This window comes from Eschscholzia californica, unplaced genomic scaffold (genome assembly GCF_041429995.1).
Source record: "Eschscholzia californica isolate CP2 unplaced genomic scaffold, dmEscCali1.0.p SCAF_6, whole genome shotgun sequence".
Classification (NCBI taxonomy): Eukaryota; Viridiplantae; Streptophyta; class Magnoliopsida; order Ranunculales; family Papaveraceae; genus Eschscholzia; species Eschscholzia californica.
The window spans coordinates 6543568-6615656 of NW_028238483.1; the positions used below are offsets into that span (position 1 = coordinate 6543568).

The 72089-nt window shown below is 37.9% G+C and overlaps 4 protein-coding genes across 5 annotated transcripts; 1 reads left to right on the forward strand and 3 right to left on the reverse strand.

Annotated features, from left to right (window-relative positions):
• Positions 1 to 979: 979 nt before the first annotated feature.
• On the reverse strand, positions 980 to 5871 carry LOC147531012 (malate dehydrogenase, glyoxysomal). Its single transcript, XM_086645311.1, has 9 exons — positions 5740 to 5871; positions 5261 to 5476; positions 3670 to 3984; positions 3234 to 3323; positions 3044 to 3127; positions 2158 to 2193; positions 1932 to 2021; positions 1752 to 1846; positions 980 to 1317 (listed from the first exon to the last, which is right to left on the reverse strand). The coding sequence occupies exons 1-9, from the start codon at positions 5809 to 5811 to the stop codon at positions 1245 to 1247; spliced, it is 1071 nt and encodes a 356-aa protein (XP_086501437.1). The 5' UTR covers positions 5812 to 5871; the 3' UTR covers positions 980 to 1244.
• A 9471-nt stretch (positions 5872 to 15342) lies between these two features.
• On the reverse strand, positions 15343 to 20322 carry LOC147531013 (tubulin alpha-6 chain). Of its 2 annotated transcripts, none has more exons than XM_086645312.1 (5): positions 19957 to 20322; positions 19614 to 19701; positions 19154 to 19398; positions 16386 to 16493; positions 15343 to 15617 (listed from the first exon to the last, which is right to left on the reverse strand). In XM_086645312.1, the coding sequence occupies exons 1-5, from the start codon at positions 20026 to 20028 to the stop codon at positions 15495 to 15497; spliced, it is 636 nt and encodes a 211-aa protein (XP_086501438.1). In that variant the 5' UTR covers positions 20029 to 20322; the 3' UTR covers positions 15343 to 15494. The 2 variants fall into 2 exon arrangements, with proteins under 2 accessions (XP_086501438.1, XP_086501439.1); XM_086645313.1 differs by having other exon boundaries at positions 19614 to 19695; positions 19957 to 20192.
• Positions 20323 to 29801: 9479 nt separating this feature from the next.
• On the reverse strand, positions 29802 to 30818 carry LOC147531014 (uncharacterized). The gene has a single exon (XM_086649717.1). It carries the CDS (start codon positions 30816 to 30818, stop codon positions 29802 to 29804), a length of 1017 nt encoding a protein of 338 aa, XP_086505843.1.
• A 12747-nt stretch (positions 30819 to 43565) lies between these two features.
• LOC147531015 (uncharacterized) lies at positions 43566 to 45916 on the forward strand. Its single transcript, XM_086649718.1, has 4 exons — positions 43566 to 43790; positions 43883 to 43989; positions 44113 to 44411; positions 45881 to 45916. Exons 1-4 carry the CDS (start codon positions 43744 to 43746, stop codon positions 45914 to 45916), a joined length of 489 nt encoding a protein of 162 aa, XP_086505844.1. The 5' UTR covers positions 43566 to 43743.
• The last annotated feature ends 26173 nt before the right edge of the window (positions 45917 to 72089 follow it).

A 72089-nucleotide genomic window follows, 5' to 3' on the forward strand; every position in this document is an offset into this window, starting at 1 on the left:
CTTGATGTTAGAGACTTCTTTAATTGATATGTACGCAAATTGTGGTTGTATTGAAAGAGCTGGATGGGTGTTTAATGGATTAGGAGAAGATAAAGATGTGATGGCATGGTGTGTCATGATTTCAGGCCTTGCAATGCATGGTCATAATGAATAATGCTTTAATTTGTTTTTGCAGATGCAGATCATGGAGGTCTTGTGGCTGAAGGAACGAAGTATTTTGAGATGATGAGTGAGAAATCTGATATTACTCCATTGATCCAACATTATGGTTGTATTGTTGATCTTTACGGGAGATGGTTTGTTTACCTTCTGAGTCATCATACCAGTGCCTTACCACCTCACATTCTGAGTCAGTGACCAACCACCGCCATTCATACCTATATATAAACATAAAAAAATTGCCCTAAAAAATGGTCGATCAAACCTTTTACTAGTTCCATTCTCATGAACATTGAACTAACTCAATTGCCGTTCTTCATAAAAAAAAAACTCAATTGCCGTCGGAGTGTTTACAGGGAACCCTTCCCCACTCTCATCAAATCGCCTATATATAGGAGAAAGGGATCCGAGAAATTTTTTAAATTCTTCACTTGTTCATAGCCATGATACCACTTTTCGATATCCTCACATGTTTTTCTACTTTCAGTTGGTGTTTGTTTGCTAGGGAAAAAAAATGGCCCCTTCTATCATCTTTCTAGAATTATTTTTCCCACTCCATTGTCAATGGATTAATGCATAACTGTCCAAAAGAACTGCCTTAACTAAACATCGTGCACTATACCATGCACAGATAGGCGAACTAGATGAGGCATCTATCTGCTTGTTGCAACCTCAACCATGACAGTTGAAACCTATTAAAGATGAATAACTCCCCATCCACAGTTAGAAATGTCTATTAGAGATATATAAAACACTTGCCCTCTTGCCGAAGAAGAAAACACAACCCAGTCTGGGCAGAAAACTATTAGACATTTCTAAGTTTAACCATTAATGAACATTATTATTAATACTTATTTTTTTTCATGATGACAATATCTCTGGTTGGGTCAATCAGAGTTATGACAACAACATTATGTATATCATACTGGATTTTGGAGTACAACATGAGGGATACTACTTATTTTAGGAGGAACTGTTTCTTTATAAAACCTAAAAAACAAGAGAAAGTCTTACTACAACACATTCAGACACCATATGAGAGAAACCATCTTCACCAAAATCAAGTTCCTCTGCACCTTCCTAAATTATTTCCTAATGAATTGAACTCCCTTTTGAATGCTTCCTGCTAATTCTTTCTTAGCCTTCTCCAGGCCCTCCCTGTCCATAACAAAGAAGATTGTTGAGCTATATTCAAAAATCAAGAGTGGCAATACCGAAAGTACTAGGATGAGAGCGTATTAATATAATTCACCGCACCGCACATCCAAATCAATAACCCAACACAATAACCAATCTGGTTGGTCAAGAAAAGGGGTAATAAATTGATCCAGGATGAGTTCAAGGCAGCACTCTCTTAAGACTAGGTCAGACATGGTTAACCTATCCCAAACATCCTTGCAGTATGTCAGCACCTCACAGTTGTCGAGTGAGATCAAGACTAGTAAGTGTTAAAAGTTGGCTTATCTGAATAGCCAAGAATGTCAATTTACTCAAAACTAGATCAAACATGGTCAAACCTTAGTCAAGTAGAATTTGTACCATGCCAACTACTTCTAGGGTTACCAAGCTAAAATTACAGTTGGAGAACAAACCTTTCGTACTCATTGAGGGGGCCTAGAGGGAAGATCTCCTCAGCACCAGTTCGCCCGAGCCTCACTTTGGTTGCGAAGAAAGGTAGATCGGTGACCTGCATTAGTGAAACCAGTAATTTACATACACAGACTTGTGAATATTTCAGAAGTGACGTTACTAGAAACAAGACTCTATATTACCTGAGAGGTAACGAAAGAGCATTCCACAACGCCAGCATCTCCTCTCAAGCCCCTCAAGCAAGCATCAGCGAATTTAGCTGCAGCATATGCCTGATTTTCATTTTCAAAATGAGTTTGTACAGTTATCAGTTTCGAATTTGGAATATCAGAATATAACGATATATAGAGTACAGTTCTAAAAAACGATATCTAGAATACATAGATTCTGGAAAAGAAAATTACTAACCATTGAAAGTGTTGCTGATCCGGCACCAGCTTTTGCCTGCAAGGGGTGTAAATTAGTTCCAACCAAAATTTGGTACGGAATACATCACGAATAAAAGTATAAACAAATAAAGAATATCACATCATAAATTGATGATACAGTTAAGTCTTTCTACAATAAGCTCCTTTCTATCCTACAAATAAAACCGTATAGGTGATCGAAGGTCCCAGTTGATGAGGCTTCTCGATAGACACAAGGGTAGAGATGCAACACCCTGACTCAAAACCAACCACATCATATCTATTCAGGCACCAGCCAGGCCACTCTACCGCGTTCCATATGGTACGAAGTTTCATTTTAGCATGGGCTTTCTTGGATGACTCCATGCTTCTTGAGTTTGACCAAGCAAGCATAGGCGCCAAGTCCACCGGAAAAGCCTAGCTAATATGTAGGACATAAACAGCTATAACCCAGAACTGGGATATTTTACTAAGCAATGCTTATGAGCCTTTCAACTCATATCAGGTAGTTTCTAAAGTTATTGTCATTTGCTTATTCTCTTTTACGAGTAATGATGTTCAGCGAAGGACTTAAAAGAGGTAACTTTTTGACTTTTTGGTTGTAAAATGCTATGTTTTAGGTACTAATTCTAAGGGAGAATTGTACAATTCTAAGGGAGAATTGTAGTGAAGTTCATTTTATTTTAGTAAGTGTAAACCTCTATTGAAGCTTCAACCAACACATTTGCACAATCAAAGTTAACTTCTACTGTGTAGTTCTATACAAAATGTAATAATTTATTGTGCTGGAGATAACGGAGGCGGAGACTACAGTTAGCCACAATTAAATAATTTATTCAGCATTACAATTAAAAACAACAACACTCCCAAGACTTGACTAACTTTACCTCAACAACTTCTGTTCCTCCATTCTGTATGCGATCTGTCAGGCTGTTTATTTCTTGGGCAGTGAAAGAGCAGGGAGGGTTAACCTGCATGATGACCAAATATTCCGGCACATATGTTTGGAGAGAGAGAAAGAGATAGAGAGAGAGAAAGGGAGATATGTGTTATTCAGAATTAAAATTTCAAAAATACCTGCGACAAAAGAGGTAAAATTGTAACTCCTGCATGACCCCCAACGACGGGAACATTAACTTCTCTGGGATCAACTCCCAAAACTTCGGCCTGTAACAAGCCGAAGGAAAAGAAATAAGAAAAATTTAATAGGAGCAACTCCGTGAATTACAGAAGTAAATTAATTTCCCAAACATCTAAGTCATGCAATCCAATTGATAGGTAAATACCATATTTCGTGCTTAAGGATCTTCAAAGACAATCTACAGTTCAGTCAGAATAGGTAACAGCCTGACACAACAAACTTACATGGTGATGGGATTGGGGGGTATATGGCAAAGTACATGATTCACTAACATCCATAATAAAGAAACATTTATAGAGATAATAAACCTATAATATCCTTAATTCCCAAAGTAAGAAGTCAAAATCAATACAGTACTTTAGTTGACCTTACCACAAAAGTGTTGGCCCTCACAACATCGAGAGTTGTGACTCCCAAAAGCCTCTTAGGATCAAAAGTTCCAGCCTTTTTGAAAACCTCGGCAGCAATAGGAACGGTAGAATTTACAGGATTACTGATCAAGTTAACAATAGCATGAGGGCAGCACTTAGCAATTCCTTCTGCGAGGGTCTTGACAATTCCAGCATTAATGTTAAACAAATCGTCTCTTGTCATTCCTGGTTTCCTAGGAACACCTGCCGGAATAATCACAAGGTCCATCCCTATAAGAGCATTCTCAAGCTGTGGCTGCCCAAGAAATCCTCGAACCTAAAAGTCCAAGATATATAAAGATCAAAATTCGATACTATCCCAACAATTTTCTTGCTAAAGCGTCAGAAATAATCTGATACTAATTCCTGAATTTAACCCAAACCAGTGATATTAAAATGGTAGGATTTAGGAGTTAGTTAATCATACGACCCAAATTGGATTGTATTAAAATCGACTTAGACCGGTCCTTAAATCGTTCTATAGCTGAACGTAAGATTCATAGCATAAATCGGTCACAAAATCGTGAATCCCACGATTCATAACTACGCCAAAAGTGAAATGCAAGTGAAGACAAACAAGTGTTAGATCTTTCTTCACTGAGGAAGAAGAGAAGAAAAGTGAGGTACTACTGAGTTGATTGATTTGATAAGTTTGCTTTTTTGGTTCTTCCATCTTCTGATTCTAATTCATAGTTTGATAACTACGAAGTTCTCTTGATGTTAGCTGGTTTCTGGTATCTGATTCAAGTTCTTCTCTCTTGCTTTTCTTCGTCTGGTTTTTCTCTCCGTTCACTTTATTGCAAAACAAAACTACCCTCTGTTTGATAAAGCGACCATTTCTGACAGTGCATGGTATAGCTAAATAATGAACTCAAAGAGAATGTGTTGGACTACCAGATGTCTTTCAATTAGAGTGTGAAAAAAGAAAATCCCAGTTGGCTTCAAAACGTTCATAAACTATTATTATCTATGTAGTACATAATCAATAAAATAAAATCTTATGGTTTTCGATTTGAATCAACGATACGATTTAAGATCGTACGCACACACACACGTATACGGTATATATATATATATACAAAAAAACTTATGGTTTTTGATTGGGTCAACGATACGATTTTTTAAGGCAAAAAACGATTTAAGATTGTACGTATATATATAATCACAAAAATAAATCATATGGTTTTCGATTTGAATCAACGATACAATTTCTTATATCAAAAACCGATTTAACAAGCATTTTACGATTTAACAATATTGATCCAAACTAAAGAACCCACGTGCAAGTATAACTAATATGTTACTTGAAAAACCATGACTAACCTAAACAAAACTACCCCAAAACTTGGAAGGTCTTATAACACTTATCATATGTGGATCCCATTCTAGAAATTTAAGACAATAAAACTACTGCCTATCTCATTATTAATTGACAAACGAAATCGAACTTTAACAAGAATACTTCAGTTTAAGCATAGAAAACAGACAACTTTTCGGTTTCTAAATGCAAAAGAAAGAATGGTTCTAAAAATGTAATAAGGAAACAAACTCACCACAGCACCAGTGTCCATGTGACTGATATCTGCTGTAACACCGGGAGCATTAACAACATCATAGAGATGAAGAACTGAAACCAATGGGTTCATCTTCATCAACAAAGCAAGAGATTGGCCAATTCCTCCAGCAGCACCTAAGATAGCAACTTTGAATCCTGGTGCCCCACCTTTAGCTCGGCAGTTTGACCGTCTCAAACCAGAACTTCCTTCCATCTTTCAGTTCATAATTTGGGTACAAAAATGCCAGAAATATATTAATATCATAGGATAAAACATAGAAATGAAGATCAAGAAACTCTTCATTCTAACAACTACCCTCAATTATAAACACCATAACATAAAGTTATCAATATTTGTTTTTTAAAATTGAAGTCTGAAGCAATTAGGGAAAGGAGAATTCCCACAAAGAAAATAAACCCAAATATTTGATTAGAAAGGGAGGATAAAGAAATAGGGAATGGAGAAATAATTCAAACCTGAAGATTGGAAGGGTGGAGATGTGCTGAAATCCGTGCAATTCGTTGGTTAATATCTGCACTTGGTTGCATTTTTGTACTGTGTAATTGATAAGGAAGAAGAACTTGGAGAGAAAGTGAAGCAACTTTGGGGGTTGTTTAAAAAACCTCAAATCTGATGATACATATACAAGAAGTCAAGAAGAGAGAGAGAAGATGATAGAGAGAGAGAGAGAGAGAGAGAGAAGGTGACGTGAGTGGGGGTCAGGATGAATTGGGATGTGTGGAAACCAAAATTGTTGATCCGTTTACCTTATCCTTTTGATCTGTTGCTCCAACCTTTCAAAACAAGTTTTTCTTGTATTTTGGGAATTTGCTCTATCCCAATGTATCCCACCACTTTGTATTCTTTTGAGTGAGGCTGCAAAATTTGGCCCAAATCCAATTTGAACGGCTAGATCTCACCCAACAAAGCTACCAGACTCATGGGGTGAAAATTTGTCGTCTATGTCAGGCAAAGCTAAAGATAATCATGCTATAAAACCAGGTCACTTATGTCTGATTCCAGATATAATTAGTTCGGTTGGCGATTTTTTTTTTTGCTTCTGGTAGTTTAACGTTCTTTTTATTTACTTTGATTGTTCTACTTGTGTCTTTTCGTTTCTCCACACGGCGCTTCCTGTCTTTAATCTGCTATTATACCTCTTAATTATGGTGTCTGATTGTTTTGATTCCCCTATTGAATGATTCTATAAATTTACTTGATCATGGAGAATTGGGCATCTTTCTTGCTATGGCATCTATGCCTAATCGTGTGACCCTTCCTTTGAGGAACATCGCCCTTAATGACGTTACAAGGCGTTCAGAACGGTCTATAAAAAGTCTGAAGCAGAATTTCTTTAAAGACTACGGTATCAATCTTAGCTATTACTACTCTTATTAGGGCAAAAAAGTGACAATCAACCAAGCCTTTGGACTTAAAAGGAGATTTTATGCCAAACTTAAATGGTACGCCGACGCGCTGCCCCATACAAATCCAAACAACATAGTTTATGATTTTACACTTCCCTAAAATCCTGAATTTGCCTAAAAGATTGTAAATTCGAAGAATCTTCTTAGCTGAAAAGGTAAAATAATACACTTTTTAGTTAACTTAATCAAATGGTGTAGGTATTAGATGTTTACATAATATGAAATAGGCATTGACTTGTAACCTCTTCTAACATTACTCCTAACAAAGTGGTAAATCTTTTATATTGAGTACCCTGAAATGGTCCTTACCTTAACGGTTAGGTCATAAAATCTTTAATCTGACTACTATACTGAGTCGAGTATGTGTGCTCAGGCTTATAGCTCGGGTAAAGCTTTCTTAGGAGGAGCTAAGTCCATGCACCAAAACTTAGCTGATCAGGCAGGCCGTCCCACTCCCCGTCACAGGCTTTGGGTAGTCCGTTTACTCACGAGACTACAACGTCCAGCGCCACGCGAATAGTGTCCCTCATGGGCTTTGGGTAGTCTGTTTCCCACTGGGTCAGGTGTTCCATCCAGGCTTTGTGTTGTTGGCACTATCTCAAGCGGTTGTGAACCTCCATGTCAAGCCAACCCTGTGGCAACCCGCCAGGTTGTGTTACAAGGGTGCTATCGCGATAATTAGAAGAATAATTATGCATCCAGCGAGTACAAAAGTTCTCGTGTTTTGAACTCCACACAAACCCTAGAAATGTAAAGATATACGATTCTTCTTGATGGGAAGTAAAAATCAAGGAACCAATCTTAGAAACCCTTGCTTGACGATGCATGAACCATGGGCTTCTGTTCTTGTTTACGGTATCAAACGTGTCGAAGGAAGATCTTGGCCTTCTCCTCTCAGAGGTAATTTACCCTAATCTCAAATTGAGGATAAAGGATTGATTTTTATTCAATTAACCCGAATCTCAAATTGGGGATAAAGGATTGACATTAGTTGATTCTCAACATAAATTAGGGTGATTAATATATGGACAATCAAATATCTTAAGTGGAAAAACAAATTTATGTGAACAAGTGATAAAATTAGAAAACTTATGAATTTCTTGAAGTTCGATTTTATTACACTTCTCAATTCAATTGTGTTTACAATAATACTCAATCCTCTCTTTTATTCTAACAGAAGAATAGAGAGAATTAGAAACAGAATTAGTTAGATAGAGAGAGATAACAGAATTAACAACAACTAACTAATTAGTTAGTTATAAACTCTCACGCTCTATTCACACACGTGAGGGGAGTGCCTCTAAACAGTTCTTATGAGTGCTTAACTCTAAGATCGAGTGTGCCTTCATCACATGGTCGGTGATTTTGTTATCTTCATCTTCCTTACTCACTTGAATCCATCACTCACTTACATCCCCCCTCAAACGAATAATTCACATTAGAAGAACACATGAGTTTGTTGCGAATGAAATCAAATTGAGAGTAAAGAATACCCTTGGTGAAAATATCAGCAAGGTTATCTTTAGAAGATACAAACTTTATATCCAAATTTGAACTCAACCCTAAATCTCAAATGAAATGATAGTCAATCTCAATGTGTTTAGTCCGAGCATGAAACACGGGATTCGAAGCAAGATACTTGGCTCCCATATTGTCACAAGACAAAATCAATGGAACAATAACAGCGATGCCGAGCTCCTCAAGCAAATATGATAACCACAACAGTTCAGAAGTTGCTAGAGAGAGAGAGCATGATATTCAACTTCAGTAGACGATCTTGATACAGTTACCTGCTTCTTAGAAGACCACGAAACCAAAGTAGAACCTAGGAATATACAGAACCCGTTGGTTGACCTGCGTGTATCAGGACATCCTCCCTAATTTGAGTCTGAAAAACCTTTCAAAAGTTAGGTATCACCTGACTTAATGGTAATACCAACTCCTATAGTTCCCTAAAGGTATCTAAAGTATAAGATGGTTCGACCTAGGTTGATACATGAATTTAGACAAATAGTTAAGACTGAATCCTGGTGGGCTCGTACAAACAAGAAATCTTCTCTTAGAAAACAGCCCTTTACGACTTAGAGAATTACTAGCCCTACCTTTCCAATCGAACCAAAGGAACTCCTTACTAGAATCAGTGTTTTTTACTTTACTAATCGAACTGGTGTAAACAAATTTTGTCTCGGTAGGACATGTATTTCTATTACTATGAAATTCATAAATGAAGTAGTTAATGATGGGGTTACCATTCTCCTTTTTATAGTGACGAATTTTGTATGTGTTCCTAAGAAAAGGAATTTGTCCATTTTTCGAGGTCTCAAAGGGGTTGTCAAATAAGGTCGTGTCATTGTAGCATACTGTAAACCTCTCACCATAATTCTATAGAAGACAACATTATCAATAAGCTCACCATCTAACTTACACACCCTTTTACCCATAAAAACTGGCACCAATCTTGGTTTAGAATGAGAGAGACCTGCTTTGTCAAGCAACTCATGAATATATTTTGTCTGAGAGAGAACCAAAGAGGAGGAGCTTCTCTGAACCTCAATACCCAAAAAATAATGTAGATCACCAAGCTTCTTCATAGAAAACTCCTTAGCCAAATCAGTAAGAAGTCGATCAAGTAATGATAATGTGGTTCCAATGAGAATTATATCATCCACGTAAAGGAGAAGAACCATCATATGACTAGCGGACTGAAACACAAACATTGAGGTATCTGAAGCACTCTTAATAAACTCCCAATTCTGAAGATATATAGCAAATCCTTGTGAACCAAACTCTTGGGGCCTGCTTAAGACCATAAAAAGCTTTATGCAAATGACACACAAAATCAGGAACTGAGGATCAATGAAGCCTTGGGGTTGTTTCATATAAACTGTCTCAGTGAGATCCCCATGAAGAAAGGCATTGGACACATCTAACTGATGAATAGCCAATCATGAGTAATTGCCAAAGTAAGAACAACTCTTATTGTCAGAATTTTCACAACTGGACTGAAAGTCTCCAAATAATCTATGTCTTCTTGTTGATTATACCCTTGTGCCACAAGTCTAGCCTTGTATCTCTGTAAGGAACCATCAGAGTTGTATTTGACCTTGAAAACCCACTTGCACCAAAGAACATTCATATCAGGTAGTTTAGGTGTCAAGGACCATGTCTTATTTTTCAGAAGAGCCTGAAACTCATCTTCCATGGCTTGTTGCCAATGCTCATTCTTACTAGCCTCTTTATAGCTTGTGCATTATGCTAGAGATGGTAGTGGCACAGCATAAGTGGATGTGAGAGCATGAGGTACAATTAAATGGGCCACATGATCAGGAATGGATCACGAGTAGGATGTGCTTTTAATTCATAACTTAAATCAGTTAGAGTGGGAAAGGATGGACACACATCCTGGGGTTGCTCAAAGAGGGATGAACTAGGATGATAGTGTGATGAGGAGAAGGTCTCTGATGTGGAAAACATCGGAGATGGGCAGACTTGATCATCCAATGAATAGGTTGTGTGATATGAGGAATGGACATATCTAAGTTGATTAGTAAAGGTGGAATATGGAAAATTTGATAAGGAGTAGATGACTCATTCTCTAAAGTTGAATTTGGGTGAAGTAGAAACTTATCAGTGGCATAGGGAAAAGAGCGTTTATCAAATATGACATGTCTGGACACATATTCCTTATTAGAAGTTGTCTAGACACTTATACCCCTTATGTGTGGGACTATACCCAATGAATACACACTTAGAGGACTTGGGACTGAGCTTATCATCCTTAACATTTCCCAAGTAAGGGTATCACAGGGAACCAAATTCTTTTAGCATAGCATTAACAGGAGACTTCTGAAATAAGAATTCATGAGGAGTTTTATAAGATAACAACTTACTTGGAGTCCTATTGATAATATAAGTAGCAGCAGCATAAGCATGAAACCAAATTCTTTTGGCATAGAAGCTTAGAACAACGTTGTATTGCTTACAGAAGTTATTTGCCTATTCTTCCTTTCTGCTCTACCATTTTGCTCTAGGGTGTAAAGGCAGGAGCTTCTAAAGATAATGCCACACTTGGTGAGATGAGATTGAAACTCTCCTTTACTTAGTTCAAGAGCACCATCACTCTGAAAGCATTTTATAGGTAAAGAGAAGAGTTTCTCATTTTGGGTCTGAAAGTGTTGGAAGCATCTTAAGCTCTCTGACCTTAGCTTCACAGGATATATCCAAAAAAACCTATTATAGTAATCAAGGACAAAAAATGTAGTTACTGACCGCAGACTTTTTGGTGATAGGTGCTAGACCCCAGATGTCACAATGAACCAACTGTAGAGGGGCAGCTGAAGTGTTATCTGATGAAGAAAAGGGTAGTCTTTGACTCTCTCCCAATTGACAAAAGGAACAAACATTTTTGAAGTTCTTAGATGTAATCTTGATCTTATTATCTCTTTCTAAAGATAAAACCACCTCTTGTGAGGCATGTCCAAGCCTTTTGTGCCATATTTCAGCAGTTGCTTTTGCTAGACAAGCTATTGTTATCCCCTCATTAGGTGTAACATAGGGATCCATTTGAAAATCAATGTTGTATAAGTTCTTTACCATTGGACCCTCTGCTAGGATATCGAACATAAGTCTTTTATTAGGAATCCCCATGGGAGAAACTCAACACTACAGAAGTTTTCCTTTGTAATTTTGAGATGGATAATAGGTTCTTCTGTACGGTTGGAAAATGGAAGACCTTTTTGAGTTGAAAAGCATTAAAACCAGTGACCAAATATGCTAGACCTGTGCTGGCAATATGCAAACATTTTCGATTACCAATCATAACACCATTTGAACCTTGATAAGGAGTGCTAGATATCAAGTTTTCTTTTGTTTGTGTCATGTGGCTTGTGGCCCCTGTGTCAGCTATCCATCTTTTGTCTTTGACATGGGATGAAAGATACGCAATTTCAGGAGTTGGTACATCATTTTCAATTATAACACCATAGTGGGATTGTTCTTCTTCACTTTCTTGTGGGTCAAGTTCCTCTTCTTCTTCATCTTAAATTTCTTGAAGATGTAAATTTGCAAAGTTTTTGCTAGCAGACTTTGAAGCTTCTGAAGAGAAATCTTTGAATCTCAACCTGCACTGTCTAGCTGTGTGACTCCATTTATAACATATAACACAAGGCACAGTAGTATAATCAAAGAAGTTATTTCTTGTCTGGGTTATAAGCTGTTTTGAATTTGGTTTGAATTGTGTCTTATGGCCGTATTTAAAACTTTGATTCTGATTTGAGGGTCTCATAGGTGATGACCTCATAATACCCTTATTCTGAAATTTGTTGACAAATTAAAGTTCACTAGGATCATCAGTTGGTTCTTGTTTTTTACCCATTGTTCATGGTGGGTTAACCTAATTCTAAGTTCTACAAAACTTAACACCCCATCTCTATTCTGTATAGTGATAACAAATTGTGAGTATTCTTTTCCTAATCCTTGAACAACTATCCTTGTTAACTCAGATTCACTCACTCTATCATTCACTCACACAAGAGAATCAAAAAGATTTTTAATCTTGTTCAAATGTTCATGTATAGAAGATGATCCTTTCTTGAAAGTTTGGAGTTCGTTTCTTAGTGAGGACTTTTGTGCTTCAAATTCTTGAAGAAAAACCATTTCCAAATATAACCAAATTTTTTTAGAGGTTTTTAAACCTAGAATATCTGAAGCTATAGAATGTGTAATCATGGCTTTAATACAATATTTTACAAAACTATCAATTTAGCCATTGAAGATAAGTTGGGATTGCTACATTTCTTCCTTCCACAACAGTCAGCTGAGGGGGTTCACTATAGGTGCCATCAATGTAGCACACTAGGTCATTTCCAATCAAGGCATTTTCTACCTGATCCTTCCAAACTAGAAAGTTTGATCCATCTAATCTAACAGATATAAGATTAGTGAGATTTGGATTATAAGTTACCTGAGTTTGATTAGGGTTCATCGTTTAATGTTGAAGTTGTTCGTCTTGTGATTGAGACTGTATCTCTAATTCCTTGATAGCAGAAGATCAGCTCACTTCTCGTTCTTGATTTCAATTTCTCTTTGAAAATCGATTTTAGGGTTTTGGATCTGGTACCATGAAAACTTATCAATTTCTTGAAGTTCGATTTTATTGAACACTTCTCAATTCAATTGTGTTTACAATAATACTCAATCCTCTCTTTTATACTAACAGAAGAATAAAGAGAATTATAAACAGAACTAGTTAGAGAGAGAGATAACAGAATTAACAACAACTAACTAATTAGTTAGTTATAAACTCTCACGCTCTATTCACACACGTGAGGGGAGTGCCTCTAAACAGTTCTTCTAAGTGCTTAACTCTAAACCGAGTGTGCCTTCATCACATGGTCGGTAATTCTGTTATCTTCATCTTCCTTGCTCACTTGAATCCATTACTCTCTTACATCTCTCTAACAAAACCAATCTCTCATTTTCATAATCAAGTTAAACAAATTTGTCATTTTCTCTTTCTATCTACAGTGTACACCCATCTCTTATAACAAAAAGATATTCAACTGTTCTTCGTCTACTTTCTCTCAGGTTGAGCTTGAAATCATAGAAGATAAAGGAAAAAAGCAAAAAGAGGTAACAAATTAAGAGAGAGATCCTCACGATCCGTTCACGGTAGCAGCATGAAACCCTAAAACATGAATTAATGGGATCCAGATTTGCACCAAAATTGCACAACCGAATAGTAGGATGAAAACCTAAACCTCAAATCTCTACCCTAAATAAGATATAATCTATAATCACCACGATAACTTATTCGCCTTAAAAATACGTCGTCTTCTTCTTTATTATTCTGAGTTTTGAATGTTCCGCCGGTATGTGGTAGTGGTTGGAGAAGAACATGGTTGAAGACAAGGTGGCGATGGTTGTTTGGAGGTGGTAAAGATTAAGAGATGATTAAAACTCCTTTGTCCTCATTAAAAATATGTTATTATTTTTACACCCAATATTTTTGTCTATATAAGATATTCAGTTATCCATATATTGGTAACCAATATATTTCATTCATGCCGTCTAAAAATTAGAATTTTTTTTTAAGCGTTCTCCATGTAGGAGAATCTTCCCAAAGATAAAGGTAATTTTCATTCCAACATAAAACTTAAGATCCGAATTTTTAACCCTAATCACATTAAGAGTGAAATATGAGATAATAAATTTGAAGTATCACCTTTGTTAGTTGTAGGAGGAATCTCTCTACTAGGTTGCAACACAATTTTCTTCTTGTTGAATTGAAAACTATAGGTGTTCTTTCCTTGCTTCACTTGTTGCGATTTTTGATACATTAACTTGGTGTAGTTATGTGGAAGAAAAGTTGCACGCATATATTTCTTCATCTTCTCCCACAAAGTTACCTTCGATTTCCTTGTTCTGGACCGCACCAAATTATGTTGCTGGCACCATGCAGCAGCCCTATCACGAAGTCTAGTAGCCACAAGAGGAACCTGTCTATCTTGAGGTATCCTCTTAAACTCTAGAATATCGTCAACCGTAGCTAGCCAGTCGAGGAATTCTTCAGGTTGACCACAGCCTCTGAATTCCGAGATATCAATCCTCAATCCCGCTTTCCATCTCCCAGAATCGTGATTGGTTTGGTTCCTTCTTCCCCAAACATCTCTAGCAAAAGGATTGTCAGAATCATCTTCAATAGATTCATCGTCCCTTACTGAGTGACGATTTGGTTAAGTCGATTTTCTTTGATGAACAAACAAGGCATCTTACCGATGCGTCAATCCTTCCATCATCCGAGTCATCTGTTGCCGCCAATCTTTGTCTAATCCTTGAGTTATAGCTTCAGCTCTTTCATAAACAATATCCATGAGATCCTCCCTACCTTTAGCAGGTTGTCTTCTCGATGACATTGTTAAAGATCGACGCAAGCTCTGATACCAACTGATGCAACGCGTAGCAGGTAAGAGATTAAAAGTATAGAGATCGCTCCTATATGATTGGTTAAATCAAACGAAATTTTATGCAATAAACTAGGCTCTCTTAACACTAAACATAAAAGGCTTATTTTTAGACTTCAAACCCTAAAATAATAGAAGTCTAAAATTACTAAAACTCTAAAACGTCTAGAATCTAGAAACTACTATAAACTAGGAAAACAACCAAAATTGAGAAACTGTTAAAAACTAGAAAATCTTCTCTATAACAACTAATACCCTGGAACTACCAAAACTTAGAAAATATATAATTCGGAAACTACTAAAAATAGAAAATCTTCCTCTAGGTCATCCAATCCCTGACTTGTCACGGCCCCACTTAGCATAAAATTCGAATGTTATTTTGTTAGCTGCATCAGGACAACTTTAACCCTTTTCTTAAGCTTGACACTTACAATATTTCGTATCCCAATTGGCGCCAGGTAATAAGATGCATGAATAGTATTAGACAAATTAAAAATAGGAGATCAGAATCAAGAAGGGTCCAAGATATTAAAAGATATTTAAAAATTCATAACATTGAGTTTCATATATTTGGGATATCTCTTCTAATTATCTAAAACTGCTATCACACCTTTCGTTGAGTGCTACCTATACTAGGGGCACTCCCTTGCGAGGCCGAAGAAGTGATTGTGAATGCATGAAGTATACTCCATTTGCTACAATATCAACAATGTTTTGTATAAACTAGTAAATTTTTATATTTACAGAGAGGAGGAAGTAAAATGTGCACAAAGAAGGGGCAAGAGAAGCTGTATTGTTTTAACACCTCAATGGAGCAGAATGTACCTAGAAATTAATGAATCTTCAATTTAAACGAGGAGCAATCCGCGCAATCCTGTCTTCTTCCAACAGTTCATAAGGATCAATGTATGGGGGTGGCGAGATTGATGTTTTACTCGCGTCGTGCACGAAAGCTGGCCCAAAGTACTGCAAAAACATTAAGTTGTTCGAAGTAACAGGAGTTAAAACATTAAATTCATAAACTCTCATACTTCAACTCATCTAACTACATTCAACGCAAGGAATGATATGTACATGCCTATATGTTGAAAAAAGTGTCTTGAATATGGGTTGGTTCTCAAACCCCGACTGATTTACTTATGGGCCGGGATCATGTTTTTGTCTTCGCTTGAGGAGAAGAATTTCTGGTGAGATCCTGGTAATATTGTTCTTCATACGTGGTGAAATCATCTCGCGATTTTCACTTTGGGGTAGGTCTTGGCGACTGGATCACGACATCACGTATCTCTTTTGTTCTTCTATCGGTTGTTCCTATTGGCTTTGGTGTCTTGTGGCAGGTTATAATGCTATACTTGTATATTCTTTTTCGTTTAATATATAAAGAGCCTGACTTTTCAGGTGAGTGACTAACAATGCACTTGGCTGGTTTGTAACTAGGCTGCTCGAGCCTAGCCAAACAATGATCAAGTCCCATGATTAGTCTGAGCCGTTACAAGCTGTCGACTTCAAGATGCAGACAATGTTTTTCGTTTCCTCTAACAAGTCCGGCATACTGAAAATCTCCAGAAAAACATCAAATTTGGTTTTAATTTTTTGTCAAAATTCCTTGTGTGGGAACTTCTGTGAAATGTTTACCATGCAGTTCTGGAAACACTATCAACCACAACTAGTAACAAACTAATATCAAGATGACAGGAGGCAGTTCGCAGGGGAAAGAGTGGATGAAATGCTTACAAAGTAGAGGGCAGAGAAAAGTGCCACGGTTATGAGAATCAAAGGCCAAAATCCAATGAAGAACGTTCCCCCAAGAGTAAGCAGCAGTTTAGCTCGTGGAATCAGACCCTGTATTTAAGTGTAAATAAATGTATGAGCAAGTAATCCACTCCCACTTCATGAAATTCTTTAATTATTCCATTTCTCTTGTACATCAGACTTACAAATTTGAAGCATTTCTATTTTCTCCTTTTTGTTGTCAAATCACATGCTTATATTAGAAAACAAAAAATGAAACGAAACAGGCATCATAGACTAGTTTCTACTTTCAAAACAATAGATTCTGAAATTACCTTCTGAGAAGTGCATATCGTAGTACCATATTTTGTGAGATTGTATTTTTGGCCATCAAATTTTACGACATAATCAATGCATAAGTTCGAAAATAAAATTCAACGAATCCTGTAATTTTAGTCATGATTCATGTTTTATTTTAAGATTATGCATTTATGCACATTTAGCAAGACGAGGTTTTTCTTTTTTGACACTTTCAGAGGACAAACACTCCTCAAACTTCCTTACATGTTGCTAGTATATGCCTAAACAAACTCCGAGTTTCATAATACAAACGACCAAATCCTCACACATAGCACTACCTAAACTCCATGGAATGAACATTCCAACTTTGCTTCTTAAATATCCAATAAAACATTTCTTTTCATGGACATCTTCTATTAGGTGCAAAATGTTGTCCTTCAAAAACAGTTATGAAATTAATATTTCCTGGATTAATTCCTCTTCAAATCTCTTTTGGTAAACACATATATAGCGAAACTCAAACACTTTTAGTCCACAGTTCTAAACTAAGGTAGAGTCATTTGGTGAAATTGGTGATGTTTTGTCACTTGTATTAGAAATAACAACCTTTAGAGTGCTCTTACAAAGCGGAAACTTCTATTGATAATCATCAAAGAAATTCTTCCTATCTCAGTGGGAAGCTATATATTATGACACGAATCACGATGACCTTTTTTTTTTGAAAATTTGAATTAATATTAAAGAGTGCAGGGGGGAGGGGGGCCTGAGGACACCTCACGAAACCCACACCTCCCAATTACACACTACATCAACATAAGACGACTGGCTAAACTTTGGTATACACTTCGCCCATATGAATATAAGCGCTTTTACATCATCCACATCTAGCCTAGAGTTATCATCCGCATCCTTGAAAATCTTGTTATTACGATCCTTCCATATGCTCCAGACTATCGCCGCTGAGACAAGGTTCCATATTTCTTTTCTTGCCTTAGGCTTTGGGATAGAATCCCATTGTTCAAAAAGATGGGGCACAGAGGGGGGCATACACCACCGAATCTTCATAGTAGATAAGAAGTATGATACGATAACCTTTATATGTCACTCTTTTTAACATAGATTTAAATTTAAGGAGATTGGTATTGAACATTAAACTCCTAGTTAAGAGAAATTGTCATTTCAAGTCAAAATCTAAGTAAACATTTTGTAAGTACAATATCATTTAGGACCACTCTTTGATGCTTCCAAATTCTAACAATTAACATAAATAACAAATAAGGGACATTATTTCCAAATTAGCAACAAACTGAAGATTAACAGGTACCAATAATATTCAGACAATTCAAATGCAAAAGGCCAGCGCTTTGGGGAAAGCTAAATAGTTTTCGGGGTGTGAAGACTTGGTAAAAAATTGGTCAATTTTGTTTAACAATTTTATTTTGTAAGTTGTTAGAGGGAAATAAAAACATCCACCTCACCTCCCTCCACCTCACCTCTCTCTCCACCTCACCTCTTCTCTCTCTCCTCCATCTCATCTCTCTGCCCCCTCATCTTCTCTCCACTTCACCGGTAAAGGTCGCCGGCCGGTCAATTTTTCGGCCGGCGACCTTTAAACATAAAAATTAAAAAAGTTTTTCTTTTTATTTCATCTCTCCTCTCTCTAAAAAAAAAATAATTTTTTTTCCATCTCCTCTTTCTCTCTCTAAACTCCGGCGAAGGGGGTTTCCCTTCGCCGGAGTTTGTCCGGCAGACCTTGAAGGTCTGCTGGAACAGACCATGAAGGTCTGTTCCGGCAGATCTGGAAGATCTGTTCGAGCAGACCTTCAAGGTCTGCCGGACGAACTCCGGCGAAGGGAAACCCCCTTCGCCGGAGTTTAGAGAGAGAGAGAGGAGATGAAAAAAAAATATATTTTTTTTTTTAGAGAGAGAGAGAGGTGAGGTGGAAAATTTTCCCAGAAAATTTTCAAAATTTTACATATTCCCTTTAAAATTTCACACCCAGGAAACTATTTAGCTTTCCCCAAAGCGCTGGGCATGCAAAATCTAATGATAATCACTCACATTATCAACCTTATGTAACGACAAGTAGAAATAAGCCAAATTGGGATACGCCTTATATGTATATGGTTTATATCCTTAGTTATTAAATGCAACGTTATGCGGCAAGCAGAAATGCCAAAATGGGGAAGATTCTTACACGTGGATACCTATTAACTTAGTTGCTAGATCTTTTGACTTACAATTCTTTTCGAATGTACATTAACCTTCCTTACATAATATATGTGTAAACTCTCATACGATACCTACTAAAGTGACATTTAGTGTCTGGCACGAGTATATGGTACTTCTGAGCCCGTGTATTCAGCACGGCAAATAATAGGAGACTCAGAAAAGATGAAATATAACATGTTCGAGTCGCATGATTCATCATTCAAAGGCATTATTGAGAAAGCGAAGGACGATGTATATACCTCAAGACCTTCACTGTTCAAAGCGATGGATCTCTCCCTCTGGTTAGATAGTTCTCTTTCTATTTCTGCTGAAATTGCATCTCTGTTCGAGAATCCTCTGTCATCTTCCTTCAACTTTGGTTCTTCACTTAAGTCAAACATACTTTTCTTGCTCTCTTCGAGCAGCGAGGTAGGATTCATGCCCCTAGGACCCATTCCCCTTCGTCTGAGTTCCTTCATAAACAATGATTCCGGGGGTTCTTCACCTGAGGGGTTAGTGTCAAAAGATTTAACTATCTTAGCAAATAAGCAAAGACCATGCAAATTATTTCAACAAACTGTTCACTAGAATTAGGAAGCATCATCAGCATTCTAATTCACCATCAAGAATTTCAAATTTCTGCTACATACCCACTGATCTGATAAAATTTTAATCTTATTTATGAAGGCAAAATACAATATTGAGGCAAGAAAAACTCACCTTTACCTTCCCCTTCCTCCTCTCCAACTCCACAAGAAACCCTAAATCTTCTCCCCACAGAAAATTTCACGCTCCTTCCATTCTGCCACTTCAGACATAGAAATGAAGATCAAGTAACTCCTACCCTCAAGTATAAACACCATAACATAACGGTGTTCCCAATCTACCTCTTACTTTTTTTTTTTATGCAAAAAAAGAAAAAACATAACGGTGTCGATTTCTGTTCTTTAAATTGAAGTCTGAAGCAATTAGGGAAAGGAGAATCCCCACAGAGAAAATAAACCCAAAGATTTTACTAGAAAGGGAGGATAAAGAAATAGAGAATGGAGAAAGTAATTCAAACCTGAAGATTGGAAGGATGGAGATGTACTGAAATCCGTGCAATTCGTTGGTTAATATGTGCACTCGGTTGCATTTTTGTATTTTAATTGTTAAAGAAGAAGAACTCACAGACAAAGTGAAGAAGAGAGAAGATGAGAGAGAGAGAAGAGAGGAGAGAGAGGAGAGGAGATGAGAGAGAGAGGAGGTGACGTGAGTAGGGGTAAGCGGTCAGGATGAATTGGGATGTGTGGACACCAAAATTGTTGTCCGTTTACCTTATCCTTTTGATATGTTGCTCCCACCTGGGCCACCTGGCCGTCTAGGTCTCGTTGTTTGGCAACAAAATTATACACTAAGTATTTTTACTTTTTTTGTTTTATTTTTTGTTAAACTTATAAGTATTTTTACTTGTAGTAGAGTATTTTTTTTCTTTTCAAAAAGTAGAAGTGACATAAAGTTTTTTTTTTTTTTTTTTGTTGAATAGTGCATTATATTACTCAAATTAAAATACTATTACAATAATGTTTATATAAAAAGAAAGGTACATTCTTCCATGTTTGTCGCTTGATCTTCTTTCTAGCCCATTTCGCCAGCTGGTCAGCTTGAGAGTTGAGGCTCCTATTGGCATACTTGTAAATGACACTGTCAAAATAATTCCCTATATCCTGAATTTTATAGATATAAGCTGTTGACTGCCACTGAATTCTGTGCGCATTATCTTGGAGGTGCTTTATAAGATTGTAGTTATCACTTTCGATGATAATGTTTTTGTATTCATTGTCCTTCGCCCATGTCAATCCTCTAAGAATAGCAATTGCTTCGCTCTCTTCACTGGTTCTAGCTCTGGAGAAGTCTGCTTCTGCTTGTATAAATTTTGCTTCTGCACTATGGACTATTAATCCTATACCTATATAGGTTTCTGCTGTAATAAACGAAGCGTCTACATTGATCTTGATATAAGGGTTATCTGGAGGTTTCCATTTTTCTACTTTCTGGTTACTATTTCTCGAATCTTTTTCTTGTTTTTCCGGAAATTGATGTATCCTATTGATAATTGAGTTTGTGTCATTTGTAATTTTTTGGAAACACCCCTCACATCTATTCTTCCAAATTATCCACAGAATCGTTGCGAAATGTGTGTTTGTTTTCGTATTACACCTATGCTGCGATTGTTGCCAAGAGAAGATCCATTCCTTTATAGAGGTAATATTCTCTGAGATAATATTAAAGTGAAACCAGACTTTTTTGGCTATTGTGCAGTGAAGTAATGCATGCCCCATAGATTCAGTTTTCGTGCATATATGACACTGAAATGTGTTGCCTATGTATTTTCCTATGCGCTCTTTAACATGTAAGGCATTGTTGCAAATTTTTCAAATGAATAGCTGTATTCTTGGTATTATTGGTAATTTCCATATAAATTTCCAGTTGTAGTTGCTTGGCATTGTTGTTATATGTTCTCGTCTGAGATGATTATACATAGATTTAACTGAGTATTTTCCAGATTCTGTGAGTCTCCATTTCATTTAATCTTTTCCATTCATATGGATGGGGATGGATTTTATTAGATTTCTAGTATTCTCGTCAAAATTCTGATTTAGCAAATTTTCATTCCATTCATTATTTTCGATTGATACTTTGGTCAGATTAGAGTGATTAAGATTTGTGATGGGTTCATTAATATTGGGAATCCAGATGTCTTGCCATATATTTATATCTTCTCCAGAGTGGACTTCCCAAATGGATAGGTTCTTGATTTGATCTAAGTTTTTGTTTATGTTTTTCCATATCCATGAGTGATTTTGTCTCACCGGACCTGGATGATTTGAGTTCGGATAGTATTTTGCCTTAATGAATTTCACCCATGCCGCTTTAGGGTCCGTAATGATACGCCATGCTTGTTTACTTAACATGGCTTTGTTATCCAGATCTGGGAGATGAATGCCAAGGGCTCCCAGATCCTTAGGAAGACAGATAGAGTTCCATGCTTTCGTGTATATGCCTTTAGACTTACCCCACCAGAAAGACTTTTGAATAGTCTTCATGCTTTTGCTTACACTTTTTGGAATTGCGAAGCATTGCATCTGATATCGGGTACGGCCGCTGCGATTGTCGAAATGACCACCGTTCGACCTGCTTGAGAAAGAAAGGAATTGTTCCATTTTGTAAGTTTTCCATTTATTTGTTCCAGAATTTCTTTGAAGACTCTCGTCTTATGAGTACCTATAAATAATTGGGCTCCTAGGTACTTCTCCGAGGTGGAAGCGTATTTGACTTTTAGTGCCCTCATGATCATCCGTTTGAATTTAGGGTGCGAGTTCTTTGAGTAAAAAATGTTCGATTTAGCATAGTTTATCATTTGTCCTGATGCCTCACAGAAGGTGTTCAGTATCCGTTTAAGAGTCGATACGTTCTCCAAAGAGTTTCGACCAAAAATAATACAATCATCCGCAAAAAGTAAGTGATTAATCTCAAAATTATTCCTATTACTCGGAAAACCTTGGAATTTAGCATTCCCCATTTCCGTGTTAATAAGGCGGCTAAGCCCCTCCATAGCCAGAGTGAAGAGAAAAGGCGACAAAGGATCTCCCTGTCTAATTCCTCTAGACGGGAAGAAAGTTTGCCCAGGTCGCCCGTTTACAAGGACTGCCATAGAGGAGGACGTGATACAGTTCTTGATCATTTTGATCCAGTGATCTGAGTATCCTAATTGCTTCATAATATCTATGAGGAAATTCCACTCCAGTCTGTCAAAGGCTTTCGACATATCAAGCTTAAGGCCAAAATATCCTTTAGACCCTTTCATCTTTTTATAAGAGTGGATAATTTCCTAACCGATGATTATATTATCCGAAATCTGTCTCCCCGGGACATACGCTGCCTGAAAAGGTGAGATAATCGAGTTCAGAGTATGCTTCATTCGATCCGCTAAAATTTTGGTGATTATCTTATAAGTGGTATTCAGCAGACTAATGGGCCTGTAGTCTGCAGGGGAATTCGGGGTGGGAGTTTTTGGTATGAGACAAATGTGTGTATGGTTGGTACCTTGCGGGAGCTCCGCAGTCTCAAAAAAAGAGTGAACCAGGAGGTAAATGTCGCTGCTAATAGTATCCCAATTAGATTGGAAAAAGAAGTGAGGGTATCCATCCGGACCAGGTGCTGATTCCTTCTTCAACCAATTAATGGCTCTATTAATTTCTTCCTGGTTCGGGGTTTTAGTAAGAGTTATATTCTGCTCGTTCGTAATGGTTTCTTTGAAGAGATTAAGTATTTCCGGGTTACCTATAGTGTTAGTAGAAGAACTAATGTTCTGAATGTGAGAAGAAAAAATTTCCTGAATATCATTTATATTTTCATGCCATTCTCCATTTTCATCTTTAATGGCTAAAATTTTATTATTTCTTCCTCTCTGAATGGCCTGCGAGTGAAAATATTTAGTGTTTTTGTCCCCTAGGTTGATGAAATTATTTCTGTATTTTTCCTTCCACAAGCTCTCCTGTAACTCGTACATCTCTTCCAGTTTCGAGATGAGTCTATACTCTTCCTCTTTGTTTTTACAGTTTTGTATAGCTTTGATCGTATGAGTAATGTTATTGTCTATGTTACCAAAGACCTTTTTGTTCCAATTCGTCAGATGAATGCTTAAACGTTTAAGATTAGATTGAATATTATCATTCGTATAGTTTTGTCTAGTACTGTCCCATTTTTCCGCTATAAACTCATGGCAGTCTGGATGCGACATCCAAGTGCGCGCAAATTTAAACGGCTTTGCCTTAGAATCATTATTATCCTGCATCGAAAGGAGGATAGGCAGGTGGTCAGATCCTATTGAATCCAGGTGATTAATACCACATGATCTGTATTTCTGAAGCCAGGGATGATTAGATAGGGCTCTATCTAACCTTTCCTGAATAAGCTTGTCTCTCGACTGCCTATTGCTCCAAGTAAATGGGTTTCCTTTAAAACCCATATCCATGAGTTCTAATTCGTTGATGATTTTAGTAATTTTCGGCGTAAGAGAATTAGTGGAGTTTGTTCCTCCCCTTTTCTCCTGAGGGTCTAGGATGATATTCAGATCACCAATGACAACCCATGAAATGTCTGGGCCCGGATTAATTTCTTTCATTTTTTTCCACGGTTGCATCTTATTTTTCTAGTATGGGCTACCATAAAACCCCGTAATGAGGAGGTTATTCGCAAAAAGATTGTCCCGAATTTCTATGTGGATAATATTATTATCCGAGTACATAATTTTAGAGTTCAAATTATGTTTCCAATACATCACTAATCCTCCTGCTTTATTGTTTGGTTCTACGAAATGACTATTATATGTTTTTCCAATACGGATATGCTTATTGATTTGACTAGATTTATTTTTTGTTTCTGAGATAAAAATAACATTCGGGTTATGCTTCTTAATAAGATTACAAAGATGTTTCTTTGTAAGGTACGACGAAATACCTCGGACATTCCAGCTTAAAATGGACGGACTAATTGAAGTGGGAGTGTTAATAGCCATAAAAGAAGCTATAAGGCCGGAAACCCCAACAGGCCCACCAAACTATACCTCAGCTCCAGAACTATAGGCCCTCTCTAATCCACCCACACTTGAAAATGATCCTCCCAACAAGAAACCAAGGAAGAAGTAGACCAAACCCAAGAACAAAGAATACAAGGAAGGAAGCTACAGAAGAACACCAATGGAAGAAAAAACAAAAAACGAAAGAAACAAAAACAGCAAGACTATAGATAAAAAACTAAAAGAGAACATACAATCAACATATAGCCAATAACAGTACTACTAGATTACTTCATTTTCTTTCCATCTAACTTATACTGGATGAAATCAAATGAAGTATTCACAAAAAACTAACCAAACAACCTGACAGAAAACACACCTGAAAAGACTAAGGACACCACCAAACATAGCAAGACAACAAGAAGAAAAACACACAAAAACAACCACCTGAAACACTAAACTATAAACGACTAGACCAGGCTGTTCATTCTTTTCCTTCATCACGAGCATCTGAGGTTTGTCCAGGTGATTCAAGCAGTGAATCAGCAAATAAGTGACGCCTTCTTTCTTCAATACTATCAATGGACTCAGGAGGTGAGATGTACCAACTAGCTGGAATGCCATTCTCTCTATCAAAAGCCACCAAAGCTCTTCCTCTAAGAGCTGCCTCACTATAACCTTCTGGAATTACACTTCCAATCTGAACCTTCTCCCTCTGCTTCTTGTAAAACGATTGATAAGCTTCTCCTTCTTCTACCTTGACTTCCATAAGCAAATCTGTCTCCTTTCTTTTTCCCTTCTGTCTCTGCAAATTTCGAGTTTGAGATGACCCCTCATTTTGGCTAGGAGATTTAACCACTTGGATTGCCCACTCATTGGGTATATTCTGAGATGGAGAACTAGTATCCATAGGGGTGTTCAAACGTCTACTATTTGGCTTGATACACGGGGAAACAAGATGTTGAACAATGCGACATAGGTGACAGATAGCTTTAGGAAACCTCAAGTAACTAAAATTTACCGGCTTACCTCCATCAGTGAATATGGAATTCAGGGTAGCCAGCAGAGGAGTACGTACATCATACATAAATTGTATGTGAATCAGAGTGTTTGGGACCATACTGAAATTTTTCGGTTGAACTTGCATAATGTATCCCATACAAGAAAAGATGACATCAAGGTCCTGCCTATTCTGTATAGCTGATGGAAGACCTGAGAAACTGCACCACATCGGCTCGTTCATTAGTTCATGGACCTCTTCTCCAAGAGGAAAATCTACCTCTTGCATAACCACCAGCCAGCCTCTTATAATCCACGGCCTGCCTTGATTGATCTCATTCATGACAATTTGACTTCTCGGTTTAATCACGAAATGATTTGGGCCTGAGTCTGCCTTGTTGATAGCACATTCTCTAAAGAATTGAGATTGCGCCGACAGATGCTTCCTTATAAAACCTATTCCAAAATCATAAGGACAGACTAACCTAGCTAAAAAACCATCCGAGATCTCTTGAAGTTCCTTGCTGACCGAGGGCTTAGGGTAATTGATTGTAAGTTTACCATACTCAGATATATTCATTTGGATGGCCATTTGGTTTGCTAATTTGTTGATACTGAGATCAAGTAGGGGGGTCGACATGAACAGGAAGAGAGGGAGAGGTAAGAGAAAATAGAATTGTTCCCGATAAAAGATAAGAAGGGTATTTATATAGGCTAATAACTTGACTGTGTTATTGGTGCCTGAGATAAATCTCTACTTCATTGCATGCAACGATAAAGGTTGTGATGTCATCTTCTGCCTATGGAGGATAAAGCCCAAAAAATCTCAAGAAATGATGCCGATCTTCACCAACTTTCTAACACTTGTAACAAATCATAAAGGGAGACCAATCGATAACCACCAAGGGTAGAAGAAGTCGAGTATCCGGCGCATGCTCGCATCAGGTAATGAATAGCCTAGTCTAGTGCTTAATTATTTTTTACACATGTAAATCATGCCCTAAATACACTAATAAAAACTAGAGAGAAGATAAGAGAACTTACTTGTATGAGTGTGCCTCGATCTGCCCTCTTTCCTCGTAAGTTGAGTTTTGATCTTCCCTAAGAGCCTCTTCCTCTTCTTTTATCCCTTTTGACGACTATCAGTAATTATGCCTAATCTAAACGGCTGGAAATAAGTTCTGTGTGTAGATGAAGCTAGGTATAGTTTGTATTAGATGCTAGGTTGTTACTAAAAGCTTGCATGCAGCCTTTAATGACTCTTGTTCACGAAGAAATGATGATATTTAGGGTTTATTAGGGTTTGTTCTTGGAGAAAAAGGAGAGGGGAAGGGGATCGCCTGATGACGTCACGTGACCACAGAGATCGGAAGTCAAACAGTATCACTAGGAGGAATAAAAGCTAAATTCGCCAGTTCATGCGCCCGCGTGTTAGCTGCACGTGAGACATGAGTGAGAAGATACTGATTAATGCGCTCCAGCTGTGCGTGAATAGCTCCAACTGTTGATATCAATCTCCATGGGATTGAATGTCCACCTCCACTATTGCCTTTATAATCTGAGAATCATCTCCTTCAAGCCACACATTTTGAAACCCTAGGTCTGTCGTTTTCTCACAAGCAAAGAGCAAAGCCATGGCTTCACTATCCATGGCAGATCTAGGGTTTATATGTCTGCCTTCTTGGTAAAGGGTATCTCCCTTATGATCCTTGATGATGAATCTAATCGCTGCTCCATCTTGTCTGTAAGCTCCATCAAAATTTACCTTTACCGCACCTTCTGGTGGAGGCTCCCAAGTCGAAGGAGAGTTGTCAGAGATGATGGAACCAGATGAAAGGTTCACTTGAGTCTTAGACCAAGCTCGGATTGCTACACTATGAAGGTTGCAGTTATGGTTGGAGTTAAATTGTTTTGAGCATCTCTCTTTCCAAAAGAACCAGAGAAGGTAACAATAGAACTTTACCTTTTGTTGGCTTCCTTTACTGATTTGAACAAGGTTAAGGATTAATTTTTCTGGTTCATCTTCTTTCATACATGGGGAGAAATCCTGAACCAACCCCCAAAGTTCCTGGAATCTCACACACTCGCTGAAAAGGTGCTTCGAAGTTTCATCATGTTGTAGACACAGAGGGCATAATGTGGAGATTGTACTGTTGCCTCTCGCAATACTGACTAAAAGAGGTAAACCTTCACTTAATAGCTTCCACAAGAACTGCAAAAATTTTGGTTCTAAGAAGGTCATGTGCCAAAATTTACCCCCAAGGGAAATCCAATCCCACTCTAGGGTTTCTACGTACAGTAGAGATCTCTTTAAGGAAGGATTTAGCAGTGAAAGACCCATTAAGAGTAGGATTCCAAATGAGGGAGTCATTGGGAACATACTGGGATAGCTTGATCGATTTAATAGCTTCAATAAATTGAACATCAAATTATTGTTGGAGAATATTAAGATTCCATGAGTGGGAGTTTTGGTCGATCAGATCTGATACCTTTTTGATGTCTGCAGGGAGCTGTTGGATGCATTGAGGTTTGTAATGTGGACAACCAGGAACCCAAGGGTCTTCCATGATGCTAATGGAGTACCCCTTACCTACCTGCCAACAGCATTGAAGCTTCAAGGTCTCTTTAACCTCCATTAAAGCATTCCAAAGTGGGGTAGCATTCGGCTTTTTTGTTTCATTCCAGAATGATGATGTGTTGTAATATTTAGCCATAAGTATTCTCGACCATGTAGCAGTAGGATGAGTAATCAGTCGCCATGCCAGTTTGGCTACTAATGACTGATTCACCTTTGCCAATGGTCTAATCCCCAAACCCCCTAGTTCCTTAGGTTTCTTGATAAGGTCCCACGAGAGAAAGTGCATCTTATGTTCGTTTTCTTCGTGGTTCAACCAGAAATTTCTTTCAAGCCTCTCTAGATGATTGATAGTGCGTTGAGGTAGTAAAGATAGACCCATGAAGTAAGTGCAAATAGGGCTCAGTGCAGCCTTGTTAATAGTTGTACGCCCGGCTTGGGAAATGTATTTCCTCTTCCACCCTGCTAGTTTAGCTTCAAATTTTTTAATGAGGAAATCATGAGATTGAATCCGAGATTGACGCTTCAAAATCATAGTACCCAAGTATTTCTCTGAGTCCCCCATTAGAGGGGTCTGTAAGGTACTAATAAATCGGCTTTGGGTCTGGATCGGGACCCCTGAGCTGAAGAAGAGAGACGACTTAGAGAAATTGACAGGCTGACCTGAGAAACCTGTGTATGTTTCCATCAACAGTTGTATAGCATGGAGATTTTTGTCTGATGCCCCCCCCATAAGAATTAAATCGTCTGCAAAGAGTAAGTGTGATACTCTGGGTGCTCTTCTATTAACCCTGTAACCATCGTATAATGCTTCTCTCTCAAATAGATTAATGAGATTGGATAGAGCTTGAGAGACCAGAATTAAAAGATATGGGGATAGAGGGCACCCTTGTCTAAGGCCCCGAGACGAACTAAAGTTGCCATATTTTTTACCATTGACTAGAACACTAAATGTTGGTGAGGTCACACAACACTTGATCAAATTAAGAGTCGGCCCAGAAATACCAGTGGCTATTAGGACTTGCTTCAGGAAGCCCCAGTCCACTCTGTCATATGCTTTCTCCATATCAAATTTAAGGATAAATGCCCCTGTTTTCGATTTGGATGTCTTCATGGAGTGCAAAGATTCCTGAATGATAACAATATTGTCCACGATCTGCCTGTTGGGAACAAATGCATTTTGATTCCAGCTGATACTGTCGTCCAGATACGGCCTTAATCGATTCGCTAGGATCTTTGTGATGAACTTGTATAGGGTGTTACATAAGGATATTGGCCGATAATCAGAGGCCTTCCTTGGGTGCCCGGATTTGGGGATCAAGACTAGAGTTGTCTCATTGAGTTCGGGGGGAAAGTGCCCAAGTCTGAAAGAATCTTGAATGAACTTAATAATATCTGGGCCGATAATATTCCATCCTGATTGGTAGAAGTGAACCGGAAGTCCGTCCAGGCCTGGACTCTTGAGGGGGCCCATATTGAAAATTACATCCTTGATCTCCTCTTCCGAAGGTATCCTCGAAATGGCATGTAGATCATCTGTCGAGAATTCCTTATAATCGGATAACACCTCCTATGGCACTGAGCTGGTCATCTCAGCCACAAATAAGTTCTGAAAGTGAGCGACCAAATTGTCCGCAATTTCAGATTCGACCGTTAGTCTCTCTCCACTGTCAGAAGTAAGAAGTCGAATGTTATTTTTCCTCCTCCTGCTCGAGATGGCCACATGAAAAGCCTTTGTGTTTCTGTCCCCATTGAGGGCCCATGATTGTCTGGTTCATTGTTCCATTTGAGTTCTCTGGATCTCCTCCAAATGTAAGATATCTTCTTGGATTTTGGATTCCTCCAGAACTGAACGACTTGATATCGGTTGAGTCTGAATCTCTTGGAGTCTAGCCCTGAGTAATGACAGTCTTCTAGCTAGATTCCCAAAGCTCTGTTTGCCCCATTTTTGAAGTTTACCTTTAACTGATTTAAGTCTAGAAGAGATGGACGAGACCTCATTCAACCAGTGGTGGTCCAGCTGGACCTTATAGTCCACATGTTTTGTCCAGAATGCTTCATACCTGTTGAATTCCCTGGTTCCCGATCCAAGAACCTCCGATTTGAGGAGAATATGACAATGATCGCTATAGTATCTCGGCAGGTGAAAAACACCAGCATTGGGAAATAAATCCAGCCAAGGAGTAGAGGCTAAGACCTTGTCGAGGCGTTCTCTCGTTAGAGAGAGTGGACCCCGATTGTTTGACCATGTATAAGCTGGCCCGTTAAAGCCCAAATCAATAAGTCCTGCATTAGAAATAAACTCACTGAACTGATTCGCAAAAGGAGTCGAGGTAGATCCTCCATATTTCTCCGCTCTCGACGAAATTGCATTTAGATCACCAATGCAACAATATGGGGTGTTGAGATTAACCAGAGTAGTTAGCATAGAAAACCAAAAAACTCCACGATCCTGGACCCTAGGAGGTCCGTAGATGCATAATAGATCCCACCCATGACCCCCTTCCAAATTCAGGACTTTAACATGAATTAAATTGTTGGAGTGGGAAACTAATTGGAGGTTATGATCACCTGTCCAGTGTAGCGATAATCCTCCACTCCGACCCACCGCCGGTACAATGATATTATTAGAAAGGTTGAATCTGTCCAAATCAAGGACAGTTGAGTTCTCTTGTAGTCTGGTTTCAGCCAGGAAAAGAATAGATGGTTTCACTAACCGGAGGAACTGATGTAGAGTATGGCTAGTCGAGGGGTTCCCCAACCCACGACAATTCCAAGAGAGAATTAACATCGACCTTGCGGGTCTTTGGGAGCAGTCGCCACGACCCTTTCTGTTTCATTCGTACCTGAGTTTGTACCTCTGTAGTGTTTCGATTTTTGGGGTTCAAGTGGAGCTTGACCCCTGGCCATTCTTTTTAGTTTATTTTTGGTTGTTTCTGTTGTCTCCAAGGTGGATATGGAAACGTCTCTGTCATTCTCCTTAGTCTGTGAAGTTACACGTGAAGAGGTCTCACCTAAAGGTTTGAATTTTCTTATTTTTTGTCGAATGTCACGTGTACCTCCTATAGTAACCGAATTGCTAGAAATGAGGGTGTTTGGGTCCAACCTGATTCCAGAGAATTTTGTGAGGTTGACACCTAGCCCTGCTTCCATCGTGGGTATGACTGGATCTTGACTTCGTAAATCAGTTGGTACTGGGATGGTTATAGTAACCGCTGGTGGTGTTGCTGTCGCCGCCACACGCGGCTGAGGAATCTCTGTCCTGAACAAGCACCGCCGGTGACGATAATACTTCGAGTTCTGAGATTTTAAGTTCTTGTTTCCGGCTCCCTGTAGTCCTTGCCTCCCATAGTTGTGGAACTTTGATTGTTTCATGATATTTTGGCTCAGCCTGCATCATAACTTTTTCTTGTTGTGCAGTGGTAAGATTATTATCTAACATATCTAATAATCTTAGTCTTCTAGGGCAAAAGGCCATGGAATGACCCAACAATCCACAAAAGAAGCAAAAACGGCCTATTTTTTCATACCTGAGTGAAAGATTTATAGTTTTCCCACCTGTGATTTGTAGTTGGACATTCTTTGGAAGGGGGTCAATGATAGAGATTTCAATTTTCGGTTTGCCAAACGAAGTCCATTGTAGTGCCTCATTTGTCGAAACTGGTACAAAATTTCCCATACCCTTAGCTAAAAGATTAATCGTTTTAGCGTTAAGGAAGTTGTATGGTAGATCATGAAATTGCACTGTGAACCAAGCCTTGGTAAATTGATGTTCCACTGGAGCTTTGTCTTGTGTGCATTTCTCCACTAGGAAAATGTCTTCCCTTATAATCCAAGGAGCCTTCTCCACGACCATATCTACCTCTCCTTTCGTTCCAAGTCTAGCCAGGAAGATATTGGTTATAACATCACTTAGATCGAATGGGAATGGGAGGTTCCATACACCCTTGAGTTTCCTATAGAGTAAATCGACGGTGAATGTTTTGTACGACAACACTTTAATTACATAGTGGTGTTTGTAATCAAACGATTCCACTTCGTCCACAACCCCTTGAACAACTCTGGTTTCTGGTTCATTTGTAGTGAGGGAGGCCTGATGAGACATGAAAATGTCCCATCTGAATCTCTTAATTTGGACTAGTTAGTCTATTTCGAGCAGTTACTCTGATGATTTGTTTGATTTTCTTTTTCAGGTGTCTTTTACGGAGTTCGGTGTGAAAAATAGATAAAAATTGGAGAAAAACACGCCTAGGGGCATTTTGGTAATTTGGAGATTATTGTAGTCTGGTGAATAGGCCAATTTTTGATGCTCAGATGAAAGTAGAGTCCAAGACGAGTTCGTGGCCGAAAACGGAAGTGAAATCGGAGTCCAGATGAATAAAATAAAGCTAGTCAAAGTTGGGGTCCAAATCAGTTGACCCAAGGTCAACATAAAGTTCTCGGTAACACGTGGCGTGCATCTGACGGCGAAAGCAAGATGTCGGTATACACTCGGGCTCTGACGGGTGTATTTTGGGATACTCTAGGAGTCTGTGATTGTGTGCACCCGAGCGCAAGATGCAACCATACTCCTTACGACCCGAGAATCGATCTAACGGCTGATGATTTCACGCTTCTTGATCCGGTGTCTTTGGTGCGTGTTGCGTCATTAACTGGTTGCTCCGTGATGTAGCGAATCATTCCCATTTGACAGCCAACGTGACAAAGGATCTGCCCTTCTCTACGTTGATAAATTTCAATCTTTAAGAAATTTCTTTTGAATTTCTTAAATTAAGGAATTTATCTTTCTTTCCCTCTCTTATCCTCTCAACCCGTTCTTTTGGAAAGAAGGCAACCCAGTAAAGAGAAGCAACCCAGTAAAGAGAAGCAACCCAGTAAAGAGAAAGATATAGGGGAGAGAGGAGCTGGTCGAATATATTGCTAGAGATCGTGAGATCCATTAGGGAGATTTGAGAAAGGATTTGGAAGGAGATGAAGAATCAAATAAGAAAGAATCTAGAGAGAGAAATTGACTGAGAGATTTCTCTCAAGATTATGTGCGGTTGAAGGATTGGACAAACAGTAGAAGATGGAGAAGGTAGATTCGATTGGGATTAAGAGAAATGATTATATCTTAGAGAGAGAAAAATATTTTCTTCTTTCTATCTTCACTAATACTCCATAAAATAGAGAGAGGAAGAGATTCGGCTAAGATGACAGAGAAGAAGGAAAGTTTTATTTCCTTCTCTCATACAAACCGAGAATGAAATGTATTGAGAAAGGGAGATAAAGCTCTCTTAGTTGGATATAAATTGGAGAACAGAAAGAAGAAAGGACCTCTCGGGTTTTGGGGGAGGAACAGAGCTTATATCTATTTCTTCTCCTTCTCTGGGCTTCAAGGTTTGATCTTTAGAGAGAAGGAGAAGAATTGCAAACTGCTAAAACAGAAAAGAGAAAGAACCGAGTGGATGTTCTCTGTGAGAGATAATTGCAGATTAGTTTTCTTCTTTGATTGAATTCAATTTGAATAGAATATGTAGAGAGAGAGAGAGAGAGAGAGAGAGAGAGAGAGAGAGAGAGAGAGAGAGAGAGAGAGAAAGAAATTTAATTCATCACTGTTTCATTTTATTCATCTCATTTCTGTGATTCTTTTCTAATCCGGCCATTCTTATCATCTCTTAGAGCTACCATTTGATTATCTGCTCCTCTTATCTTTTATCTTCTGGATTTCTCTTTGTGAGAGAGAGAGATTTAGAGAGAGATTTAGAGAGAGATTTATAGAGAGAGTTAGAGTGAAACAGAGAAAAGAGAGAGAGAGAGATTTGCAAAGTGATGGATAAATTGTTCTTTTCAATTCTTTATCTTATATGATATTTCTTGGTGTTGATCTTCTGAATTGAAAGATTGAAATAAATCAGAGAGAGAAACAGTAAGAAGAGAGATAGAAATCTGGTTGGAGAAGAAGACCGCGTTTGGAGAGGAAGTTCTACTGGAAAATAATTTTCCAATGTTGCTGGAAAATAATTTTCCCCAGGGGAGCGTTTGGCTCACAGTGGAAAATTCAGCGAGAAAAGTTAATCCTTTTACCTTTTTCTCTTATACTTCATATTTGTTTTAATCTCGTACCATGATTAGCTAAAACTCTCTGACTAGGTTTTATGATGAAGTTTCAACATAAATTTTGATGATATCCTTTTCTTGCTTTAATATCTTGAAATGTTTTAATCGTAGTAATATTGAATTTTAGGTTTTGACATACGAATATTTCTTCATTAGCTATACTTTCGATTTGATGGTTCATGTTTAGGTTAAGTCCATTAATGAGTCATGCTTATAGATTGATAGTTAATAGTTGCGACTTCGGTATTTCAAAACTGCGAGTTTAGACTTTAGTTTTATTCGGCTTTAACTAGAATATTTTCCGGGGTTTGGTACATTCGGTTACCAAAACTTGAGTGATAAAAAGATATGCATGATTAGATTATCATTGATAAGTGTTAAAATGGATTCTAAAATCCTAGGCTCTCTTCCCATTTGACTTCTCCCCATTTGAGTTCACCTTTTTCATCGTTTTAATATTTTATTTATTTTATTTTAAAACCAAAACCAATTTCAAACCCGAGTTACTTCCAAGTCTTAGAATAGGTTTCACTTAGTCTCTGAGGAACGAACCGGTCTTACCGGAATTATTACTTGACGCCCGTATACTTGCGGGTGGTGACCTATTTAGGAAACTTTCTAGGCCCATCAAGGCCAATGGTTCTAAGAAAGCCGCGTCCGCCGGTTCCATCTCGTTGGTAATTTGAGACATAGAGACAGTAGGTAATATAAGAACAGGAAGATTGAGGAAGACGATCCTAGAGATCAAGTAGACGGTCCTAAAGACCAAACAAAAAGGTCCTAAAGACCAAATAAAACGTGAGCACCACCGTAGGGGAGCGGTTACCGATCCAGAAAATGATTTCAGGTTTGTGATGATAACCTAATTCTCATTCCGAAGAAATGAAATTATCATCGAGTAATAAAGATTGGGTCAATTTCTCATAAACAATGAGAAGGAAAAATATTGGTAGAAAATAAAGTAGAAAATGGTATTATTTTAATAAATCTTCTATAAGATGTTTCCTCCTTAAAAGTAAATAAAGAGCAAACTACTCTTTTTGCAAAGATAGGGTATTTAACTAACTTATGTTTCAAGAGTACTTCTAAGTACTTTATTCTTCTTAATAAATGAAGAGCAACCTACTCTTTTTGCAAAGAACAATTTTGTTGATGTTAAAATTTGTCAATCTGGTGTCAGACAGAAGAGTAAATCTGCGACGTTGGATCCAATCGTGATTGGTGAATCTAATTTGTTAGATCCCAATCCCTTTGAACCTGGGGAAAAACCTGCAAGGAGCTCGAAAACCTCTCTACCGCTCAATGCAGTCAGATTGCCCCTGCAATTAAAAGAATTGAGTATTGAATGAACCGTGGAGTTCGTACCCTGTTTAAGGTGATTTAATGCCCTTTTATAGGCTGCTTTAGCCTACTGCTGATAGAAGATGCTGATGAGGCGATTGAGATCCACCATTTAGGACTGAGACTACTTTCCCGTAGTTAGAAGATTTAAGGTTTCCCTTTGGAGTTATCTCGTATATTGGACATTTAAGAGTTCTTCTGTTTTAGGATCCTCGATAAATATCTTTCCGAGTTTTGTAGATCTTCTAGGAGATGTTTCCTCCTTTCAGGACTCTTGAAACATATGTTAGTTACATACTCGAGATCTTCACCGGCTGAGATCTTTGATAAGCTTCGGGATTAAGTCAGTAAGCGTGAGGCACGCTTTTACCTCCCCATATTTCGGGATTAGGGTATTGGCCCTGCTTACGCGAACTTCCTAGCTTCTCGTAAATCCCACAGCTGACCTGGTTGTATTGTAGTCAGGGCAAGGCTTCAGGCGCCTAGGACAATCATACCGACCCCCCAGTTATGGGCTTTAGTAGCATACCTTCTGTGGATTCGACCTCCCTATTGACTTGACGTGGGTGGAGCCACGGGCTTTTGTTCTTCTCTTGACTCATTGACCTCAGTCAACTAATGACCATTTTTTGAATCTTCACTAATCCCACCACTCCTTAGTTGAAAGTAGAGAAACTAAGGACTAGAAGAACTTAGAAGTTTTTCCTCTGGCTTTCTCTTGCACGTGTGATCTACACGTTAGTTATGATGCTGCAATAAATAACTGAAACAAATAAATCTGTAACGTTTCAAATATGCTTGTAGCGCTGCTTGCTAGGTCTGCGTCCCAAGGTCGTTTCTCTATGGGCTGCATTGCTGATCTTTTTTTTTTGTCGAGCTAGCCTTTGTCGAGTTTTTCCATTCGCGTGCAATATGCAATAATGCCTTTGCTTTTGAAGGTCGGGTTTCATTCTTTTATTGATTTTCTGCGTTTATCTTTTGGCTAACTGACCACAGTACCTTCTCTATCAGTCGTGAGGCCTAAGTCTTCTTTCTGTTGGCGCATGGTCTTAGTCGTTTCTTGTTACATTAACGCCATGTCTGGATTTGAAGATGAGGCCTTTGTTCGAATTCCGTTTTGAGACTCTTTCTTCATGTTACTTCTCATAACAGTGGTGTTGAAAGGGAGTGTTTCTCGTAGTAGGGGTGTTGACCCGATATACCAATTTGGGTCTCTTCACTAGGAGGTACGAGATTCAAGCGTCGAAGGGTTTCCTCATTTGCTCGATCTCTTGAAGAGATCTTGTTATTGCTCCATTCGGGAAATTTGTCGAATTGAGATGGATCCCGTGGATTTTCTGACCTTCATCTTTTGGAGTCGCCACGTATCACTTGAGTGGTTCGTTTCCGCTTCTTTTCGCTTTCTGTTTGGTAGGTTACTAGAGTCTTGATTGAATTTCTTCAGCTCTCTGCAATTTCTTTTGTAATATATCTGAGCAGAAATATTTGTTTTATTATCTTGAGTCGTAATTTCTTCTGTAATAGTCCCATTTTGCCTATTTTATTCTCTTGCTCGCCCAATCTGTTGTCTGTTTTATTTGCTTTTATAGTTTTTTTCTCCACGTGGGGTTTCTTGTCAACACGCCGCTCTAATTATGGCGTCTGATCGCTTCGGCTTCTTTGAGAATTACGGATATAAATTGTTGGGTTATGGTGTCTCCTAGTGTTCTAAGAGGAATCTCAGACGTCTAATGTCTAACATTAGTATCCCCAGGATCTCATCCATCAGCGTAATATGAACTAAGTTAATATAGATTTTTACCTTAATCGCTATTCCCATGAACTATTCGGTTGAATATAAGAACACCAAGAGCTCCAATTGTAGCTCCTCTACTTGAGACACCCGAGTAATCAACTTGATCTCCCACCTTCAAGTTAGCTAGAAATTAATGGTGGTTAGACGAAGAACACCTGCCTCTTTAGACTATATAGACAGCTGAGAACTATTTTCTCTTTCCTTCTTCTACTTGATGTTGTAGAGTCAGAAATCTCTTTGAGAATTTTCCACCCCTTATTCTAATCTAATGAAGACCTTATATAGAATCCAAAAGTTAGAGTCCAACCCTAATTAGGTTTCCTAAAGCCAAAATAGAAGCAGAATAAGCATTTCACAAAAATAGGAACTACATTCTATTTTTCCTCCTTACTCTGGCCGGCCACCCTATGCCCTAATGGGCTAGGTCTGGCTAGCCATCCCTAGGCCGACCCACTAATGGGCTTTAAGTGCCCAACCTAAAAACCCTTTTGTTCCGGCCCTTTTACTATCTCTGTCTTAGGCCTTTTGGACATATTTATGGGTCTAACTCATACTTATATGTCTCATCCCTCTAGTCATGTCTTCCGATCAAATTGACACTCTTTGGTGTAGCCCGATGTAGGATCAAACGTAGTTAGCTGCGAATCACCCCGTGATTCGACGATCGTAGTTGGTTTCTAGCTGAACACTACGATCCCCTAATCATCCGGACTCGATGATCTTCTTCATCAATTGTTCTATCTGACAAATCGTTCACATTGCATCTTTAGTCGAAGGACATATCCTTCACTCTCCCACTTATACTTAGAACAAGTGCAATGCTCGATTCCCATGTCACTTTGCATCCCATCTGATACGTCATCCCTTTTCAGACTTTCTTAATCTTGAGTACAACTGTAAAGCAAATGATTAACTTGTAATCCATTTGAGCAGGACCATGCATTTTTCAGTTGGTACTCATCAAGTGGCCAGGAGATACTTATCCTACTCCAATTAGGAGGACATATTCCATTCTTGCACTCCCACTTAGCTTCATATCTATCATGTCTTCACCAGTGTCCGCCTTTATAACCTCCTTTTACGGCGCAGCGTTTAATGGAACTAAAGTCAGACATTCTTACATAAGATGAATGGAGCACTCCTGTTTTGAGGAATCTCTCCAATCTTGTCTATTATAGGTTTTGACGCTCATCACTTTTGATGTACTCTCATGGCGGGTTATCCAGTGTATATTCCCAATCACATAGTCGACTGAAATACTCCTATTATATAGCCCATGAAACAAGGTTATTTTGTCGATCTCACTTGCTAGTCTTCGTAAGTCATTGTTGTCCATGCAATGACCTAGACTACGGAGATGATAGTGAAATAATTCTAAGTTCACTTTAATAGGGTTTCATTCATCAGATCACGCATCTGACATAACTATTTGGAATATTTCTTTATCAACGAACTGTATCTTAAAATACTAAACCAAATTTTAAGTGACAAAATAAAACGACTTTTATTTTAGACTAGATTATAGCCCGTGCCTCTGACACGGCGAAATTTGTCAAACACACTATCTGTGTGAATATTATCTAAAGTATCCCAAGTAATTCAACTCGGCAAATTCAAAACACGTTAACAATAAAGGCCATATAATGTGAATATTATGTAAACAGAAAATTATCAAGATGCAGCGGAAGAGGTGTATAAAGACAAAAGTACTAACTTTTTGTAAGGTTATAATTAATGTTAACAATAATCGGAAAAAAACGATAATCGAAAAAAAAAGTTCTCCAAAAGGTTCCAGAAATGGAAAATAAGACATCTAACATAAGGGTCGTTACAACTTCGAGGTCGTACTCCCTCATATTTTGTCCAATTCATGAGTTACCACGTGTAATATATTACACAATTAGGAACACTCAACACTCAGTTTAAGGATAGGACCAAATGAGTTATTGTGTAGTTACCTAAAAACATATGAAATACTAATTCAACCGGAAAAGAGGGTAGCTTAACAAAATTTAAGCCCCTCAACTGCAATAAATGGCTTAGAAGCAACTGAGAGTCTAGATTTATTATTTGCTTCAACCTGGAAGAAAAACAACTTTCTTTATGTTGGTGAAGACGACACGGTCACCTTCTCCTTATCTTCATTTCTTTCTTTCTAGAGCCAATACAACAACCAATCTCTAAAAATTTGGACCTTCACAGAATTTCTTCCCTCTCAAACATAAAAATAAGATTCAACTCCTATATTATAGACAGTAAAACCGGATGAAAGAGTATACCTCCTAATCTCCTATACCAACAAATTCTCACTGTTTTTGGTTTTCAAGTTTGTATTGTTATGTGTCGACATGGTTCTGACATTGTCTTCTTTGGAGAGCTTGAAGCGTGTTGTGATTTTCCATGAGTTATCTGAACCTCGGCTTCTCCTTATCAATTCTCTTGGGAGATCATTTACAACCTTCACAATTTTTAAGTTAGTAACAAAGAGGTATCGACTGTGCATCCGCAATCTAATTTCCTTCTTCTTTCTCCATTTCTCATTCCAAAAGAAACAACCAGATTATTAAGCCACAAGTTACGGTAATGTATTTGAAAAAAAAAACGGGATCAATAAAAAGTACTATTTACTAAATTGAAGCACACAAAGAAACACATTTTAGAAAGATATAACTCATCGAATGTAGATGAAAGAATATAGCTAATAATCAGAAGGTTGAATGAGCCAAAAATAAGAAAACCATAGCAATCTAAAAAACGAAATTAGGTCAGTTATGAACAAAATTACTACTTAATCATTAGGCCAATGAATCAACAAAAATGACTATTACTAATTTTAAGTAACAAAACCAAATCAATTTTAGTGCTCTAATTTTCGAGTCAATGAAGCAAATGAAGCACAACCAATAAATCCATAGTCTGTGAATCAACAGAATTTACTATTTATTAATTTGAAGTAACAAAAACAAATCAATTTCAGTGTTCTAATTTCTGAATCAATGAAGCAAGTGCAAAGGTCTAGTGTATTTTGCTAATATTCATTCGTTGCATTTGCTCAATATCATAAAGAATAAAAAAGACAGTTTGAATAATTTCACTAAAAATCAAATACAAACTCGATAGTAGTTGAAGGTATCCAATACCACACAAGAAAGTCACCATTGTTGGGGTATGCCATCATTTTGGTAATGTCGACTTAATGTATTGTTGGGTAAGGTGATACAAATCTAGTTGGGACAACGTTCACTGATTTCACCTATCGCTTTCTTCTTTCTTTGTCTTCCTTTAGTACCAGTTTCTCTTCATTAAGTTCATTCTTCACAAAAAAAATCATTATTAAATCTCACGAATAGAAATTTCAATATTTGAGCCACTTCAACTTCGTGCAATTTTAAGTAAAAACTATCATACAACGATAAAAAGTATTTATTTGCCTCAATTTTAAGGACAAATCCTAAAGTGGATAGTAATTGGAGAAAAAAAAGAAGCAAAATATTTACCTTGCAAAATTGTAAGAACAAATCCTAATTTGGACAACAATTTGAAACAAAAAAGAATCCAAGTACTTACCTTCCAGAAGCCAACTGAAATGGCGAGATACTAAGATTTGAAACCAATAACCTAAACAATTAGCAGAACTAATGATATCAAGCAAATTTTAGAAATCACATGACTTCTACAAAACTTCGTGACAAATCCCTAATTTAAATAACATATGATTCTCCTTCTACAACAGTCGCCTATGCTAGTGAGGAAGCAAAATATGAAAAAAGCTCCAATAGTTCTTGACCTTTGGAATACGACATTATTGCACACAGAGCCGTGGGTAAAGGGGTGCCACCGGTGCGGTGGCACGGGGCCTTCCTTTACCCAAGGGCCCACTTTATTATCCAGTCTATTATACTATTACCCAACTGTTAAAAGAAATTAGTTACCTAACTATGATTATTGGCTTCAAGTCTTAACTCACCAGTCACCTTACAAGTTTTGTACATTCTTTAAAAAAGTAAAAAGTACTTTTGTAAGGGGGGGAGTTGTGGACCCGTGAGTAAACAAAGGGAAAGGGACTTTAATGCTTTACTTCTCAATACTATTGGTCATCGAAAGGACATTTGAAAATGTTTATATTTAGGGAATGAAAAGTCTATTAAGTAAGTTATAGCTTTTCAATTTTTTTTTTGACTCTCTCTATCTCTCTCCAATCCGGATTTACTTTTTAAATAAACCATATCTACTGATTTTCATTTCAAATGGTAGAGTTCTTATTTTCACTTTCTTTTTTAATTATTTTCTCTCTCTTATGTGTTACTATTCACTCACAATCTCAATCTATATCAAATCTAAATTTGTGAAGTTCACTATATTCTATATAGATAGGAATTAGAGGAAGACAAAATAATCTCATTTTCAGCTTCCCGGTAATTTTTTTTACTCATGTTGTTCCTTAATTTTATTAAAAAGAATTCTTCTAAGGGGCCTATTATTTTTTACTAGCTTTTTGTTTATTTTCTCCTAGTTTTTGTTTTTTTAGTTCAATATATATTGGGTTTGGACGGATTATTAATTTAATGTCTTTTTTACTTATTATTTAATAAAAAATTTATGGTTTATTTATCGTATAAGGGGCCTCTTTGAAATTTGGCACAGGACCCTCAAAATCTCAACCACGCCTCTGATTGCACAAGAAGTGAGTGAAAGCACTGACATACAGTGGATAAAAATGAGACCGAAATTCAGAATTTAAAACCAATTTGATTTTCATTAAGCAATTCTAGTGAAAAGTAAACACCAACGAAACAAAAATTCAACAAATAGGAGAAGTGTAAAAGCCAAAACAGAAAAAAGGAAAAGATGCTACTTCAGAATATCGAAACTACCTCAATAGATAACAAAACGAAACACTTCACTGCATCTATTGATCAACTAAAACCCTAAAATTTTCAATTAAAGAGAAAAGGGATTAGAATATAATTGAAAACTTACTTTGAGAATCCATTTTATGGCATCTAATCGACAACATTTCAATTGATTATCATATTAAAAAATCAATAGGAATAAAGAATCATAGATCTCATCGACATAAGTCAGAAAAATAAAATATAAACCAATATAACAATGAATCCAAAACACATATTTGAAACCAAAAAGGTTCCGGATAACTGTGATTAAATCATGGAGTAATCCGAATACATTAGCAACAAAAGGGAATAGAACAAAGAGAGTGAAGAGATTGCTTATGTACCCGTCATCTGAGAAATGGTTCATCTGGACACGTTAGACTTGAAGCAAACTCATGGTTTGGCTTTTGGACTGTCTATATAGCAAAATTAACGGTTAAACTAACAAAAAAACAATGTTATAATGACAGTCGATATAGCTTTTGGACTGTCTAAATTAATCCAAAAGTCGTGTCTTCAAGACCGTTTGAGTTCCTTCTTAAAATCTTTAGTAGTAGTACTAATAGCCTCTATACAAAAAAAGATCCATTCCAAATTCATCAACATTTGCAAAAAAGACAACTCTTTTCTTCTCAAGATCCATTCAAAAGTCCATACAGTTTCTTATGAGTTCAAACATAAAAGAAAAGTTTGGAGATAGGTATGAGATTAACAAACAAAAGTTACACACAAATTAACAAGATGTGAATGTAACACTCACAAAATAATTTTAAATCTTCAAAGAACTTCACTGAAGCATTTCTTCAAACACATCGTGAGCAAGAAGTATTTACTAAAGATCCAAAGAATACCAACTGTAATTCAGAAGAGATAAGATTACTTACTATAATTTCCACTAAATGAAGAAGAAACAAAACTGCAATGAAGAATCAAAATTATCTTCCTGCAAATCCAAAGAATTCTGAAAAAGAATCAGAATTAAATAGAGTTAATTCCTATATGGCCCCCTACTTTGTGACCAGCTTCCTTTATGACCCCCTTTTTTTCGTAAATTCAAATATGGCCCCCTATTTTCAGGTAAATGTCATTACTACCCTTCTTAATTCTAAATTTAAAACATTAAAAAAATTATTTCCACCTCACCCCTCTCTCTCTCTTCACCTCATCTCTCCCTACACCTCACCCCCCTCTCTCTCTCTCTCCAATTCACCTCTCTCTCTCCAACTCACCCCTTTCTTCTCCGGTAAGGTGGCCGGCCGGAAAATTTTCCGGCCGGCCACCTTCAAACCTAAAAAAAAAATTTCTCTCTCCTCTCTCTCTCTAAATTTTTTTTTTTAAATCTCTCCACTCTCTCTCTCTCTAAAACTCTGGCGAAGGGGGTTTCCCTTCGCCGGAGGATCTGTTCACGTGAACAGCAGGTCTGTTCATACCCTTCTTGTTATCTGTCCTCTCTGTCCTTCTCTACTGCCATCTTCTTACACCCATTTTTCTCTCTCTCTCTCTAGACTTTCTCTCTCTATATAATACCCTTCTTTTATCTTTTTTTCAATCTATATTTATTCCCCTTCTTTCTTCTTATATTTCCAATGGCCGTTCAAGCTCAATACCCATCTAATGTTTTACTTCAATACAGGTAGCTCTATTCATTCAATCTCTCTCTACATTTCTCTCTGTTTTCCCCTGTTTTTTGTCTCAAGTTTTAATTAATCTGTTATTGTGATATAGGAACGGGCAAGATAGAAAGAACACACTTGGAAACGATTACTCATTACTACAACAACAATCTGGTGGTGTTCTTGATCAATCTAATATGTTTTTCAACAACAATGGAGGTAATAATACTAGATTCTCTTCATTTTCTCTGTTTTTGGGTATTGGTCCACTTACTAGAGCTATTAATTATCTTCTTCAACTAGGCAAGTTTGATATTGAATTCTGTTCTTTGTGTTTTGTAGTTGGTTCAAATAATAATCATCTCAAGAGAAGAAGTGAAGATGTTAATATCAATGCCCCAATCAATTTATTCACTCAACAACAACAACAATCTCAAACTTCTCCAATTTTTGTAAATCTCGCCCAACTTCAGAATCATCAAAATCCTAATATTGTTTCCACCGGCCTTCAATTGGCATTTGGTGATCATCAACAACAACTTCAACATCAACAACAACAACTTCTTCAGCAACAACAACAACCACATGGTCTTGTTCTTAATCTTCCATCTTCAAACGTAGATCTGTTCACGAACAGATCTGTTCGTGAACAGATCCTCCGGCGAAGGGAAACCCCCTTCGCCGGAGTTTTAGAGAGAGAGAGTGGAGAGATTTTTTTTTTAAAAAAAAACTTAGAGAGAGAGGAGAGAGAATTATTTTTTTTTTTTAGGTTTGAAGGTGGCCGGCCGGAAAATTTTCCGGCCGGCCACCTTACCGGAGAAGAAAGGGGTGAGTTGGAGAGAGAGAGGTGAGTTGGAGAGAGAGAGAGGTGAATTGGAGAGAGAGAGAGAGGGGTGAGGTGTAGGGAGAGATGAGGTGGAGAGATGAGGTGGAGAGAGAGAGAGGGGTGAGGTGGAAATAATTTTTTTAATGTTTTAAATTTAGAATTAAGAAGGGTAGTAATGACATTTACCAGAAAATAGGGGGCCATATTTGAATTTACGAAAAAAAGGGGGCCATAAAGGAAGCTGGTCACAAAGTAGGGGGCCATATAGGAATTAACTCAATTAAATATTGAAGATCAAAAGAGAGATTACTACTTACTGTAAAAGAATCAAAGTTGTAATGAAAAATAAAAAGTACCTTTCTGAAATTCAAAAGAATCAAAATTGCAACTCAAGAGAAGCAGCCACACTAAATGAGATCTTATAGAGATGTCGATGGAGGTAGAGAAAAATTATTCAAACTGTGCTTTTATTGTTATGATATTGAGCAAATTTCAAAATCACGATCCTAACAACCTAAGTTGAACCAGTCTTTCAAATTCAATAACCCAATTCAATTTCCATTAAAATTATTAACATATGAGTGCCTAAGAAAAAGAAAAAAAATCATTCAAACTGTCTTTTTATTGTTATGAGACCAGACTTTTTTTTCGTACGAAGTTCGATGGTTTCGAATCCATTTTGTGGGTGAACTCTACACCCACTATTGAGTGCTAATCAAACCGGTACATTAGACCAATTTTGTTACAAATTTTGGTTGAGGTCTATCTATTTCAACTCATAAGAGCAAATCCAATGAGTTGGGCTCGAACTTCCAGTTTTGGAAATCTCTGAATTTTGGAAGCTCCCAGTTTTTTCAATTACAATGGCGGACTCTCGATCCAAATTATTAATTGTTGCAATTAAAATTCATCATTAAAATTGATACATGATAATAACAACTAATAAAACTTAATATATATTCAAGTAGGCTCCTAGAAATACCAAGATGATAGAACAACATTCGTAAAATTGTTATTGTACCAAAAACTTGAGAGATTAAAGTGAGAAAATATACTAAAAAGAAGAGACCTAACATATTACTACAAGGTAGTAGAATTGACGATAAGAAAGCGTCTAGGTATAGGTTGAAGCTCAAGCTTACAAAGTGTCAAGGCTTTTTTAAGGTCTGTCGAGCTTTCGACATGAACAAAGCCCCGTACACGTTGGGCATCGATCTATGTGACAAAAGTAGAGATAATATCTGTAGCTGTTGAACCATTGGAACCTAAAACAATGAATTTCAGGACAATCTTCTCTTTCTGCTCTGCACATTAGATTGATTGAATAATTATAGGAAACCAAGAACCAAACAAAGTCCAAAACTTAAGATGGATGAAGACTTAAAAGACAAAGCTTTTCAGAGGAAACTTTTTTTTTTCAATTACTCATTATCAAAACCACCACCCTTTTTCTATTTCAGACAGTATACATTTTTCCCATTGATATTTTCTCAAACACATGAGAGTACTCAATGTACATGCATCCATACAACCCAAATACCTTAAAATAACTCAAAGAAAACATTTTCATGACAATCTCAATTGTCTATGACTGTGAGAAACACCCTAGAAATTAAAAATCAGAAAACACACACAAAAGGACAGACCTAATTAAGAACATGGAAAAAAGAAAGGAATAATACTTACTTGAGAGCAACTGGCAAGGATGCATGTATAACTCCAATTGCAATCCAACCCCAAATCTCAATTCTTCGTCTATGAGTGTGAGAAACACCCTAGAGATTAAAAATTAGAAAACACACACAAAATGAGAGACCTAATTCAGAGCATGGAAAAAAGAAAGGAATAATACTTACTTGAGAGCAACTGGTAAGGATGCAGGTATAACTCCAATTGCAATCCAACCCCAAATCTCAATTCTTCCTCTGTTTGCAAATAAACCCAAAATAGACAATTTCAGTTCACTTTTCTCAAACGAAAATACTTAAAAAACAGAAACATCATTAGCAATAAACCCAATATAGACAATTTCAGTTCACTTTTCTTAAACGAAAAATACTTAAAAGACAGAAACATTATTCTGAACTTCTAATCTATTTCAAGAAGATGAAGTTTACAAGAGATTGAGAGAACAAAAGATGAAGTTTAGGAGAGATTGAATACTAACCTTTCGTTTGCCCTGAACAACAAACCCAAAAAACGAAGGAGATTGAATATTGATCATAACCACTAGGAGTGACATCAGGATAGCGAATAAACCTTACTCTTGTAGTCCATAAAACCCGATAATAATGTCAACTTTAGGAAGACGGATACTCCACCATCCATTCATCATATGACTCCCGAGAATGAAGGCATGAAAAGTAAATAAAGAAGAATGTGAAAACAAAGTGTGAAAGAAGGAAAAGTTGATTGTTAAGAATACTAGTGTTGGTATTTGTATTGTTTATAATTGTGTTTGAAAAAAAATAAACCAAAAAAAGTGAAGAGAAAAATCTCTGAAAAAGAAAGTTTGTGTAAAAAAGTTCATGTGAACTTTAGTTTGTTATATAAAATAAGTGTTCAAAGCAAAAAGCCAAGTATCGAAGTTGTTTGAAGTTCTCTAACCGTTGAGGTCGTCGACATTCTCGGGATCTCATCATCATCCATCTCATCACTTGTATATGTTGACCTTTAGGAAACATTTTGATGTAGGCGCAGCGGAATTAAAATAAGAACAATAAAATAAACGAAGAACGGTAAAGAAAACGATAAATAAACTAAAACTTAATTAACTTCAATGGTTTTTCTCTTCAATATGAATAACAAAATAGACTAGACCTCCTTTTATAGGATAATAGACTTTCCTAGATAGACTCAAACTAGGATTCCTAAATAATAAAAATACTTAAAACATAGAAACTCCTAAATAAAAGAAATACCAATTTACGGTAACTTCCTAATCCTATACTAACTAGGCCCACTATTGTGGCCGACCGGGACGTGGGCACGCGTGGACGTGGGCCCACGTGTTATGCGCCTGCATCAGCTCCCCGTTCCCTAGAAGGTTCGTCCCGAACCGATTGTTAGATAGAGGATAGTTCAGTAGATCATTTTGCAATCGGCAACAAGGTGATAATCTTCTTCTTCCATGGTAACTCATAAACATTCAAATGTCTTTTGTAAGTAGCATCCACATCCGATTGCCAAGGGCGTCCCAAAATAATGTGGCATAGATCCATGTCGGTAACATCACAAGTAATATCAGACAAATAGAAAGAGCTAATAGAAAGCGAAAAGGTACACATGCGATCAACACGTGTAGCAGTATCGGATTGAATCCAAGCAGTACGATAAGGATATGGTTTTGGAATAGTAGGAATACCCAAGTAAGCAACTAGTCTAGCTGAAATCAAATTCTCCACACAACCGTTATCAATAACGATAGTACAAACTTTGTCTAAAACCCTACCTCGTGTAACAAACAAATTTTTCCTTTGAGAACGATCGGGTTCAAGTGGAGTAAAAAGTACCCGACGAGTTACTAGCATAACACGTTCACCTAAATCGGGGTCAATATTGACATGATCGACTTCCTCGCCGTCTGAATCCAAGGGAGGATGTTTCTCCACTAAGTTTGCTTTACCGCGTAACGGGCAATTATTAGAATAATGACCTGTTTCAAAACAACGAAAACACTTAACTAGAGGTGGTTTTTTTATATGGATTCTCAGTTATATTCTTAGATCCGTCATCCGTTGGTTTTGATAGATCGGAGTCATCTGGAGGTGGCCTAACATAATTAGAACGATTGTAGTTTCCCCGATAGATTGATCGAGAATCAGACTCAAAATAACGAGCCACACTAATACATTCAGAGACGGAAGAGAAAGACGTAGGTTGACAAGATCTTTTATGTCACTTCGAAGACCGTCTTTGAATATTTCCAATTTCATGGCTTCGGTATCTGGAAGATTAAGCCGTGTACTCAAACGTTGAAAATCGGAAGCATACTCTTCAACTGATCGTCGGCCTTGGCGACCACAAAGATATTCCAAACATAATTGGTTCTCATAATCAAGAGGGAGGAATCGAGCCATCATAAGTGGCTTAAGTGCGGACTAAGAAGATATAGGTGGCAGTTTCAACAATCGTCGTTGTTCGGTTTCATGTTTCCACCAAGTAAGAGCGGTTTTCGATAAATATCCGGTAACACAACGTACTTGTTCTTGTCCGTGGACCTGCATAACATAAAAATATCTCCAAACGGGAAATATAATCCAAGAAGTTTTCAATATTAATTGAACCGTCATAAGTAGAAACGCCCATTCGTATACGATAGGAAGAGATTTGTTGGTAATTGTTGTCGTATTCCGGTGGAGGGATTTCGATGTCAGTTCTCGGGTAATGAAGTGTCGTTTGGTTCCCCATTGGTCGTGCTTAATGGCGATGAAAGGGAGGGGCTGGTTCATGGTAGGTGGTTCGGTTGGTGTTGTGGGGTAATTCCCGGTTATGGTGATTGGTGAAGGAGGGATCAATGTCTCGGTTATGAGAATGGATACGGGTTGGGGTGAAGATAGATTCCTGATGTCGATGAGGAGATGGGAATTCGGTTTGGTGGTGGAGGAGTGAGTCGGCTGGATGAGTTCGGACAGGAGGGTGTGTCTCGGTCAGACGGTTTTCGAGGTGGTGGAAAGGTTTGGTTAAACGAGTTCGGGTAGGGTGATGGGTCTCGGTTAGGTGACGATCGGGGTTGGTGAGGGTTTCGGCTGTACGAGTTCGGTATGGTGGTTGGTTGTCGGGTAGTCGGTGGTCTGTGTGGGTGAAAGTTTCCGTTTCATGAGGGTGATAGGATTGGTTGATGTCGGGTTGTCGGTTTGAGGAAGAGGCCCCTCGGGTAGGAATGAGGTGTTGGGATATGGATTGGTGAGGGGAGAAGTTGTCGGGTCGTATTGGTGTAAGTTGTTCGAGTGGTGAGGAGATGTTGTCTAGCCGGTTTGTACCGAAAGTTGGAAGAGATGAGTCGGTGAAGGAGAATGGTGGTGAGGTTGGAAGGTTAAGGGGGTTGGTGTATTGAAGGATATGGTGCCTGAAGTCTGAAGGAATGGTATCCTTCCGAAGGAGTGTCCTTCGACCAAGGATGCAATGCGTGCAATTTGGCTATTAGGATCTTAATGACCTTATTCGGAAGATCATTAGTCCGGTCCAATTAGGGGTCGTAATGCTTAGCTAGAAGCCAACTACGATCGTCGAATCAAGAGTTGATTCGCGGCTAACATAGACCGGATCCTACAAGGGTTACACAACAGAATAATGATTTGAACGGAGAGAATTGACTAGATGGATAATGGCAAATAAGTGGATTGGATCCGTTATTGGTAAGTCCAGAAAGATTCGGAGAAGTCCGAAAGAGATAAACATGTCCGGGCCCAAAAGGGAGGCCCGGAATGGCTTTAGGGAAGCCGGCCATGTGATGGCCGGCCAAGGCAATAGGGCCGGCCATGTGATGGCCGGCTAGGCCCTAAGTGGGCCGGCCAAGGAAGCCCATAAAGGGCTATGTTGGCCGGCCACACTTAAGTGACCCAATGGAGGGTATTTTGGGTGTTGCCTAATAATTAGGTTTATGGAATCCTAGTTTGAGTCTAATACCTCTTCTAGGGAATTCTATATATACCTAATTATACAACCTAAAGAAAGAGGCAATTCAAAGATTGAATTCTCAACAACTGAGAGGGTTAACTGAAAGAGTTTCAGAATATACATCTCAGAGAGAGAGAGAGAAAAGGAGTTTTCTCAAGTATCTAGTCAAGAAGAAGGAGTTCTTCATCTCAACCTTCAAGAAGGTCCTAGCTGACTGAAAGGAGGGAGTTCAAGTCATTATTCGGTGTCTCAAGTAGAGGAGCTACACTTGGAGCTCTTATCTTCCGAATACTGATCGGAATTTAGTTCGTGGGAAAGCGATTAAGAGGTAATCTTCTTTCCAATCTAGTTCATTGGTATGTTCATGTATAGATCCTGGAATTAGTGTTAAACATATGATGTTTGAGATTCCGCTACCAACACTAATAGACAATTAGGTGTATGAGATACACTATGTTATTCCCCATCATGTATGTCAACGGAAAAACCGGTGGGAGTGGAGTTGTCGGGCACGGGTGGGTAATAGTGTGACCGAATAGGGGTTTTGGGATTGGTGTGGTAATGCCAAAGGTTGTGTTGGTGGTGTTTGGAGGTGGTTGTTGTGATGAGGTTTGGATCGTAGTGGACGATGAAGGGGTGGTGGTAGAAGAGGGAGACTTACATATGCTTTCGAGTTGTTTAGATAACTTCATGTTGGATTCATTGACTTGATCGAATCGATGATCGATATGGTCAAATTTTTCCATGTTTTTGTTCTTGTAATTATCGAAAGCTTCTTTCAATTTTGTAACCGAGGATAACTTCTTGTTGATGTTGTCCCATTCGGAAGCAAAAGTTGGTAGCCTCTCTTTAGTTGTTGTAGCAGGAACAGTAGTATTATCCATTGTGATTGGTTAAAAAACATGGCTCTGAATACCACTTGATGTAGACGCAGCGGAATTAAAATAAGAACAATAAAATAAACGAAGAACGGTAAAGAAAACGATAAATAAACTAAAACTTAATTAACTTTAATGGTTTTTCTCTTCAATATGAATAACAAAATAGACTAGACCTCCTTTTATAGGATAATAGACTTTCCTAGATAGACTCAAACTAGGATTCCTAAATAATAAAAATACTTAAAATATAGAAACTTCTAAATAAAAGAAATACCAATTTACGGTAACTTCCTAATCCTATACTAACTAGGACCACTATTGTGGCCGACCGGGACGTGGGCACGCGTGGACGTGGGCCCACGTGTTATGCGCCTGCATCACATTTTTAGAGGGTAGAGTGGGTGAGAAGGGTAAGTGAGCTTCCCCATTCCATTTAGTGGCTATATTCCTTTTCGTAGATCATTCGTTCTAAAATGTTGTCCTCACCCCTTTTTATGTGTTGAGTTCAAGTTAAGTGATCACACTCACACATACAAGCGAACCATTTCTTGTGTGATTTCATTTTTAAAGCGTACGTCTATGAGGCCAAAGTCAAGGCGAAATGTTTTAAGATAGAGATCAAGGCTCTGTCTGTTCAGAACTGAAGTGATTCTCATTGTGGCTAGTCACGTGCACTTCGAGTCTAGATTATTAGTGAAGAGATTTTTAACGTCTGTATAGTGTTGTTAACTTTGACTGATTCCTATTAGCTTGCTAAAATTTTCTAGGAGATAAACATTTTTGGTCTGTCTTAGTTGACTTTGAGTGTTTTTGGACCCTATTGTATTTTTTGAAATGTTTTTTGAATTTTGTGGGTATATTCTCTAGAAACCCTCACGAGACAACACTCGTCCACTAGGGCAACCTAGGGGTTTAACGGCTTGTTGCATATGCTAAATGCAACCGGGATTCCTCCGAAAGTGAGTTAGGTTTTTCTTGTATTTTATTTTGCTCGGGGACTAGCAAAATCTAAGTTTGGGGATGTTTGATGGGTCATGAAAATGTCCCATCTAGGTCGTTTAATTTAGCCAAGATTGTCCGTTTCGAGTCTTTAGTATAATAAAATGGTTGATTTTCTTGGTTAAGTGTCTTTTCCAGAGTTAGGTGTGAAAACGGTTAAAAATGAGAAAAAGGATGCATGAAGGGTATTTTGGTAATTTGGAGTCAAGGAAATTCTAGTAATTTTGTCAAGGTCAGTGCGTGGGTGAAAAGTAGAGTCCAAGACGAGTCCGTAGGCGAAAACGGAAGTCAAATCGGAGTCCGGAGGAGGGAATTATGTGAAGTTAAAGTCAGGTCAACATTTGGTCAACATTCGGGACAATGTCGGGAATGGTTCTGGAGCGCGGTACACGGGCTGACATGTGGCGAACAACGGAGGCCATTTCATCTAAATTCCGTATTATCGTTGAGCACCGAAGTAAGCCCGAATAGCACGATCCAGTGTTTTCGAAGCAACTTAGTTCTGTAGTCTCATGGCTAGGGGTGGGAATCGGGCGGGTTCGGTCGGGCTCGGGCATAATATAGTCGGACTCGGGCGGATCGTGATGGGGAATAACCTAGTGTATCTCATACACCTAATTGTCTATTAGTGTTGGTAGCGGAATCTCAAACATCATATGTTTAACACTAATTCCAGGATCTATACATGAACATACCAATGAACTAGATTGGAAAGAAGATTACCTCTTAATCGCTTTCCCACGAACTAAATTCCGATCAGTATTCGGAAGATAAGAGCTCCAAGTGTAGCTCCTCTACTTGAGACACCGAATAATGACTTGAACTCCCTCCTTTCAGTCAGCTAGGACCTTCTTGAAGGTTGAGATGAAGAACTCCTTCTTCTTGACTAGATACTTGAGAAAACTCCTTTTCTCTCTCTCTCTCTGAGATGTATATTCTGAAACTCTTTCAGTTAACCCTCTCAGTTGTTGAGAATTCAATCTTTGAATTGCCTCTTTCTTTAGGTTGTATAATTAGGTATATATAGAATTCCCTAGAAGAGGTATTAGACTCAAACTAGGATTCCATAAACCTAATTATTAGGCAACACCCAAAATACCCTCCATTGGGTCACTTAAGTGTGGCCGGCCAACATAGCCCTTTATGGGCTTCCTTGGCCGGCCCACTTAGGGCCTAGCCGGCCATCACATGGCCGGCCCTATTGCCTTGGCCGGCCATCACATGGCCGGCTTCCCTAAAGCCATTCCGGGCCTCCCTTTTGGGCCCGGACATGTTTATCTCTTTCGGACTTCTCCGAATCTTTCTGGACTTACCAATAACGGATCCAATCCACTTATTTGCCATTATCCATCTAGTCAATTCTCTCCGTTCAAATCATTATTCTGTTGTGTAACCCTTGTAGGATCCGGTCTATGTTAGCCGCGAATCAACTCTTGATTCGACGATCGTAGTTGGCTTCTAGCTAAGCATTACGACCCCTAATTGGACCGGACTAATGATCTTCCGAATAAGGTCATTAAGATCCTAATAGCCAAATTGCACGCATTGCATCCTTGGTCGAAGGACACTCCTTCGGAAGGATACCATTCCTACAGACTTCAGGCACCATATCCTTCAGTCTCCCACTTGTACTTAGAACAAGTGCAATGCTCGATTCCCATGTTTTTTTTTCGTATCTCATCTGATATGTCATATTTATCAGACTCTCTTGATCCCGAGAACAACTTACAATCCAAACGATTAACTCTTAATCCGTTTGAGCACGGCCATGCATTTTTCAGTTGTTTCTCATCAAGTGGCCCGGAGATACTTTATCCCGATTTTACTCAGGAAAACATAATCCATTCTTGTACTCCCACTCAATTTCATGTCTATCCTGTCTCCCCCAGTATGCCGCTTTTATAACCACTTTTTACGGATGGCGTTTGACGGTACCAAAGTTCGACATTCCTTCCATAAACTGAGTGAGTACTCATGTTTTGAGGAATCTCTCCAATTTGCTTGAATGAGAGTTATGACATCTTATAACTTCAACTCTTGAAGTACTCTCATTCGGCGGGTTTCCAGTGTATCAACTATACACCCATGAAGTTGACCTTTGAATACTCCTATTCCCATAGCCCAAGAAACAGCGCTATCTTGTCAATCACTCATGCTAGTCTTCATAAGTCATTATTGTCCAACTAATGACCTGGACTAGGGATAGTAGGATGATGTGCTTCCATGTTCACTTAGTAGGGTTTCTTTCATTAGATCACGTATCTAATAAACCTACCTGGAACACTCCATCCTTTTGGACTGTCGTCTAAATTCTAAACCACAATTTAGATGACGAAATAAACCCAGTTTATTTCGGATAACAATAGTTTGTAAAATTTGAGCACCCGCGTGAACTCCTTCACGTTCTCAATTTTACAAGTCTTTTTAGGATTCTACTCCTGGATCCTAATTCCTTAGACCCGAGCATCTCATGATCGTTCTAAGGTGACAGTTTAGTTTCCTTTTCACTTCGCTTTGTAATTATCTTTCTTTCGAACTCTTCGTAAGCTGTTATGATATTATCAGTTTTCTCCCACTGAAATTAGTACTTCCCAAGTTCTAATTTTACTTTCTTATCTAGTAGAGTTAAGTAACGACTCCCAGCATGGAAAACTCTTTCCCATCTGTTAGCCCTTCCTAAAAGATTCCTATCTTTGTTTTCGGAAGATTACTTTTATGACTTTCTTCAATCTTCTGACTTGTATGGGCGACGACATCTTTTCGTACTCCAAGTACTTTTTAGATGTACGGGCAAACAACAATCATCTCATGATCGTTCTTATGTTTCCTAGCATAAGTGTCTCTCCTGTGTTTATCACGGGAGTTGGGTAGAATTTCTCTCCAAGAGAATTTCTTATTCAGACCTCTCCAAAACTCCTTTTGAACGAGTCTTTATCATCTAAGGTCTATCTCCATAGACTTTTGATGCCCATGGTTAATTCACCCTCGTCTTCTTGTCCTTTCTTGTATGTCTCCCACATACAGGACCCCTGAAACAACTCTTGTCTCACTCCCACTTACCTTCTTGTCTCACAAGATTCAACCATTCTTACTCTTATCTCTTTGGATTTCCGATCCAATTTCAGAGTGGTTTCTGCTATAGTTCTTTTGAATCTTCCCAAGACTCATTGGGGTTTTTGAGCAACCTTCTTAACTCCTTAAGAAATTTCTAGGCGATCGTCCCTTGAACTATTCAAGTCGACATCCCTTGTCACGTAAGACGAGTAACTCTTACTCTCTTTCGTTTTAAGTCGAGTAACTCTTACTCTCTTTTGTTTTAAGGCAAGTAACTCCTTACTTCCTCTTGTTGCTCTTTATCGAATCCCATTCGATTTTTCCTCCCACTTGTCTTCTTAGAAGGACCCTCCTTTTAATGAAGACACCATCGAGAGCAACAATCTCATTGTGTTCCGATGTTTGGCGAGAAAACCCCGTTCTTCTTCTTGAAGAACTTATGTCTAACACTCTTTAGACATTAGAATAATTGATAATTTTAGAACTCCTTCTAAAATAATATCCATATCCGGATGGACTCAATTATTCACTATAGCTTTTAGGTTTTTAGTGGTTTGGCAGATACGTATTAGACTTTGTGTTTTTGGAAGACCGATGACTATCGAACTCATGACCTCATCATATTCTTTAGTCATCCAGACCCACTCCTCGATTTTGGATTTGTTTCTAAAACTCCTCCTCAATCAAGTCTTATGTCCATTCTAATCACACTAATCGCAGACTTTCATGTCCAACATTGTTTTCTACGATTAACTGTACTCTTGTATACTCTTACAAGATTTAGAATGACTAAGTCGGATCGTCCGTTAAAATTTACTTAAAAGTTAGATAGGCTCTTTTAAGAACATCATAAAATATCTCATATTTTATTCACTCCCATAATCTCATTACAGAGTCAATGTTCTAAAAAGAAATAGAAATACTAAAACTACTTTAAAGTATTGCCTATCGAGTCTATGATCCTTCTTGAGCTTTTCCAGCAACTCTTGCCTTCTACAGCTTTCGACAGGTTCATCTCCTCTTCAATAAATACTCAGCTCCCTCTCGCTCCTGTCATTCACAATGATAAGAGTCTTTTAGGTATCGCATACCTTGAGGAATGTGTATTTAATTGAATAACTTTTAACAATTTTTACCTTGACCGGAACTCCCAGCTCCGCTCTTTCTGTCTTCCAGGAATTTTGGACAGTTTCTTTTCCAATGACCCGTGCCATCGCAATAGAAACACTTGGAATCAGAATGGGTATTCTTGTTCATGGCAACTTCTTTACCTTTCACTCTACCCGTTTTCTTCCTTTTGAATTTCTGCTTCCTGTCCTTCTTAAATCCCTTTTCTTTATGAACCATTAGAACTTCTTTCTTAGGTTCAACTATTACAATGTTCTCTTCGGCTGTTTGGAGCATAGCGTGTAGTTCTTCTAGAGATTTGTCCCAGCCATTCATATTATAGTGCATTCTAAATTGATTAAACCCACTATGAAGTGAATGCAAAATAATATCAGTGGCAAAATCTCGGCCATTATCGACTCCCAGTCGATTCAGTTTTTCAAAAAGACTAATCATTTTGAAAACATGTGGCCCTACAGGCTTTCCCTTTTCAAGACGCATATCCAATATCGTCCTTGAAATCTCATACCTCTCCATTCTTGACTTCTTTTGGAACAAATTCCTAAGTTGTCGAATCATGGTGTAGGCATCCATCTCTATGAACTTATCCTGAAGATTAGGTTCCATGGTTGCTAACATGAGGCATGTTATGGGTTCGGACCTCTTCCGAATGTTCCTTTCTTGCTCCCTTTCTTGTCCAGTCGAATCTTCATTGAGAACAGGAATAGGTGTGTCTAACACGTTTGCCTTATGTTCGGATCTTAGGACAAGTCCTAAGTTCCTTTCCCATACCATAAAGTTGTCACCATTCAACTTTTCTTTTTCCAGAAGCCAGCGAATGCTGCTAGAGTCTTTTGTTGTCATAATTAAACTACATGTAAGAAATGCGAAAGTGATTAAACTTGTTATCCTGGCAATTTTCCTAATTTGCCTATATTATTCTACTTTTGTTGTCCCCTTAGAATAATATAATTCCAAGATCCCATTCCTGTGAAGCTAAGCGTACTTTGGCACTGCCCTTAACTTCACCCTCCTGGGTGAGTAACTCCTTACTGATCATATCTCATATGACTCTTGGTTAACGATTTAAACATTAAATCGTCCTTTAGCCTCGAAATCCAAAACCCTTTTGCTGACTCGTTTGAGAATAACCATTTAGACATGTAGGCCTCTTCATAGATCTACCCGTATTGTCCCGAGGTAAAAGATGGCACCCTGCTTTGGCATGACCCACCATCGATGAACAAGGGCTCAACAGGTGTCTTAATCTGGGTAGGCTTTACTCAAAATTCTTTTTGGGACTTATTACGTAATTTATCAAGTTGCGTTACTGTGAACTCTTGCATAACCATTCATGATTTATTACGTAAAAGTTTATGTGGGTTTGCGTAATGATTTGTTAAATCTTAGTATTACCCCTTAAAAGATCCCATCTTTTAAGTTTATTTCTTGTTCGCCTATGGTTCGATTGGATTCTTATCCAAGAACCTCTATTGACTACTCCCACTTGAACCATGATCTCATCATTCAGTTCGTCAATAGATTCTAAGACCCTATACTCTAAGTATTATTCGGGCACAACTCCTTGCGCTTAGAACAAGAAACGATAATCCTATCTAAAGGTATACTATTCTACGCAATCACATATATCCATACATACAAAAATATGACAATCATAATAAATAAAGTATGTATCCTAGATTCGTTTCTAGGTTTTTGCTATCGCATAGCTATTCGTGGGATTTTGTGACATCTCTATGTCTAATGTTTCTAAAGTTTCGTATTCTCAATACTTAAACTAAAACATTACGTTTCTTACTTAATTGTTTCCAAAATCAAAATAAGGAAAAACTCCGTTCGGGTACTCCTCTAACCCGGGTCTAAGTCGGAAAAAATTATGCTCGGAACCGGGAGAAAAGTCTGAAAAACTCCCTTTCAGATTATGGCCCAAAAGGCCCTTGAGTCTCACTCAAAAGAATCTGAGTCAACCCTGGTCAAAGCCCCTTGACTGGTCTCTGGTCAACTCTTGACTCAGCCTGGTCAAGGTCCGGTCCTAGAGACAGCACCTTCCTGCCGTGCTATGTCTCTCGGGCAGACGCGTCCTAGCCCAGCTAGACGCATCTGTCCAAGGACAGACCATAGACATCTCGGGTGAGATGTCTAGGATGCGTCCTGGTCGCGTCCTAGACGCGTCCAGACCATCCGGTCGCTGCATATGCCTCTCGGATGCTTAATCCGAGAGCTGTTGGAACTCCCAGACGCGTCCCCGACGTGTCTGGTCTCGGGACAGCACATGTGCCATCTCGGATTTTTGGTCCGGGATGCACCCGTGCATCACAGTCGCGTCCCAGACGCTTCTGTGCACAGACGGCTAGGCCATCCCATCTGGGATGCCTTCTGGACGCGTCCAGACGCGTCCTAGACGCTTCTGGATGCTCCGGTTGCATCCGAGTTGCGTCCGGAAGCTTCCAGTCGCATCCGAGATGCTTCTGGTTGCTCCAGACGCATCCTCGATGCATCCGGACGCCCGTCCAGTGTCTCGGTCCTAGACCGAGACTCTAAATAGGTTCCCTCGAGCGCGTCCCAGACGCGTCAGGGATATCCGAGACGCTCCTGCATTGGAATCCTATTCCGTCTCGGACTGGGATGTCCCAGACGCGTCCCACGCGCTGGGACGTCCGAGACCCGAGAGTCTCGGACTCCTAGTCCGTGTTGGACTGGGATTCCCAGACGCGTCCTAGACGCTCTGGGATGTCCGAGACCCGAGAGTCTCGGACTCCTAGTCCAGCTCGGACTAGGATTCCCGGTCCTTCACGGACTGGGATTTCCAGTCCGTGTCCCTGTCTGTCTCGGACTGTCTGTCCGAGACGTGCTGGTCCGGCCCGGACGCGTCCTAGACGCGTCCTGGCCGGTCCGGCCAGTAGGGTTTCCAAATTTTTTGGAAATTCCTGCCGTTCCAACTTCTTTTTCTTTTCTTTCTTTCTGTTCCAGCTGCTGTTAGGTACTGTTTTTGATCAATTCATCAACCAATCTTCATGGTTTTGATGATTTCTATCAAAATTCTAAAACCCTAACACTTGTTTATGAAAACTCTTTTCATAAAACTTTGTTTCTAGTTTTTCTAGGCCATGAATCTCATCCAAAACCCTAATTTGATCTCATCAAACTTATGTTTAAATCTCTATTCAAACATTAAAACACTAATATCTAGTTGTTCAAGTATGAATCTAATTCATCTAGTCAAAGATAGTTCATGCAAACGGCTCGTGATGCCACTGATGGGGAATAACCTAGTGTATCTCATACACCTAATTGTCTATTAGTGTTGGTAGCGGAATCTCAAACATCATATGTTTAACACTAATTCCAGGATCTATACATGAACATACCAATGAACTAGATTGGAAAGAAGATTACCTCTTAATCGCTTTCCCACGAACTAAATTCCGATCAGTATTCGGAAGATAAGAGCTCCAAGTGTAGCTCCTCTACTTGAGACACCGAATAATGACTTGAACTCCCTCCTTTCAGTCAGCTAGGACCTTCTTGAAGGTTGAGATGAAGAACTCCTTCTTGACTAGATACTTGAGAAAACTCCTTTTCTCTCTCTCTCTCTCTGAGATGTATATTCTGAAACTCTTTCAGTTAACCCTCTCAGTTGTTGAGAATTCAATCTTTGAATTGCCCTTTCTTTAGGTTGTATAATTAGGTATATATAGAATTCCTAGAAGAGGTATTAGACTCAAACTAGGATTCCATAAACCTAATTATTAGGCAACACCCAAAATACCCTCCATTGGGTCACTTAAGTGTGGCCGGCCAACATAGCCCTTTATGGGCTTCCTTGGCCGGCCCACTTAGGGCCTAGCCGGCCATCACATGGCCGGCCCTATTGCCTTGGCCGGCCATCACATGGCCGGCTTCCCTAAAGCCATTCCGAGCCTCCCTTTTGGGCCCAGACATGTTTATCTCTTTCGGACTTCTCCGAATCTTTCTGGACTTACCAATAACGGATCCAATCCACTTATTTGCCATTATCCATCTAGTCAATTCTCTCCGTTCAAATCATTATTCTGTTGTGTAACCCTTGTAGGATCCGGTCTATGTTAGCCGCGAATCAACTCTTGATTCGACGATCGTAGTTGGCTTCTAGCTAAGCATTACGACCCCTAATTGGACCGGACTAATGATCTTCCGAATAAGGTCATTAAGATCCTAATAGCCAAATTGCACGCATTGCATCCTTGGTCGAAGGACACTCCTTCGGAAGGATACCATTCCTTCAGACTTCAGGCACCATATCCTTCAGATCGGGCACTACAATGCCTAGCCCGCTACTAGTTAACGGGCGGATCAGGCCGGACAGATTCATCAAATTCAGGGCCCGTAGCCCGTCTGAGCCCGTCTGCCCGAACGGGCTTCATCGGATTGTGGCCGGACGGGCTCGGGTAATTTTGTTTAAAAGAGTATTAAAAAAAATCTGCCCATTAATTTTATTAAATCAATGATAAATTAATTTTTGATAATATGCATATCTATCCTAATTTCCTAAACATCAGAATCATTTATCCTGAACATCAAAATAATAGATCAATGATCACTCGCATACATCTTTTTTAGGCCTTGATCTTTATAAAAGAATACATCAAAAAAAAAAAGCAAACCCTAGAATCATCTATCCTAAACATCAAAATAATAAATCAATTATCATACATCTCTTTTAGGCCTTGATCTTTATAAAAGAATACATCAAACAACAAACTCTAGATTACAAAAAAAAAACATAAACAATCTCCAGCTCTCGACCCATTCCAGATGTAGTTAGAACTTAGAATATCATCCCAAAAAAATTACAAAAAAGTTATAGATCTATAAACAAACTACTTTCTCTCAAGTCTCACCATCATTTCCCTTTCTATTTCTCACAGTTTCTTCAACCCATTTCAAATGTACAAAACTCATGTTGAAAAGCTAAAAGAAATTATCTGAAATTGAAGGAAGATGAAGACTTTAAAGAAGGTTAAGAACTACTTACATCTCGAAAATTTAAGTTACATCACAACATGTTAAGGAAATCAACTGAATAAATTAAGAACTAATAATAGAAATCAAACTTTAGTTTCTATTAGTTGAATAGATGAGAAGGTGTAATGGTTTTAGGGTTTAATGGTGTTGAACTTCTCTGATATTTGATGAGAAGGGGAGAGAGACTAGAGAGAAGGCGGCAAGAGTATAGTGTTAAAGATAGTGGAATTAGGGTTTTTTAGGCTTTTTATATGATCCCACCGGGTTTTCAATCGGGCGGGCTTTCAATCGAGCAACGGACGGGTTTATCGGGCCGAGACTCGGATTTGAACCCCTGTCCGAGTCCCGCCCACCAAAACCCGCTTCATCGGGCCGGGTAAGCCCGACTCGGGTAGTACTCGGTCTACGGGTCTAAACGGTCCGGGCGGATTGGGCCGGATCCCGGGTTCCCAGACCTTTTTCCCACCCCTACCCATGGTCACATTTTAATCTTATCCATCCGTTGCCGCGCAAATCAGATCCAACGGTTGCTGAGTAACCATTTAGGGTTTTCTACTTTTAAGCCCTCCCAAATTACTTTCTAACCCGTCCTTTTGTCCTTCCTTAATTTTCAGCCTATAACTAATTGACAAGTGGCCATCTTTTCACCACAACTCCCACCAAAAATTCTAGATTGGCCCCCAATTATACTAGTTGATTCCTTAGCCAATGCTTATCTATTTCTTGGAGATAAAGTAACCAAACCTTTCAATTTTTACCCTTTTCAACCTTATCATCTAAAACCCTAGCCACCACCAATATAAATAAACCACTTCCTCACATTATTTGGTAGACTTCAACAACCCTCTCAAAAGGCTTCCTTCTCTAAATTTCTAAACCACTTCTCCTCCTCTCTTCTATCTTCTAACCCTAAATCCATTTCTTCTACTTTCTCTAGCCGCCACCACCTATTATACCCAATTTCTTTCTCTTCTAATTTCTATATCTACTTTCTAATTCTATCCTATTTCTTTTCTACAACCAATTTCTTTCTAATTTCTTTTCTTCTACCTACTCTCAAAGTGTTATTAATTGGATTTGGAGCATGATTTGGATCATACTTGGGAACCATTGGAGCAAGGAATTGGGTGATTTCTTTTCTTTGTCTAATTTATTTCCATGTAATTTGTTTATTGAATGTATATGTCTCTAAATTTAATGAGTAGCTAATCTTGTATCTAGGGGGTAGAGGAAACCCATACTTGGGCTTATTTTTAGATATGTTATTAATTAATAAATCCTTCTATTGAGCTTTCCATGTCTATTAATTGTCATTTCATATAGATTTTGTAATCTTGTCATTGTTCATGCTTCATAATTAGATATTTCATGCTTTTGTTAAGTTATTATATGGGATATGCTTTTTAGACGATGAATGATTGTTAAGGAATATAATCTTTATATGATAATCAATTAGAAATCCTTGATTTTGAAATGTGTTATCAAAGTATATCTTCCGAAATCTAAATAGTTTATTATGTTAGATTTTGAGTAATGTATGAAAAAAGGAATTTGTTAATTGAATGCATGTTTAAGATAGTCGATTTATGTGGGGGAATCCAAACCCTAGATTTCTTTCCCACCTTGATTTCTTCTTTATTAGTCTATTAGTATTGTTTTATTTTTAAATTAGTTTTCAAAAACCAACCAAAATCAACGAAAGAAGTTTTAATTTGAGATTTAGGTGAAATTGCTTGTCCCTTAGAACGATTCTCAGACTTATTAGAAATACTATAATTTGATCCCTACACTTGGGGAAAAGACCTTTTTTAGGTCTATCATTCGCGTATACTGTTTTTCCAATAACAATAGATATTTGAATCTTCTTTGGTAAAATTGATGAAAAATGTTTAAACCTTATTGATTTTCTTTAAAATCACACTAAAATTCATTGTTATACATTTTACTAATGATCGTACAATTGAAAATGAATCTCTTATTTGAACTTCTTTCTTTCTTCACTTCTTTCGTCGTCCAAGTCGATTCCAATAATTAAAAATTGTTATTCTTAATGATTGAGATTTAGCCAAACAAGTAGAAAATGAATCTCTTAATCTTGACTCATGTTCATAATCCTAGTACCTTTCTTCACTTCTTTCTGGTGTGGTTATTGATGAAGTCAAAATTACCTAAAACTGCAATATCCCGGGTTATTTTTTTTTTTGAATTGTTCAACGTGTCTCGAACCCTTGACCTCTAGGATGGAAGACTATACCTCTTACCATTCCAACCAAGGGTTGTTGACATCCCGGGTTATTTTTACTCATTGCGAGGATGTCATGCTCACGCTGACGGAACAGTAGGAGAGGATCAAAATATAGTATCCTCCATACATCATTGGCAGATTGAGGTTTCTCCTTCAAAACTCCTGGAGCAAAAGGTTGCTGCTACAGAATCAGCAAAAAAAAAAGGTGTAAATGTAAATATCAGCAAAAGTAACAAATCGCTCTTCCTTGAGAAACTTTTCATGACCACTATTTTAGTTTTTCACCTAACCATTTGCGTCAAAAGTTGAGTTATACCACTATCTCCATACATAGACATCTGTCTTGGAAAGTACCCCAACTTAAGCATCTAAGAGTCTAACTTGTATGAAGTTTTGATGACAAAATAAACACAAGAGCTATGTAGAAAAAATAAAATAAACCACATGGTATTTTTTATTTGAGTCGAAGAAGAAGAGAAGAAAACCCTAATAAATGATAACCAAAATGAATTCTTATCAAACCTTTATCGAGGATGACAAACCTTGATAGAGTATCAAATCGGTGAAGGAGATGGATATCCTTCTTTAGAACCAATTAATCAAAGGAATAAAAGTGTAAGCTTAAAATCACATAATGAAAGTTTTAATCAGTTCCGTTGATTTCCCCTGATTTTAATTGAACCGTAAAAGACAAAATGCTAGTAGAATAATAAAATGATAGTTGAAATCACAATGAACCCTTAGAGGCCAAAAATTAAGAAAACTATATAGCGTTAAAAAAAAAATTACTTGCAAAAGTTGCAACGAAGGACGAAGTCACACTCAACCTTAACAGGCAGGCAATTCACCAAAACTGCAGAGAGAAGGACGCAACAAAAATATTAACAAACTATATATATATATAGAGAAGTGATAACATTAGAGATTAAGTTGTGAGACTAACCATTAGACTAACTTTTTAATACAAACATCGAGAAGGAAATGAACCAAACCTATGGCTTATTTGTTTATTATTGTCTTACAAAATCAATACCATAGTCGGTTACTCGTAAATAAGGGAAAGAAAGTCATGTTGGTAGGACCATTTAGTTAATTCTTCAAATATGAGGATGAAAAGAAAAAGTGATTCAAAGGTGTAACATCAAACTTCTTTATAAACCTTTGATCTGAAATCCTAGCTTTAGCCCTAGTAAATCTATGGTACTCATAAAAAACAGAAGATATACACCATCTCTGTAACTTTCTTAAGCAATCAACCACACAACTTGTCTAATTGTGCATAAAAGAATTTTGAGATTTAGAACATAAAGAATGACCCCTAATGTCGACAAGTAATCAATACAAACAAATATCTATCACGTACTTTCCCTCTATTGCAGGGAGTTGTAGGTGGGCGATTTCTAACATCTGTAATGCAAGAAAATAAAGAAGTTATCAGAAAACAAATACATACTCTCAACCCATTTGAAAGAGATAGAGACATGTTTGATTGACTCTTGAATGGTATCCTTTGTAATGTCCACAAAAGGTTCATATAGTAGTAAAACCGTTAATGCATAAAACTATAAATCTTTAAACACAGATTTGTGCACTTAATGTATTCATTGAAACTGCAATCTCCTCTATGTCATCATATAACAAATACGATCAAGAATTTAATATATCCGCCCATGGAAACCTACTTTATCATTCTATCAGTATTGGCAGGAAACTGACAGAATAACCATTGTTATTAACCCCTAAAATGGGAAAACGGTCAGAAGCCTAAAATCAATTCTGCGAATGATAAAAAAGCCTATGGCACAGAGAAAATAGTTAAGTATGATACACGAATAAACACTTACTGCAGTCAAGTGTATACCGCGGATGATCATAAATTACAACCCCTACATAATATGTGACACACTGTGAAATAAAATCACTTGAAGTAAAACGTATGAAACACACTATATAAAAGAGATAGACGATTCACATTTTTCATCAGTCACCACCCAGAATATACTTCCACTTCGATTGCTTAGGAATTACTATTAGAAAGAATTTGAAGTACAATAAAATCATTAAAAACACTTCAAAAGCGGTATTGTTTAATTTTTTATATTGAGCGTTCTCAGACCCTTAATTGCTCAAATGCTAAATTTTCTGACAATCTCTTTTGCTTTTGTCTACCATTTACGATATACTGAGGAACCATACTTCAGTTCATACCTAGTACAATCATCTCATATTTACTACTCAAACTCCATAATGTACTAAGGCATTGGTCATCCAAGACCTCATACTCGTAGTAGAAGGTTTATGGCCATGGGATGAATAAACACTCTTCTATGAACTCGATTTTTATGGAATTCCTTATATAGCACGAAGGAGTATGAAATTAGCTTAATCCATCTCAATAATCTAGTTTGAGCATGTTTTAAGCTAATTTAGTGATTACTTTTAAGGTCCCAGCTTTGGGGAATAAAAAAGTCCTTCGGGGAATAAAGATTTTAGTCAATAAATATTGACTCAAGGACATATTTTTTTTAGTAAAAAAATTAACTTGATCAAACATTGCCCCCTAATCTTCGTCTTCTTACTCCCTATCTCTCTATTTTTCTCTCTTTCCCTCTATCTATCGTTCCCTCCTATTGCTCTCTCACTCACACTGTCTCGCACCATCTATTTCTTGTTATCTTATTCTTTCCATCTTCATTTTTAAGTCTTTCTCTTGATTCCTCATTGTTTATCTCTTATTATCCCCCTCTATTTTTCTGACTATCTATGTCTCTCGATCTCTCATTGTTTCTCTCTCAATCTCTCATTATTTCTCAATCTATCTCTAATTGTTTCTCTCCCTCTCTCACACAGACACTGCTTCAACAAAGAGAAGTGTTTCTTTCGTCGAAACTTGACATCGAGGAGGGTTAGAGAGATCTATACAAACCGAGAGGGAGAGGGACTGCGAGAAAGATAGATAAAGATTGAGAGAGAGAGAGAGAGAGAGAGAGAGAGAGAGAGAGAGAGATAGAAACAATGAGAGGGAGAGAAACAATGGGAGATCGCTTAAGAAATAATGAGAGAGAAACAATGAGAGATCGAGAGACATATATAGTCAGAGCAATAGAGAGAGAGATAATAAGAGATAGATAATGAAGAAGCAAGAAACAAACTAAGAGAACAAGAGGGAAAAGAATAAGAAAACAAGAGATAGATGGTGCGAGAAAGTGGGAAAGAGAGGGATATAGAGCAATAGGAGAGAACGATAGAGAGAGAGAAGACAGAGAGAAAGAGAGAGAGAGAGGGAGAGAGAGACAGAGAAAGAAAATGAGAGAGGTAGAGACATAGCGAGTAAGACGATGAAGATTAAGGGGAAATGTTTGATCAAGTAAATTTTTGGACTAAAAATAACTATGCTCTTGGGTCAATATTTATTAACTAAAATCTTTTTTCTTGGAATTTTTTTTTTTTCCGATAGGTCCCACCTTTATAAATTTTTTTTTTGTAACGGACCCATGAGGTTTTAGATAGATTGGTAATTGGGCTATACATCATTTTGTTTCTTTCAATATATCTGTTTTATTTAGAAGTGGAAGACTCGGTGGGGCAGATAAAAGACAATGGGTAATTGCGCTATAAATCATTTTGTTTCTTTCAATATTTCTGTTTTATTTAGAAGTTGAAGACTCGGTGGGGCAGAGAAAGACAGGAAGGTTCTAGCCGCCATGGTTGACTTAAGTGGGCAAATGCAGTAATGGTGGCCACGTTTGAGTAAAGACAAATAGTTAGATATCTCTGATTCTCTGGTGGTAGTTGAAGTGCTGTTATAATTGAGAGAGGTCACTGTCTCTTGGTGCCAAAGTAGTGAGATAGTGGGTTAAGTGGGAAAAGAAGAGGTCTGGAAGTGGTAATCTAGAGAATGATACGGAAAGATTGCTGAATCCTATAGTGAGTGTATTTCTACTAAGATAGATTTTTCAAACACGATAAAGAGAAGTGAAAAAGAGTCAATGAGTATATTGACCCAACTAGACTTAGAAAGCATGTATTGGGTCACATTGAGGTAATTTTGTTTGGGCCACTAAACTGTTAGAGTGGACTGTGTTCTTTTGTTGTTGTTTTTTTTAAGCCACGGGAATTGATTTCCATTCATAAGTGATAAAATCACATTGTTTACATGGATGAATTGTTATTTCTCTCTTCCAACTTCATGAGAGTTGCATACCTTTAAATGGAAAGTGCCTCGTGAATAAGAAAGAAATTGGACTAGACTCTGACGAATAAAGATAGAAAAAAGATGAAAGGATCCTAAAGATCACAAATGAAAAGACCCTAAAGGTCAACAAAACAACTGAAATTACAAATAAAGAAAAAACTATTCAAACATCCCTGTCACATTCGCCGGAAAACCGCTATTGTCGCCGGAAAACTGCCACCATTGCCGGAAAACTGCCGTTAAAACCGGAAAAGCCACCGTCGTCTCCGAAAAGCCGCCACCTCCACTAAACACCAACACCCAAACTATCACTAAACACCACAAGAGAAAGCCCTCTCGCCGCACCACCACTGCCATCAAACACATTTTTGTGATTCTTCTTTCTTTTTACTGTTTTGGTTGATGCTGAACTAATCTCTCATCTTTCAACATATGAAGCAAAGATGTTATCCCAACATAATCAAGCCCTAAAAACAAGATCTTTGCTTCTTTCTACCATAACCCAAGAGAAGCAAGAACCCATAAAACCATGCAATCAACAAGAAACATTCTTGAAAGATCTCAAACTCCCCCAACCTTAGATTTCGACTGAAAATTCTTCACAGTAATGCAGAATCAAAAGGATTACAAGTAGATCGGAGAAACCCAAATTCAGAAACTTGTTTAATTTAAAGATTTTAGAGTGGGAAGAGAATTAGAAACAGAGATCTCAAACTTGTTAAATACAAATTTAAAGAATACCAGTAGATCGGATAGATTAAGTACTGGGAAAGTGTTTGACTCCATAGATCTGTATCAACCTGCAAGATTAGGATGAAGATGACAGAAAAACTGGAATTAGGTTTTAGATCATCGGTTGATTTAGCCGAAAAAGGGGAAGAAATAAAAAAGGAGAAAGAAACGAAATAGTAAAGCATAAAAGAGGAAGATCCGGCGAAGGGAGACCCTTCGCCGGAAAACTAGATCACGATCTCTCTTTCTCTCTCAAGAAGTGGTCCAAAAGTTAAAAAAAACTGTGAAAAAGTGTGTTCTTTTGTTGTTGAACTGTGGACTGTGTCATCTTGGTTGAGGACTCTCTTTCTCTCCCTTCGCTTTTCTTTTTTTACTCCATTTCCCTGTTCCCTCTCTTTTTCCGCTCCTCTAGCCTAGACGAAGGGTTGTCCTCTCTTTATTCTCTTCTAGACTAGATTAAGGAAATACGTCTTTCATCAAAAGTTTAGGATGAAGTCATGGAGTAAAGACGGAGAGACGACAAATAAGTACGTTAGAGAGATTTCAAATTCGTCCACGATGGAGCAGAACTTAGGAATCTAGCGGTTTGCTTTTTTATTTTCTAATTTCCCTTTTCATCCCTACAAAGTTCAATTTTAGACCCCTAAAATTTCTTATATAAACCAAATGTAAATTTCTTAGAGCTCTACGAATATCTTCCTTAGCTCTGTAAATAGCGCTGATGTAGATTGTTGCGGAAGCGTAAAAGTAATGGAATCCACCATTGTTAATAAACTAAACTTACGAAATAAAACTGATAAAATAACGATAAACAATAAACTTGATTAATAATAAACTTGGTTGATAATATTCTCTGATCTGAATAACAAGGACAGACCTGACTTCCTTTTATAGGAACTTAGAAACTTCTAGATAGACTCAAATTAGGATTCCTAAATATCAAAGATACTCAAACATAGAAACTTCTAAACCTAGACTTAGTAGGAAATACTAAAACATGGAAATTCCTAAACTCTAACCCTAATGGGCTCGCCCATGAGGCCCTCTAACTAGTTCGGCCGTGAGGCCCATCTTGATGGTCTCCATCATACTCCCCGACCGAGAACGAACTTGCCCTCAAGTGAGACTCAACAATGCAATCCTTAATTTCCACTTCGAGCGAACGGTGCATTGGGGTTGAAGGACACCCACTTGGACGAAATCACTAGCTTCAATCTCATAGTGCAAAGAATCTTGCAAAAATAAATGTAGGAAAGAAACTTCCAACAAATTGCAACATCTCCCGTCATCTTTTAATTTGATGAAGAAGACCACAAACACCACATAATACTTTATGGAAAAATCAACTTTGAATTTCTTCACTTGAACGATCTTCCCACGTTCATCTTCGCGTTGCTTATAAACCAAACTCGAATATGGCTTAATCAAATCTAAACTAGAATGAACTGACCTTTCCAAGCTAAAAGAGGATAATTCACTTTGTTCTTCTTTTTCCTCCGTCATTGAGAAAATTTTATTCTTTTTGTCAAGAACTTCTTCTTCAATACCATCGAACACGGTGACCGAAATAACATTCGAGAACTGTCTACTGGATTCAATCTTTGTCTCTACATATGAAAAATATTCATCTAAAGGAAGAAAAACATACCTAAAGATGTCTTTCAATGTAGTCCAATCGTCGACGAATTTTTTCCCTTGATTAATGAGTCTCCATTGCATTGCATTGAACTTTTCATGGACTCTTTTAGACAAGTGTTGTTCGATGACAAAAACCTTATCTTCGTCATGGACTTCTTGGTTTATAAACCAATCCTCCATCTGTTGAATCCAAAAATCTATATGATATTGATAATCAAACATAGGAATTTTGGAATCGACATTAATTTTGTTTTGATCTTTTCGATCAACATAGAGTTGTTGTGCATCTCTAAAAGGATCCCAACCTAAACGCGGAAGATTATTCCAACATTCAAGATGAGAAGTATTTAAAAAATTATCTGTTCCCAGATTCTTAAAGCTCTGAATACCAGCTGATGTAGATTGTTGCGGAAGCGTAAAAGTAATGGAATCCACCATTGTTAATAAACTAAACTTACGAAATAAAACTGATAAAATAACGATAAACAATAAACTTGATTAATAATAAACTTGGTTGATAATATTCTCTGATCTGAATAACAAGGACAGACCTGACTTCCTTTTATAGGAACTTAGAAACTTCTAGATAGACTCAAATTAGGATTCCTAAATATCAAAGATACTCAAACATAGAAACTTCTAAACCTAGACTTAGTAGGAAATACTAAAACATGGAAATTCCTAAACTCTAACCCTAATGGGCTCGCCCATGAGGCCCTCTAACTAGTTCGGCCGTGAGGCCCATCTTGATGGTCTCCATCAAGTGCCCCTCTAGAAAACTAGTAATTACTTGGGAGAATTTGACATTGACCCTCACTTTAATAACTCCGCTTTTTTTAACTTTTGATTTATACCTCACGTGGACGGAAAACGTAAACTTCTAGTTAAATGTCATTTGTGCGAATCACACATGTGAATCAAGACAGAAATACCCTTATGTATGATTTTGACATTGACCCTCACTTTTATACCGATATTAGGACTACACCCCCGTATTTTAATTTTTTGACTTATAAACCCACGTGGACGGAGAACGTTAACTTCTTGGTAAATATCAGCCGTGAGAATCACACATGTGAATCAGGACAAAAATATCTTTATTTACATTTTAATTTCCTTCTCAATACCTTATTCTAATCAACCACAGACAACCATTTCCTTTCATCGACTCCCACCACCCCTACACAACCACCATCACAATCTTTATCTTCACAAGTCACTACCACAACCATCATCAACCTTAGGGGTTTTAGTCAGTGATCAAAGTTGTATATCTTCTTTGGTTGATTAGAGCCAATTGAGTTAAATGTCAGCTCATATAAGAAATCAAACTTGAGAGTTAATTAAGAAGGTGATGATGGTGGTCGTGGTGGTGGTCGTGGCAATATCCAAAGACGCCATGATTTCAAGACAAGCTCATTCTGGTACATTTTTTAAAAAAGAGATGACTCCATTCTGGGATGTATAAGTTGTTGATACTTCGGTCAGTGTTTTTGAAATGAGATGACTTCATTTTAGGATGTATAAGTTTTTGATACCTCTTTTCACAAAATTTTGCAAAATCACTGTCTAGGTAGTGCTGATAATGATGAACTTGGAGATGACGAAGATTATGAGATTTATTATCAAGAAAAATAGTTCAAGCAGTTTGTGAAGATTAAGATTGTGGCGATGGTTGCGTAGATTGGAGAAGATGTACACGATGATGATGGTGGTGCATGACAGTCGAGGAAGAAAAAGAAGGTATTGAGATGAAACTTAAAATGCAAATAAGAACATTTATGTCCTGATTCACAAGTGTGATTCTCACGGCTGACATTTATCTAGAAGTTAACGTTTTTCGTCCACGTGGGGTTATAAATCAAAAGTTGGGGGTGTAGTCCTTATATCGATATAAAAGTGGGGGTCAATGTAAAAGAGTCATACATAAGGACATTTTTGTCCTGATTCACATGTGTGATTTGCACAACTGACATTTAATTAGAAGTTCACGTTTTC

Excerpts from the sequence above, each read along its gene's own strand:
- LOC147531012 (XM_086645311.1), bottom strand. The coding sequence starts at position 5,811 with ATGCAACCAAGTGCAGATATTAACCAACGAATTGCACGGATTTCAGCA. Across the intron at positions 3,985-5,260 it reads ACATGGACACTGGTGCTGTG|GTTCGAGGATTTCTTGGGCA; the intron begins GTGAGTTTGTTT and ends TTGGACTTTTAG. Across the intron at positions 2,022-2,157 it reads GATCAGCAACACTTTCAATG|GCATATGCTGCAGCTAAATT; the intron begins GTTAGTAATTTT and ends AATGAAAATCAG.
- LOC147531013 (XM_086645312.1), bottom strand. The coding sequence starts at position 20,028 with ATGCAACCGAGTGCACATATTAACCAACGAATTGCACGGATTTCAGTA. Across the intron at positions 19,399-19,613 it reads GGAGGAAGGGGAAGGTAAAG|GTGAAGAACCCCCGGAATCA; the intron begins GTGAGTTTTTCT and ends CTAACCCCTCAG. Across the intron at positions 16,494-19,153 it reads TGAACAGTGAAGGTCTTGAG|GGTCTGATTCCACGAGCTAA; the intron begins GTATATACATCG and ends ACTTAAATACAG.
- LOC147531014 (XM_086649717.1), bottom strand. The coding sequence starts at position 30,818 with ATGTTAATTCTCTCTTGGAATTGTCGTGGGTTGGGGAACCCCTCGACT.
- LOC147531015 (XM_086649718.1), top strand. The coding sequence starts at position 43,744 with ATGGCCGTTCAAGCTCAATACCCATCTAATGTTTTACTTCAATACAG. Across the intron at positions 43,990-44,112 it reads GTTTTTCAACAACAATGGAG|TTGGTTCAAATAATAATCAT; the intron begins GTAATAATACTA and ends TGTGTTTTGTAG. Across the intron at positions 44,412-45,880 it reads ATCTGTTCACGAACAGATCT|GACAATCTTCTCTTTCTGCT; the intron begins GTTCGTGAACAG and ends AATGAATTTCAG.